Below are 71818 nucleotides of genomic sequence, written 5' to 3' on the forward strand. Positions count from 1 at the left end.
GCCCTCTGACTACTCGCTTGTCCTCCCACAAAGGATGAAGAACTCTCCAACATTATGCCAGTGGTACATAGCCCACATTCTGTCACCCATGCAGAGCCTGTTCCCTGAGGCAGTAATCCTTCATTATATGGACAACATATTGGCCTGTGCTGCAAATGACTCATACTTGGACGTGACTTTAAACAAAACCATTAAGGCCACTGAAGGAGAAGGCTTTGAAATCCAAAGGACAAGATCCAGCAAACCAGCCCCTGGACCTACCTCAGACTCCAGGTACATCCCTTGCTGGGGACTACGACAGAGGACCTTGCGCCCCTCTTCAATCTACTCCATGGCTGCAATGACCTGGATTCACTGCATGCCCTCATGTCCAAAGCCTGAGGCTCCATCATGAAGGTCCAGGAGGCCCTGTCCTCTTGGCAAGCCCATTGGTATGATCCCAGCCTACCCTTCAACCTGGCCATCCTAGGTAAGGCCCCTCGACTTCATGGCCTTATTTTTCAGTGGGACACTTGCTCAAGGGATGTCCTAATCATCCTCGAGTGGGTGGGTTACAGCTTGATGAAGAAAAGTTTATGATCTCTCTCTAAGGGAAGAATATAAATGGAATTTCCAGGACCTACATCTAGAATCAGTTTTCACAAATAATACTTGTTTTGTACCATGTCTTAGTAATCTGTCTAGTATCCACTAAGAGATAGCACTAAAGCTCCTTAGCAGTGCAAAGGGTCAAAATCAAGCTTTAATATAAAGAATAATGCTTAAGTCCCAAAAACAGAGACACTATAGCTATGTAAAAATGTCTATAAACCAGATTTTTTTTTCTTAAAATTAGAAAAAATATATATCACACCGAGAACCTGCTATCACTATATTTTAGTCCATCTGTATCAAACTAATAAAAACCCCATCATGTGAAAATCCAAGGTATGAAATGTCCCTGTAAGAAGAGGATAGAATGTTAGCATTCAGGAACACACATAATCATGGAATGATTATATGAAGGTGCTTTATTGAAGAGCTCTGGGTGTCAGGGGTACACATACCCAAATCTGACTCGGTTTGGTTTTGAACTGAACATATTTTATACTCTGTTGTTATACAACTTACATATTAATTATTAAACTTACATTGTTCTATTGTATGTATTGTTTTTACCCAAGCATGGATTTCTTGTGATCCCCCTCAACCCCCTAATATTGTTCCTGATGTTCTTTAAACAATAATTATATCTAATCATATCTAACAATTGTATCATGATCATCTACTGATTACACAGGTGCAGGTTGACGTGATCTTTGGCAAGTACAAGGTCTAACATTTCCTAGGGCCTACTTTTTCTGGGCTTGGCAAACCTAACTTTCTTTCTAAGTCCCCAAATCTTCTAAGATTTTAAGACCTTTTACTATCAAGAAGAGTGAAAGGATCTTGTTTTGCTTCGAGTGAAGGGCAATGCTGAAAACACAGATATCCTTTGCTAGGTTTTGAATTCAGCAATGGCTTATCTTGCCCAATATATGCAAAAGTTAGAATACACACATGGACCTTTGCAAGATTTTTCATGCTTTGTTTTCAGTTTTGGGAGATTTATTGGATGGGGGGGAAATTTTGGAGGGATTTTTTTGTTTTTTCAGTTTTACATTTTTTGTTTTCAAGGCATAACCTGCAAGGAAAGAATATCAGGTGGCCTAGAATTTTGTGCAAATTTTTTCTTAATTTGGACTACAATGGATGATGTTACCAAATCTTAAAACAATTAAAACAATTGTAGCAAGCACTCATGCCATGCCTGTGTCCCTAAAAAAACCCAAAACAACAAAACAAACAAACAAACAAAACAAAACAAACAAATTAAGAGAAACAAGAATCAGACAGGAAATTGGTAGAAAATTATTGTCAGCAGAAATCAGGCTGAGCTACCTAGATCCTGTCTGTGCAAATATCACATCTCCAAGCACCATGCCCAATGGAAATGGTAAAGAACAAATACAAATACGGTGCTAAGAAAATGGACCTAGTAAGGTAGCAGATTTAAGAAGCTATTTTCACAACACTAATGCCTAAAGTAATTAAACAATCTGAGGATGACTAGATGATGAAAATTTCATAGTTGTAACTGGCTGAAGTTCATGGAGATGTTTCTGCTCTGTGGAGGAGAAGAAGAAAAGATTATGTTATAAAAGACAAATGTAGGAAAACATAATGTAGTTCCCAGTGGAACTACAGTTATCATCAAAATATATGACTGATAACCTTACCTATGTGGGGCAAAATCTATTAAGTATATTTTATTTATACAAGGAAATGAACTATATTTCTTAAGTGTATGAACATTTCAGGGAATATCTGATGCAAAAATACTCAGCTATCAGACTGAGCTATCATTCACCCAAGCCCAGAGCAGAGCAATGTTTTGGTGAGCACATCATCTTCTGCTGGTTTCAGGAACTTAGTTCCTGCCTAGTTCTCAGTTCTATGAATTACTTCTCCATGTGAACATTTTCACAATGCAAAATGCAGGCAGTGACTTTCTAGAACAAAAAAATACTACTTCTTTCAAGAGAAACATTATCCCTAAGTAACAGAAACTGTCCCTAAATCTCCAGTACAATGTGGAAAAAGCTGTAATAATTGAAAGAATTCTTTAAAAAAAAACCTTGCTTCAACTGGAGCAGATACTGTTTTAAGCATTTAAACCAGAGCCCTCTCTAGCACCAGAGACATGAAGGACATTAGAATATTCAAAGACATTTGCCAGTCTTTTGTCCAACAGCAACAGCAGAGTGTGGTTTAAATCCAGACTTAAAGAGGACATATATGCCATATAGGATATATATGCCACTATATGGGCACATAGTTAGATTAGATGTTAGTTTAGATTAGATGTTAGAAAGAAATTCATTCCTGTGAGGGTGGTGAGGCCCTGGCACAGGCTGCCCAAAGAAGCTGTGACTTCCCCATCCCTGGAAGTGTTCAAGGTCGGGTTGGAGAGGGCTTGGAGCAATCTGGGGCAGTGGAAAGTGTCCCTAGAAGAAGATGAGCTTGAGGTCCCTTCCAACTCAAACCATTTTAATTTCATGATTCTCGGAAAAAAGCACTGCTGCCATAATAAAATTAATTTTGATTAGTTAAACCAGATAGGAGAAGGGGGTTGTCTTTAGCAAACCTAGAAAAAGGAGGGGTAGTTGTCTTTGTTGGGTTTTGCTGGGATTTTTCCAATTCTGCATAGAACTAAGGAACATGAGAAGAAAGGAATTAAAGATTCCATAGCTGAAAAAAATATCTGAAACCAATTAATTTCTCAGCCAGGCCTTCCCTTGATTGCTAGGAATTACTTAAGTTTGCCTCAGTTGAAACACCATTTTTCAAATACTCTCTACAGTAGCAACTTCCACCTAAAGCATAATTTTTGGAACACCTGACTAGTAGAAAACAGCCACATCCTTTGACTTTCCTTTAACTGCACCTGGCATCCTTCCAGATATCAGAACTGTGCTTGAGAAATGAACCCCCAGCAGAATGTAGGCAGAGAAATGGGTAAACCAAATTTTGTTCAGCTAATTTGTAACCATGAGGGAAGCAAATATCTCTTGGTGTGCACACATTGTCTCTGCTTTCCTTTCATGATGTAGGATGCTGCTGGGACATCTCTGAAGGTTGGTTTCATCATGAAAATCCAGTCTGCTGTGCCTGAACAATTTTTACAAAGGCAGAGCTGGATTTTTGCTGACAGTTTCATCTGTTGAGCAGCAAGCAGAGTCACTGTGAGCCTAACACATCTGAGACTACTGACCTGTCCCTCGTGGCAAAAGATGTGTCTCTTTATTTAATCTTCTCTGTGGTAAGAGAGATAGGACAGAAGCTGTGAGTAGCAAATAGTAATTTCACTATAATCGTAGTATTACCTACTATCAGGGATGTACTTGCAGCTTTAGATGATGAGCTTTAGATATTAGTTCCTTGAGTGGTCCAGAAACTTGATTTCCAGTTATTTTCACAGATGAGATAGTGAATCTGTTGGAAACAATGGACAAGCTCCAAATTAGGTGGCTGAGTTGACTTTTTTCCCACTTTTACAACTCAGGGGTGTGCAAGCTCTCTGGACAGAAACTTCCAGCTGTCCAAAGTAATTTCTCCAGGCAGTTCCTGTTCTGAATAGAACTTGAAAAGCGTTATTTGACACTGTCAGTAGATAATCTGGCCTTTTAAGCAATAGTTCTCGCTCCAGCACTGATCTGCTGACACACAGCAAAGACAGTTGTAAACAGCCAGTAGAAGCTGGTACTTCAGAGGCAGAAATAGGTACCTTGGATGATTTTTTGGGCACAGAAAATATTAATTATATTATTAAAAATATTAATTGTCATACCTTCTTTGGATCTGAGCTTGGAAGCCTGCCAGAAGAGTAGCATTTTTGTATAAACAGATTAGTCATTACATAAATAAAAGCAAAGGCAATCAGCATCAGTTACATTTTCATTGCCTCAGAACTGCTGCTGCCCATATTGGGGACTCATTCAAACTAATAAATTGCACAGTCTTTTGTACTTAATGTTTAGGAAAGCAATTATGCAGCAGCAATGCTCATGAAGGTGTGCTCTGCAGCCAAAGTTTGACACAATGAATCTAGAAAAGGTCATAAAGATGAGTAAATATCCATAAAATACTGTAACTATTCAGTTGGTGATGATCCACTGCTTGAATCCTTTGCATATATTACTCAGCCCTGTTGAAAAGGGAGAAATCTTTCAAAGTTTATTTTCTTTGTGGAAGTTTTAGAACTATTGGACAGCTATAGTTGTAGTTCCCTGGCTGTATTTTCCCTTTTCATTGTTAACAGCTGTAACATCATTCACATGAATTTTTAATTGTTTTATTTGGAGAAAAAGATAGAAAAGAAACCAAACAGAGCAAGTATTCTGACCTTGCTGCAAATGTTCATTTATTCAGGCAGTGGTTTTAAACTACTGTGGGTTACCAGAAAATCCTGCAACAAAAAAGTAAAAGATGATCAGGAGGAGTCAGAGAAAATACTCCCCTATCCATAACATTGTGCAGAGTAAAAATCTTGCAAATGAAACACAGATGTTTATCCTTAAACTGGTGCAAAAATCAGGGCATCCCATTCCAGTTATACTTTGAAACTCCAGATCTTTTTCTACTTCAAGTGTCTGCTTAACTTTCAAAGAGTTCTGGACGTTCCTGCAAATATTTCTAGAAATTAATCCTGGACAAAGACTTACATACCCACAGGCTCCATCAAGCTAAATGTCAGCCTTCTCTCAAGGTAAAGGCTATCAAACACCACCAGTTTATTGCCAGCTGAAAGGAAATACTTCACCCTGCCAGTATGGTGCTTCTTTCACTGTTCAATGAGAGATTCATCTTTTCAGCAGCTTACTCAGCAAATTATGGCAATACTGGATATGGTGGATAACTGGATAATCTCTTAGCACCATCCTGCAGGTGCTTGATTGGATTCACCTGAATTTTCCAAAGCATAATTACGACAATCCTAATGGAATAAGTGAATTGAACAAGTCAGAAATAAATGGGATCCTGTCACTTTGTGATAAAAGAAGTTTTGGGGATGAGGCCACAAGGCTTGGTTTTTAGGACAAATATTCAAGTAAGCTTGCAACTTCTCTACATTATGATGCAGTAGGATGGCTGTGAGCAACAGCTGGAATATTGAAATCCAAATTAGTACAGCTGGTTGTAAGAAACCAGCTTTAGCTGACTACTCACAGAGGAAGAAAGCTTCCTCTGGCCACCATGCAAAACAGAAATCAAAGGAGTTTGAGGGGAGGACTGGAGGACTTCAAAAGAAAGATGCACAGACACTATTAAATCTCTTTGAAAAAAGCCTCTGATGAAGAATAACTTCTCCCCTGGACAAAAATAAGCAATCCTCAGTGAAAATAAGAAATAACAAACCAGTTTTTCACATGCTGCAAAAACAAAGTTATGTACATAAATTATTGAATATGAATTTTAATGTTAAAAATGTGAACAAGACCAAACCTAAACTCATCAATAATTTCCATTCATTCCTTAAAGCGGCCCTTTGTAAAATGACCTTTTCCACTGTTAATTTCTCAAGAGTTTTGAGACATAACATGCACGGTGATGTGGCACCTACCCCAGGACTAACCATTTGGTTATGTAGATTGTAACTGGATTTCACACTGATGATGCTCATCCAGAAAATTGCAGCTCTTTCACTTTCCAAAACTATGTAATCTATTGTTCTCACTGGCATGAGCTTCAGAAATAGCAAGTTTGAAGCAAAAGTTGAAGAATATGATTTGCATTCTTAGCAGATACTTCAGTGGAAACCAGATGATCCTGTACTTAGTCAGAAGAGCGCTGTATGATATCAGCACAGTCAAAAGACAGCTTTGTTTCTCCAACCTCACATATTATTTTTTTATGAAGTCTTTTTAATTAATTTTTTTATAGATTATTTTCTTTTCCCAGTTTTGCCACCTGCATAGCATGGACATGGCAGGTCAAACTAAGCATATTACTTGTGTGTCACCATAAACTAGGTTTGTGGCATAGACCAACTTAAAAAAAAAACAACAAACAACAACTCAAAATTACAACTGGGCCAGATTTCCCTTCTTTCAGTTTTACAGTGGAAAATTCCTAATGTGGAACCATAGGTGAAGAGGAAGGACCAATGTTAGTTGCCTTTGACAAAGGAAACAGTTGAAAACATTTTCTTCCTCAAGCTGCTCCTTTTGTGGTATGCTGAAGGTCATGAGCCTCTCTCCTGTGATGTTATGACCTTTTCCAAAGCTGTGCTGAAGTGGCGCCAGTGAAAGAAAGGTATTGTTTCAGCCCTTCACTCCATACTATGCCTCAGGCCCACTGGGACCTGCACCACTATGACTTGGAGACGGGATGGTGAAGGGTAACTTGGGACTGCTGAAGGCAATTGTTTTCTGACTGGCACAGGCCATGATTGCCTAAATCTGACCTAGCTGTGTGCTGCCATGGACATCCCCCCAGACATACCATTGCAGGTAGGAGGAAGGACTGCCCCTCTGCACCATCAGGGCTGGCTGTGCATGCTTGACAAAATGGCATGAAAAATCTACTTTGCAAGAGGCTGCAGCAGGTTAGCTGTAAAGGGAGCAGGTTGAGACCCCTCATTCTCTTTCCCCTCTCTCTTTCACTCTCATTGTTTACCCAGCTCCAGACCATCCACAGAACAGGACCAATATGGGATCTAGGAACTGGTGATATTCTCTGTTGTTTATCTCTCTTCTCTGCCTTTATTTCTGCCCTCCCTCACCCTCCTGGGCAAAGCAGCTGTCCTGTTCTACTCCATTCTAGGTACCAAAGTTTGCTGTGGGAGCGTGTTGTGGCTTGTCAGCCAGCACCTTAGAGAAGTTTGTTGTGGGAGCTGGGAACTTATCAGGTGTACTGTAAAAACTTAGGGCTCATTAGCCAGCACTTTTTCGTGTTTTCATGATACACAAGAAGTGTACCGTAAGATTTAAGAGCTTGTTGAGCAAAACTTTAAGATTCCAAAGAGTAGTCTAGTTGCAGAAGCTAAGACGGCTGTACAATAAAGCACAAGAACTCTCTGACACCTCTCTGGTGTCTTTATTAAGCATGACAAGAATTTGCAACAAACTTCATGCCCCATTCTGATGGGTTGGCACAATGACCCCAAACTCCACAAAACACCTTAGAAAGGGACATCCCAAAAAACAACCCACTACAGGCAGTGCTGCAATCTCTCTATCAGGAGAAATGCAAGTCTTTTTATACATCAAAAGCAGCGAGTACACCCTCCTAGCCCTTTGAGAAACACAGTAGAGTTTATTCTGAAAAGAAAATAGTGTCAGAGAAACAACTCTGTTTCCATTTTTTTGAACTTAGAAAAGAAAACTGACAATATTTGACAATTGAGTTGTCCGTTCTCCATGCTGTTAGTGGAATTTTAGTTAAAATCATTGATTCTCTTTGCCTATTACTTTAAAATATTTTTCCTTTAAAAAAATTAAAATAGTTGCCTCTCGCCTTTTATTCCAAAATACTATAAAATAATAACATTTCTAAAACTATTTTTCCTCCTTCCTGAGAAGATGGTGTTCTTCTCTCTTATTACAAGGCAATACGGCTTATAAAACTTGCTCACAAAATTGGTCCTTCTGCTGTTAAACCTCCAGTTCCCCATTATAGCTCCCATTCAGCACTATCACATTAATTTCTTTGTGCAAGAAGTCATTTTTAGTCTATTCTCCTGGCATAGTGTATGTACTTGACATATAATCTCAGTAAATTTTCTCAAACTGGGCAACTCCAGAACTTGTTTTATTAGGAAATGAAGAGTATTGCTTTATAACATGCTTTTCCAAGATGTAATAGTGGCTGGGGCAAAAGCTATTACTTTCCCCCTTCAATAATATTATCTATAGCAATGAATTGTTCTTGAAAAAAATTATTTGATTGGGACATAAAAATAAAATTTTGACTCAGGATCAAGTTAGCCCAGACCTTGTTTGTCTGCCAGAAAATTTACTCTCTGCAGGTTGCCCTGGCTGACATCAGGTAGCACAGAGAAACCAGAGCCGAGCAGATATGCCAGTGGCTGGACAGAGAGGAGCCCTGGAGACAGGCTGAGGGCATGGCCCTGCATCAAGACCAGCTGCCTCTGCTGGCCACTGTGCCTTTGGCATCTGCTGCCCTGCAGGAAGAAAGCACTACCCACCGTGAGACTGTGTGAGGGAAATAATTTATTTCCTTTTCCTTCAATGAAGATTTGTGAGAGCCCTGCTGGAGTTGCCAGTGGTTTGACCTCTTGCAGGGCTGGGGAGAGTCCTAGCAGCTGAGGACCCTTCTCTTAACAGGGTGCAAGGGTCCCCACAGCAATTAGTCCCAGGACAGGAGTGGAGGGGCTGAAGCTGCTGCCCTGGGCAGAGGGACCTGGGCAGAACGAACTGCCATGGCTCCTCCTGGGTCAGGTCCCACTCCATGGGGACAGGCACAGGTAGGGGTTTGCTGGGGCCGCCAGGGAAAGCATCCTCCAATGTGCCATCTTCCTCCTCCACATCATGGACTTTGGGGCCTTGGGCAGGAGCCCCTCTCCAGGAGCTGCTGGTCAGGAAGCAGCTGGAGCTGGTGCAGCTGGAGCTGAAGCTGAAGCTGGAGCTGGAGCTGGAACTGGCACTGGCCACAGGACCGTTCTCTTCCCTGATGGCACCAGAGCGCAGTAGCCTCTGGACCTCCTTGCCACACTGGCCCACGATGATGCTGATGACGCCATACACCAGTCGGAGCCATCTGGTGCTCAAGGACAGGCTGCAGCCCCTGGACCAACACCTCGGCATTCAGTGCCTTGATGCACAGGTCCTGCAGGATGGAGCTCTCTGTGGCCTCAACCAGCCACCACCAGCGCCAGAATATCCCCTCCAGCTGCTGGCACAGCCAGGACCACACGGGCTCCAGTAGCTGCAGTGGTCCAGCAAAGTCTGGCCCACACCTCAGGCAAGAGGCCACCCACGAACTCCAGCCCTGAGGGGCCCTGCTCAGCTGGGGACAGTGTCCCCCATGGAGCAGATGGACAGGACATCAGCGGGCCATGGTGGCTGTCCTTGTCCAGGTGGCCAGGAGCTCTCCCTGCTTGGCTGGTGGCCACTGGGAGCTGCCCAGGGGCAGTGCTGGCCTTCAGATACTTGTCTGCAAGGTCAGAAAGCATGACTACTGCATCATGCAATAGCATGGCCTGAGAGTGACCAGCACTTCCTCAGCCTGGAGTGCACAATAAAAACTTTAAGCAGATTAAAGACAAGGGACAGGTCTTTGGTGCTTCAGGAAGGATTTATTCAGAGGGTTCAGGGTTTAGAGGAAGGTCCAGGGTTATATATGGGTAAGAGGGGGAGGCTTGGAGGGTCAGGGTCCAATGGGAACAGGGAAAAATGGTGCGGAGACGGGGTTAGGGACAGGAACAACCAATGGGAAAACAGGGGTGGAGGAATGCACCAAAATAGGGCCAATGGGAGTCCAAGGGAGGGAGTATGTTCTGGAGGGAATTCATAAATGGTAAACAGGGGCTGAACAGTTTGACATAAACTTGACAAGCCAATGGGGGAACAAACAACGCTACATTAACATGTAAGTATGAAGATCTGTGGGAGAGAGGCCTTCTCTCACCCCATCCTTGGGAGGTGTTAATTGTTGCCTCCTTTCCAAGATTGCGAAATGGGGACTTTAGTCATAGACCCTTGGGCCTCCACACCTCACAGTCTTTATTAGTGTCCTGCAGAGTGGGCAGAAGGGATTTCTGTGTGCCCACTGCAGAATGCAGCCTTGGCAGAAGCAGTGGCGACAGGAAAGAGCAGAAGTAACATCCTCCTGAGAGTCCTGGCATATTGAGGCAGTTGCCATCTGTCTCTGTGACCATATCAGGAGTAATGGCTCCAGGACTGTCAGCTAGATCTGCCAAGAACAGGCCATGGCCAGCACCAGAGAGGCCTGGCTTGATCCTCTCGGCTTCACAGTCTTCGCTCAGCAGGAATTCAGGGCCAGAGTGGTCCTGCCAATGTCTGGATGGAAGCAGTGAGTGGCACAATGTCACAATCCATCCCCCTGTGATGACACAGTTCACTGCTCTGTGACAGTAGCCTCCACCCCCAGTGACAACACAAAAGGCATTCCAAGTCCTTGGGACCCCAAGATAAGCAGTGAGGGACATGAGGTCTCAATCCAGTGCTCAGTGATGTCACCATTTGCACATCAGGCTCCTCAACACTGTGATAACACAGCAGGCCTTCCATCCCTGCAAGTACGCATTGTCAGGAGAAAAAAGGAAATCCTGTTTTCTAATTTAATTTTCTACATCTCCATGTCCCTCTTCCTCAGCCACCTGCATCACATGTCCTGGGCCCCATCTCTAATCCCTGCTCCTGACACCTTGCCATGGTTTTCTGGGGACAGTCCTGGTCAATATTCACAGGACCTCTCATCTGCCTCCTGCGAGAGGCAATCACATCCAGGCCTCTCAGGCCAGGCTCTGCACAAGACTTTTTCCCTTTTGGTTTAAAGTTCAAAGTTTGTACTCTCTGCAGCCCTCTTGGATCAAGGGTGATAGAGACAAGGACCCTTTGCACCTGTGCTTAGGACTGTGGAACTGTTCTGCCTTGCTTGCTCTGTAAAATAGGTCCTACCTACGGGGGCTCCAAACCCAGGAAGAAATTCTCTCAGCCTTCTGTTTTGGCAGCAGTTCTTTCATTGGCACAATGACAAGACCAGGCCGCCATCCTGGGAGCATTCCTGAGGTGACAAGGACACACTCCAAAGGACATGTGTGAGAGCCTGAACAAAGGAAATCTGCAAATACTCAATGGTGCCCCAGGGTGCAGCTCTGCTTTTCTCCTCCTGCCTTTGCTGAGTTAGTTGTCTTCCCCAGGGGAATCCTGAAGAATGGGAAGAGCACTGTGCCAGCAAGGTGCAGTCTGACACTCATTGCTGACCAAACAAAAGCCTCTTTGTGTCATTCAAGCTACAGAACAGTGGGAATAAATAAAAAACCTGTCTGAATCAGTGCAACCAGGCCCCAAGAAGAGTTAGGGCCTGCCTCTCTGCATGGTTGTGGGACAGTTCATGGAAAACTTTGATCAAAGGAGCAGCAGTGGAAGCTTGGCATTAGGACAAAGTTGAGTTTTTTCAAAGATTAGGATGCTGCAATTGAATTCCCAGTTCCAACACTGCTGTTGATCCCAAAATGGGAAGTGCTGTTGAGGGACTAGAGGCCATGCAGAGAGGTCCATAGTGGAGCATTCGTAAATCATTCTGTGTTGAGACCAGCTACCCCTGCTGCCCACTCTCTCTTTTGCATTGGCTACCCTGCAGGTGTTCAGCTGTAGCAGATTTCTTGTGGAAAAAGTGCTGCCCACATGGGCCTTTGGCTGTGCTGCTCAGGACATGGGTGCCACCCATGGTGGGGCACAAGGGTAAGGGCAAAGGCACCAGAAGGCTAAGGAAGCAATGCCCAGAGACAGTGTAAGGGAAATAACTTTTTTTTTTTTTTTTTTTTTTAAGTAAAGGGTTGCAAGGGCTCTTTAGCTTTGCCAGTGGGGGGACCTCTTGTAGGTGGGGGGAGAATCCTAGGCATCAGGGCCCCTCCTCTTTGGGGGACACTGGGGACCAGAGGATCTAGGCCTACTGCTCTGGGCAGAGGGATCTGCCAACATCACACTTTCTGCTCTGGCTTCTCCTGGGGCTGGTCCTGTCCTGTGGATATGGCATCACTTGGTGGGTGGCTGTGACCCCTGGGCCTGGCAGCCTCTCCTGTGGTGGCTCCCTCCTCCTCCATGGAGACTGCAAGGCTGCTGCTGGCTGGAGTCCCCATCTGAGAGCTGGAGGAGCTGGAGCTGGAGCTGCTGCTGGCTGTTGGTCTCTCATCCTCATCTGCAGCAGCATGACAGCGCAGCAGCCTCTGTGCCCCTGAGCTACAGTGTCTCACAATGATGTCGATGGTGCCCTGGACCATTGTCACTGTGTGTTCCTCCAGGATGCTCTGCAAACTCTGGATCATGACGTCCCGGTCTGGCCCATATACACGGAGCATGTACAGGATGCAGCTCTCTGCCAGCCACCACCGCTCCCTGTACACAGTCTCTGTCCTTCGTCGCAGCCAAGTCCGCACAGGGTGCAGAAGTTCCCATCGTCGACGGAAAAGTTGTGCCCAGATCTCAGGCAGGACGTTGCCCACAGCTCTGGCTGGTGTCTCTTGAGGAGAAGAGGGATGGATCAGCACAGGGGGTTGGGGGCTGTTCTCATTCTGGCTGCCAGGAGCTCTCCTTGCCTGGCTCATGGCCACTGGCAGCTGTTCAGGGGCTTTGATGACATTGTCCAGGGACTCGCCTGCATTGTCAGAAACCCTGACAGTCTCTATTGCTATTCTGCAGAGTGGGCACACAGGATTTATCTGTGCCCACTGCAGGATGCAGCCTCGGCAGAAACAGTGGCCACAGGGCAGAGCAGAAGCCACATCATCCCAGGTGTCCTGGCAGATGGCACAGTTGCCACTCATCTCTGTGGCCATACTTGGCCTCTGCAGCACATGGGGAGAGCTGAGGACCAGGAGCTGCTCTCTGTTGCCAGTGTCACACCCTGCAGTAGAGGGGAGGAAGGAATTGCCAGGTTGCCGGAGAAGGACATCCTCCAGCCCCCTGAGCCCCATGGCTACCCTGCACAGCTCACCCTCAGTGCTGCAAACACCCACAGTGCCTGGTTGGGGCAGCCACTGGGACCTGCCAGGAAAAGACACCACTCAGCACTAGAGAAAACTGGCTCAACCCTCCATGCCTTGCAGTCATGCTTGGTAGGAGCTCAGACCAGAGCCAGACTGGCTCCAGCTCTGGCCATGTCTGAATATAAGTTGGGAGGGACGAGATGTCACAATCTGCCTCTCACTGATGTCATCCTCCATCAGCAGGCAATGACCCCATGAATGCTTGTCAGTAGAAAGTAGAAAATTTTTTTTCTTGTTTTCAACTTCTGCATTTCCATGTTGCTCTCCCTTGGCCACCTGCATCTTGTGTCCATAGCCCTGTGTCTCATCCCTGCTCCTGACATCTTATCAAGGTTTTCTGTGAGGAGCAGAGTGGTGGGACAGTCAGCATGGACTGTCTGTGGCTGGATGATGTCTCCTCCTGTTACTGCCTTTCCCTGGGCAATGCTGGGACTTGGAGAACCTGGGTGCTGGTGGCCAGCCCAGGTTGAGAGTCTCCCACCCCTGTGGATTGTGTCACCGCTTCAGGGAGAAGCAGAAAGGAATGTTTTGCTCCAGCTGCATCCGCTCCTGCTGGGACTTGCCCACAGTGCCAGGTCCCTCTCCACTTCCCAAGTTTCTGTATTTCTGGAAGCCAGTACCTTTGTGCTTCTCCCCACAACCTCAGGAAGGAGCTGGAGTTTCTGTCCCTCCAGAGTGGAGTAAAAGGGCCAGAGTAACCCTGTGATAACTAAAGAGAGCCCAGGATCCATCACCATGTGGGCCATGCTGCACAGTCGTCCCTTTCTTGCCTCTGGATATCGTCAACACTGAGGACAAGCAGTTCTTTTTTCTTTTGGAACTAACTTCTGTTAGTTTGAGGGTTAGCTGATATGTTGAGTATGCTGTGAGCAACCACAACACGACTCTGCCCTTTAAGATCTCCTCAGGTGGCAGTCCCTTTACTCTGTCCAGTGGGCTTCTCATCAGCCTTTCTGGGAGAGGCCATCATATCCTGGCAAGGGCCTGCATAATATTTTGTCCCTTTTGGTTTGAATGTCAGAGATTGTACTCTCTGCAGCCCTCCTGGATCAAGGGTGATAGAGACAAGGACCCTTTGCACCTGTGCTTAGGACTGTGGAACTGTTCTGCCTTGCTTGCCCTGTAAAATATGTCCTATCTACGGGGGCTCCAAACCCAGGAAGAAATTCTCTCAGCCTTCTGTTTTGGCAGCAGTTCTTTCATTGGCACAATGACAAGACCAGGCCGCCATCCTGGGAGCATTCCTGAGGTGGCAAGGACACACTCCAAAGGACATCGTGTGAGAGCCTGAACAAAGGAAATCTGCAAATACTCAAATGGTGCCCCAGGGTGCAGCTCTGCTTTTCTCCTCCTGCCTTTGCTGAGTTGTCCTCCCTGCCTGAATCCTGAAGAATCTGTCAGGAAAATTTATCCATGATGCCAGAGGTTTATGTCGAAAAGGAGACAGACTCCTGTAACTTTATTCAAATAAAGACAGAGGCCATTAGCATTTCCCATGGAGTCTCTCAAAATGTTGGGGGACACAGCCTCCTTTTTATCCTAAGCTCCCAGCAACATCTCCCTCTTCCTTTCCCCCACTTTCAGAAGAACATGAATCACCTGAATCACCTACTCTATGTCCCCCTCTAATATGCACCTCCATACTGTACTTGAGAGGAATGACGGGTTTGTCTTTACAAACAAGCTGTGGGTCTGCTGATGAAACTATCACTGATAACAGAAACAATGGGATGGATTCCACTGAAGGATGAAAGAGACACTGAGAAAACACCAGGAATTCCAGAAGGGTTAAGAATTAAGAAGGGGATTCTGCATTGGGTGGGGGGGAGGGGAGGTATCCCACGTATCAGGCATTCCAGGAAGTCTGTACCTCTCAAGTACCTCAGCCATAGGTAAAAGGTAAAAGCCCATAGGGAAAGGAAGAAGGGACATGCAGCTGGCAAATGAGGATAAAATGGAGGCTGCGCCCTCCAAAAATTTGAGAGACCCCAGGGGAATGCCCATGGCCTCTCCCTTTATTTGAATGAAGTAAAAGGACTCCTCTGTCTTCTTTTTGGACATAAACCTCTGGTGTTCGTGGATTAATTTTCCTGACAATTTGGGGGCTCGTCCGGGATATTTCCACCGTCCAGGGCGGCGGGCAGCGAGCGGAGCTGAAGGCGCGCCTCACCCAGTTTCGGTGATCAGCTCCCCTTGGTGGCGGCCGGCACCGAGCGATCGATTGGGTTCCCGAGACTGTCCAGGAGACGAGTGGCGGACCAGGGGGGTCCGTGAAGAGTCCACAGGGAAGGACCACTGAAAATCTCACCGGTGAGTAAAATGGGATCTTTGGGGAGCAAGCCTGGGAGGGCACCCATGGAGGGTAGCACAGGTCAAACAGAGCACCCATGGAGGGTTGCAAGGGTACAGCTGGGAAGGGGTCCTGGCAAAAGGGATGACGATCCCACAATAACCCCGGAGAGTCCCTTGGGGAGAATGCTGAGATCTTGGGACAGATTATGCATTCACCCAGAGGTAACTATGGAGATGATGGTAAAATATTGTTACTATGTATGGCCAGAGTATAAGTTGCCAAATGGACTTAAATGGCCACCTTATGGAACAGATAGAATTAATTGGTGTTGAATTCTGTGGAGGTATCTAGCAGAGAATTGGAAAGGATGGACTGAAAGGGAATGTGGATTGATATGGTTTAAACAAGCAACAGGAGAAATCTATGTGTTAAGAAAAAAAGGAGAAGAGGAAAAAGGGGGGGAAGAGGAAAACGGTGAAGACTGGGATGTTTTTCAGCACCTTCCCCCGTCTTGTCCTCCGGTGTTATCAGCTGACCCAGGGCCAGCTGCAGGTCCCTGTATCCTCACCTTCCAGAGCAAAGGGATCAGGGAAATGCTGTTTCTACAGCTCCTCCTGAAAATAACAACGGTGTAGGGGGAGGGGAGCAGCATATCATATCACCCCCTAGAACCAGAAGGGGGACTCAATTTAGGGTATCAGAAGCCCCCCGGACCCAAGAGACAGGGGTACACCAAATGCCACTCCACCAAGTCCCTTTGGGAGGTCAAGGGGGAAGATTTGGGTTTGTAATTGTACCACTTACTACCCAAGATACAAGAGGATTGAAAAAATAATTACCCCCATATTTGGATGATCCCAGAGGGGTGGGGGGAAAAGATAGAAGAATATTTGGGAAATGCAGATTGTATGTGGAAGGATTGGAATTTTCTTTTGGGGATTTTGTTTGGGTCAGAGAAACGAATGATTTTGCAGAAAGCTCAGCAGTCGTGGGAAGATGAACATCCACAGGCAGCAGAGGGGGCTGGACCTAATGCACCTCCAGTGGATGATGCCATCCCCCAGGCAGACCCCCAGTGGGACCCAAATAACCAGGCCAGTCTGACTCACCTCCACAATTATCATGCTTATTTGATTAGGGCAAGCAAATCAGTAGTTCTCAGAACTAACAACATAACAGCTAAGGCTATGTCGTTAGAACAGGACAAACATGAAAGCCCCTCTCATTGGTTAGAGAAGAGTAGGGATGCCTTGCAGAAGCATGGGGGGATGGACCCTGAAGGGGAAGCCTTTGACACATTTTTGAAAGTACAATTTGTTACTAAGGCTCAGCCTGACATAAGGAAAGGAGTACAAAAAGATCAAGAGTGGCAGAATAAGCCTCTAGAGGAATTGGTGAGAAAAACACAGCAAATATATGTAAAAATGAAGATGAAGAAAAAGTAAAAGCTAAGGCAAAGATGATGGCAGAGTTTTTGCAGCCCCAAAAGAACAAAACACATGACCGTGACTATCAGGCAAGCAGCAGGGAACAATCTCTTCTCCAGACAAGTGACGTAGACTGGCCAGTGGCCTTGTGGAATACAAATTCCATGGCTGGACTGTCCTTTTTACTATCAAGCTGCAGAAGTACTATTTAGCTGGTTAAATAAACATTACACTCACCTATGCTCCCTCTCTGTGCCAGCTCTGTTTCTGAAGTGCACGGGGCCCCGTAAATCGTACAAGGCAGTACTGCCCCACATTCCTGTGTGGGCACAGGCCTGGAAGTACTGTAAGAGGCAGGAAGAGCCTCATGCCTCCCTTGAGGCACTGTCTTGAGGAGCAATGTGTTGGGCAGTCCCAGCCTTACAGGCAGCCAGGTAGTTTTGCAAAGGTCACACTGATGGTTCATATGTGGAAGTCACCACACAGAACATAAAATGAATGCATGGGGTAAGATCCTGAAGAGGCATGAGAAAACAGGTTGAGGCTCAGACGCAGAAAAAAATCTTGGTTTAACCTAAGAATGACCACAAACAGTGCTGACAGTGATCACACCCATTCATATCAGCCTTAGAGTAAAGTATGTGAAGTACTAAGAAAAAGCCAAATAAATAAAAACAGCAGTGGTATAGAAGAAAAAGAAACAACTTGAAAGAAAGCATGAAGACTATGTTAAATGATCAAGGAAGCCTTACTGGTAATAATTTTTATTGCTTTTTAAAGAAATACAGGTCTTCTAACAGTGCCTAAATTAGTGAACTATTGAAATATGACTTGGCCACAGGCCTCTGAAAGACTGAGCTTCTCAAGGTTTGAGTCACATCTTAAAGGTGAAAAATAACTGAAACTGCAAACATCAGTGGGTGCACCCAATCTCAAAAGTCTCATGCTCCTTCTTTTTTATTTAAATGAAATTAAAATAATTAAATTAAATAATAAAAACGAAAAAAATAAATTTAAACTAATTAAAAATAATTACTGTTAAATAAATACCATTAAATAAAAATTAACATTTCCAGCTGCCTAGTTGTTTGTATGAATATATTCAGCTCACTTGCACTGTGGATGTAGAAGTACACTTAAGGAGCCTTTCAACATATTTGGAATTAGTATTTTTTGTAACTGACCTGCAAGACCGATTAATTAACATTTATATTCTCAAACCTTTCACTGGGTAGAGAAAGCTTTAACTGTAAACTGTCTGTAACTTAACTGCAACTTAAAACTGTCTGCTATGCTATTTTAAACCCACATGAGGTCCATTGTTTCAAACTTTGGTTTGAACTTAACTGTATTTTTAAGTATCAACTGCACACTACTCTAAAAAAAAAACAACTCAGTCAAAAAACAGGCTGGCAAGTAAACACTGAAAACAAAACATTTCCCTCTTATTTTTCCACTTGTAGATGCACAGCATTACAAAAAATGTCAGGAGGTTGTTGTGTCGCCTTCTTCCTCATCTTTATTCTAGACATGCTGCTGGTTCTCATGGCTGATGTTTCAACAACCTAAACCAGCTGGAAAAAAATCAAAATGACTAGAGAATAATTAGTACCCAGTGCACCTGTCTTTCACAAGCTACAAAGGAGAGACAGTACTGTAATGATACACTGTACATGCACAGCTTTCCCTTTACCACAAAACCAGCAAGCAATGCATAAATAATTACCTCTGTCACATCACTTGGCATGCTCAGTCAGTTTTCTTCCTGACAAAGGAATACGATCCCAAAGCTCCAGCAACTGCTCTCCAACTTGTGGTTCCAGCTCCTAGAAATGATCAGGAAATGAGGGAAGTTACCTGCACTGCTACTACTGAGCTACTACTGAGCATACAGAAACTATTTATTACTGAATTGTTAGATAGGTTGCTGGTGATTGCTTTCAACCTTTCTAGAACAGCTCATCCCTATTGCTATTGGGACAAACATTAGAACTTCTACCAGAGCAAGGTTTTCTTACTGGGGCTCAGTAGGAGATAAAAACTTTCACAAGCCATCCTGGCCTACAGCCTGTTTGGGGTGTTTTTATTCACAGTGAGATGTTGGTTCTCACAAAGATAATTCCCAATGAACACGCTACCACCATACATAAGAACAGATGCACCAGATACTTTCTACCTCCCACAGATCAGTCACTTACTACTAAACATCATTTTCCACATCTTTTAAGCTGAATTCCATGAAGTGTGGTGGAGAATGTGGAAAGAGGTCACAGGAAATACAGTGGCCATCCTTTCCTTGTGCTTCTTGCCCCCAATTTCTTTAAACTGGAAAGGGGTTTTGAAGAAGAGAAGATGATACAAAAACTTAAGCTCTTGAATCATCAAGGAGATATTCTGTGAAGGGATGGGGAGAGGGCAGAAACTGCCACACAGAAATTCTGTGTCAGTTCTTTGGTTTTTTGTAGTTGCAGCTATTAGGGTGTGGCAGACTGAGAGAACACATCTCAACCAAACAAGGCACAAATCTCTAGAACTAAATTACAAACTCAAAAACACACCCAACTTCTTTTTGGAAGAATTCACCTTTAAATATTTCTTTTAACACATAAACATGAAACTGTTTTGATTTTATCAAAACAACTACATTACTTCAGCAGTAATTCTGCATTAGCTGAAAGTACAATACATCAATGAACTGTGAATTCAGATTAGCAGATATATGAACAAGTGGAGATAAATGTCAAGGCTGAACAAGCTAATAAAAAATACACAATTCTACAAAGTAAACTTTAGAATAGAGTAACATTACCTGGCCATCTCTACTTATTTGTACTTTCTTACTGTCATTCCATGGGTTGAGCAAATGGTGTGCAAACTGAAAAGGAATGCTTTCTTTTCGGATCCAGTCCACCTTAAATACACCTCCAAAACCAGCAGATCCCCAGTCCTGACTTTTCTCACACCCGATTGCTGAACCCATTCTAGCAAAACCCTGGGACAGAAATTGAAATATGAAAGAACAGACATAATGACATATCTGTCTATGGTTGAATGAGATAAGTAACTGAACTTCCTATGAACCTTTCAAAGTAGTTTCAAAGTGATTCACACACTGTCCACGTGAAGCTGGAGCTTCCAAAATGTTTTCATCTACAAAGTTAGAAGCATCACTTCTTTTTCCACTGAAAATATGCCTTGTAGGGTTTGACTATAAGGAATGTCTCTCAGTGACAAGATTATCACTAAAGGTTTTTTGAGCTTTGTAACAGATTAAAAAGCTGCTGCATAACCACCTGAAGCAGAAGGAAATCAAGATAAATGTTCTACTACAGTATAGTCCATTAGATATTCATATTCCTTGTTACTTTCTAAGTCCTTGTTACTCTTAATTTTTGCAGAAATCCATTTGTTCCTTCTCATGTTCCCTCTATGTTAACAAACTTTTACACAGAATTCATAGAGTGCAGCTGTTCTTCAAAGAAAGAAGTCAAAGTTGCTTTTATTTCATTCTTTAGAGAAGCTGGACAAAATTCCAACATGACATGTATTCAACAAGAAAATGAATGACACCCCAAACCCAAGACAGCATCTAACTTAAAAGGACACCATGATTTACCCACACACCAAACAAACAGAAAGTAAACCCAACCCCACAAGAAACATATCAACTGTTCAGGTGAATTTATGCCATTTAGGACTTAACAGTCCTAAAAGGACTTAACATTAACATTTAGGACTTAACAGTCCTAAAAGATGCAGTTTACCATGTAAATCATTGTGGTTGTAAGACAAGCAGTCCTAGATATCTCAAGCCAGACTTAAATAAGAATTAATAAAAGGAACAGAAGAAAAAATGAATGTGAAATAGAGACAGTTGTGACAAGAGAAAATTAATAGAGAAGTTAATCTCGCATTCCATGAGGGTGCAGCACACTGTCAAACCTGGAAGGGCAGGGCAAGGTCAACCACCTACATTCCTGACTTCGGTGTGTCTCCCCTTCCCCACTTCCTTGTCTGAGAGCACCAGTGCAACAGCCCGTTTTCAGTATCAACTGACTTGCTGAAAATAACTTTCCAGTATTACATTTGTATTTGCCAAACCATCATAAGTAATATATCACTGCAATCCTTCAGAGGTGCTGCCAAAACAGCTGTGTTTTGGTTGGGTCACATTTGTAACTTTTACAAATAACTTATATATGAAGAAGTTAGTTGAATTCCTTCATCTGGAACAACTGAATTTAGCTGGCTCACAACTGGCTGCAGCTTTGCAGTACCAGGTCAAGTTTTTAAGTTGACCACAGATTTGACCAACAAACTGTTGACAAATATCTCACTGAATATGAAGTCAAGACACAGCTCTGGAAGAATGATCAGCTTTCTAACTGGAAGTGAATAAAACCCTTTTTTATCAAAATTTTAATAAAGAAATTTATGAATTGCTTAGCTTTAGAAACCTGTGACTTGACTGTAGCTGCTTGCTCACTTGCAATACACATTTGGCATGCAAACATATAGCAATCCCCTACTTAGTTAGGAAATTTTTTTCTGGTTTTTGTTGTTTTAGAGAATGAATGTAGGGTACAAACATTTTTCTGACTCATGATGCTTGGAGGCAACACCATCTGAGCTTTTGAGGGACAAGCAAATTTCAGAGGAGAATGAAATACTCTTTCTTCAGCAAACACAGACATTCACACATTTCTCTGCTTTTTAGAAAGTCAGAAGTCACAAGCAAAGCTGTCCACACTACACACAGTCATTTGCTGCACCCTCCTAAACCATCAAACACTGCTAATATTTAGTTTTAGATTAAGACTCACCTGAAAGCATCCAGACCCTTGAACAGAAAATATTAAGTAAACCACGTTACTCTCCCAAAAGGCTCCATTCAGCTTCCTTTCGTTACTTGGTGTAGTGGACCATATTCCCTTCTGCTGAGAAATATCAATGTTTTGCAGGTTGCTACTTTTCATTATAAAGTACCGAACTGGCATATTTTGTCTTGGTGAAGGAGATTTGCAACCCTGGAAAAAAATAAATTAATAGTAGGGAATTTAACAGTAATTCATCCATGAGGGGCAGAAAACAAGTAAAGTAGAACAGGACTAAAAAGTCTGGTGATAAATTAAAAATGGTTTAAGACTGACACACCTTGAGATGACACAAAAATTAATCATCCTACACTGTAGCCTCCAGCACACTACTCACATATCTTCCTCCAGAAAACATGTTTTCTTCCTTTTACATTGTTGGAATTTAAAAGATGAAAGACTCAACAGGAATTACTAAATCCTTCAATGAGTACATGAGGTTTCTCCTCAGTGATCTCTTTAGTGCTACTGCAGTTTACTATTCAAATATATAGGGACAACTATGACAAAAATCTCATTAAAAATGTGCTCTTTAAAAAGAAAAGAAATTCAACCACATTTCTTTAAAATCTGGTTAAAATAACCATCACAAAAAAACCCAAGCAGTCATAATAAGGCAGATAACACAGATAACACAATACTTCAAGAGAATCAGTATCAATGTATGCTATTACAGAAACAGAGAAAGGCAGAATCCAAAACCTTCGGAAGTGTACATACAATATACTAATTTAATTGAAAAGAATTAATATACCTTCACTGTTTATTAGAACAAGTTTAAAAAAATACTATTTTTACTGTATTAAACTAGTGTAAAAAGGATAATAAGTCTAAATTTTAAGTTCCAGAAGGAATTATTATGCAACTGTTATAAATGAAAAGTTATGTTATGTTCCTAATTTATCAGTAAAATACCCAGTATTTGAAGAATGTATCAGCAAGAAATTCTATTACTTCTGAAGAGCAGGGTGATACGTTTGAGAACTCTACCTTTCCAGATACTGGAGAAGAAGGACTAGCACAGGGGCTGGGATAGCTACTGCCTTCTGCAGGTTTCACTGAGGATTGAGCTAATCTGTCATCTGAGGATCGTTTGGAGAGCAAAATGTCTTTTTCTTTGTACTTCTTTGGCTGGTGGAGTGCGGGAGATGTAGATTTCACTGAAACCCTAGAAAGGACATACCTTGAGTTTCACAAGCAGTTAATGCACAATTTACACTGACCTGTCAGCCTACTGCGTGACCACATGTATTACAGCAACTACAAAATATATTATAACTAAAAAGCCCATACTGATCATGTGTTGTTTTTTAATGCTACTGTTAAACCTCTTCTGCTACTTCTCAAAGATCACAATTCATAGACAATATTCCTCACTGCTCTCTCAAACAGCAGACTCATGTATGAAATACTTCTCACTGGGATTACAATGCAGCATACAACAGTACAACACCTTTCAATGGTATTTCCACAGTTTCCACCTCTTTATTACTAGCAGAAATTTAAGTGATGCTTGTATACATAACCTGCAACCTAGAGTGAGCAGAAGACCTCAACATCTTACTTTTCAGCATTAGAGGTGTCAGACAATTCAGTTTCTGTTGAGCTTTTCCTACTGTTGGTTGACTTCCATGTAGATGCCAAAGGAAGTTCTTCACAAGTCACAGGTCTTGGTCTCTGGCCAATTCCTGAAGGCTGCTGCAAACCTGCAGACTGTTCTTCAGCACTCAGAACAGCTGTAATTGCTCTTACAGTTGTTTCATCAACCTGAGACCACGGTTTAGAAGGAGCTCGCATACGACGCAGGAACAAACTGTGCCACTTCTGCCTAAGTTGCAACAGCATACCAGCGGCCTGTAATGAATTCCAGTTCTGTTAAAGACTGATGAAAATTAGATCAAAGAGGTAATCTCTTTCCTTTGAGGCAGCAACTGGCATTTTAATATAAACAGGGTTCAAAATGAAAGGCAAGACTACAATCTTGGGGAGGGAGAATAACTCATATTTAAACTAAGATGTTAATTTATTTTCTTTTCCTTGGGTGCAGGGTTATTTTTGAAACATTTCGTTTAACTCTGTACTAGACTTAACACTGTATTGTAAATCCACATACTTTTTTTTCTTTTTTAATCTTTCTAGAAAACCCAATCTTTTCATACTTAATGCCCTTCCCCTCAAATCAGTCTATACTCATGCACTCTCCATACCTGAGGGAACAGGGCTCTAAGTGACATTTTCTTACACACACTTCTGTCCAAATATGATGACTAAATTCAAAAGACTATAGTCTAATTCCCATGTTATCAGGAATGCTTCCATTAAAATACATTTTTTTAAATCACTCTTTTGGACACAGTATTATTATTATTATTAGAGCTGGTAAGCTTAAGTGTTTCATGACCCACAAACTACCTCTTACCACAGCAACAGCTCCTCAATGACCTAAAGACTTCTATTTCAAAGAGGTTTTTATTTATCCTTCCAAAATCTGACAGCAATTTTCTTTTGGCAACTCCAGCTTCAAGTGCTCCTTTTTGATCTGATTTTGGTTATCCTCTCAGAGAAAGAAAAACACAATATGCCAGTGTGACTGTTCTCTCAGCTCCTGCTCAGATTTTGGCTATCTCAGATCATGCAGTGGCCTGATGGAGCACCATGCAGGCAGGACAGGAGGCCAGAAGGAGCAGAAGGGCCATTATGCTGCCACAGTCACCTGCAGCTGTCTCCTACAGCCATTATCTTTTGTCTGGCAGTCCCTTCAGAATCTGCTGACTTGTGGAAAGGGACCAAACTGCCAAGCTCAGACATACAAAACATACTGCAAGAAAGGTATGATACCTTTCTGGTATATCCATCCCCAGAAAGTTTTTGAAGCAGATCCAGCAGCATCTGGACTGCTGAGGCTTTCCTGCTCCCTCGTGTGATAGACAGTTCACCCACACCAAGTTGGAGGAACAGGGATAAGCACCCTCACTGTTGACTTAGGTGTCTATTTTTTATGTTTTTGCTCATAGGGACAAGAATTGAAAGGTATGGGTGATAGGTTAAGAAACCTTGTAACTTGGATGTTGAATACATGAATTCACGTTACAGACAACTCTGGGCCAAAGCAGATTGAAGCCCTTTAATTCCAGACGAGCTCATGAAGTAAAGTTAAATCACGGAATATGTAGTCTGAGAGATCCAAACGGAACATGACATTCTTAGAGAAAGTTCTTGGCTACACAAATATTACAAAAACCTTTTTACATCTTTTTACAATTCTTCTACATGAAGCAAACCCAGGGCGATTTCTTACTTACTTCAGGGTCCAGTTTGAGATGGAGCCATTCATCCAGCTTCAGTAATGCCAGATGAGCAGTTGTTTTGTCCTCCATCTCACTGTCACTGCTATCATTAGATACTCCTCCCCCTGAATTAAAGAAAAAAGGTGCATTAGCATTTCTGTATTTTTTTCTACTTATATACAAAAAACAGAACAGTACTGTATTACCAGCAATAAACATTTTTCCTTCTAAAACTGACTTTAAAATGTAAACATTTGTAAAACTACCTCTTCTTTTCTGCAAATACACTGAAAAGTCCTTGCTCCAGATAGCAGCAATCAAGTAGCCAGATCTGCTGAACGTCCTGCTACTGTACTAATGTGATCTGACTCAACTCATGTACCTTCATCAGCATTCACAAGCCACTATCCAACTTTTGCCTAAAGCAGTTTGTAAAACCACATGTGGCTTTATTTCTTAGTAAAATAGCAGATTTAAAGACCTAGTATACATATACATATCTACACATGTATGTATTCATATATACATATGGCTATTAATTAGGAATCCTTATTTTCCTAAAGTGCAATTCTATCAGCATTAACACTATTCTACAGTTAACAGTTTAGAAGCAAAACAGGAAAGCTTCAGAAATTAGTTGGACATAGAGTTTGATTCAAACTGTGGGAACTAGCAGCAGTTATTTTTGCTTCCATTCCAAGAACACTCAATTTAAATAAAAAATAAAAAAAAGGAAATTTCTATATATTCTCTATTACTTGTGGTTAATAGTATAGCTGATTGACATTAAAAATTATCAGTAGAACATATCTTGAAAATGTGTGTGTCAGCTAGAAGCAACATGACTTATTTGCCATACTGATTGTTTCTAAATTACTCAGTTTGAATAATCTAGTTCAAAGTATCAAATAGTCTGTAGAAAAAGAACATATATACTACACTTCTCACTACCAGTATTATCATTAGACACTGTGGCTGCATTATTTTCTTACTAACTATACTGAATGAATGTGTAAGGAATCCCAAAACTGCGAGATTTGTTACAAACTATTTGATACAAACTGCTCCTGAATAGCTATAGGAATTATAACACTGTTGTTTTCAGAATCAGCCAATATATGTATTAAGTATTACTTAAAAATAAGCCTTCCTTGTCACACACCAGTGTATACCAATGGAAACATCCCAAATCTGGGCTCCAGTATACCTCGAAAGGTTGAAGATGCCTGCAAGGCATTACTTGGCAGTCTGGCTGGTCCACAGAAGAGGGACACGGTGACAGGTGTCACAACAGAGCAGCACCTGATGTTTGCTGTCTTGTGAGCTCTTGTCATTTCATCATATATAAGCCAGTCTGTAGGGAGAGCCTGGATGGCTGCAGCCTGTCCATTTGCTGGGGCAATCTGTGCAAGAGAAGATAAGACTAGGCTATTATACCCGGTACCCATATTTACTGTAAATTTTAACATATTTCCCATTTTATCCAGAGATATTTGTGGATGCCTCAACCTGGCAGTGTTCACAGCCAGGCTGGGTGGGCCTCCCAGCAACCTGGACTAGTGGGAGGTATCCCTGTCCATGGCAGGAGGTTGGAATGAGAGAAGCTTTAAGGTCCCTTCCAACCCAACCATTCTATGGCTCTATATTTTGAGAAATAAATACATGTATAATAATACACATATAAAAATATACATGCAAATAAAAATTTTGAGAGAATTCAACCAGATTCAGAAATTATCCTACCATGATAAAGTATTTTGCTTTAAAAAGAAAGATTTTAAAAAAGTTTCAGAGTAGAACTTCTTGCTTTTAAGAGTAGGGATCATTATATCTTTAGAACAATTTTATAACTAGGGGCATTTTTTTTGCCATTTTGCCTTGTTCCATCTAGAGAAAGAGCTAATTGAAACAACGGGGGGAAAAAAAAAGCCCTCCAACTTTAATCAGCTGGTTAGTGAAGTATTTAGAAAAAGTAGAAAAGTTAGAAAAGTATATTCTAAAGCTGTAGTGTTAAATGCCCATGCTGCTTTTAAAGCACTGACAGCTAGAAAAAGACATTTCTAAAACATGTGATAGATTTTAGTGCTCTTTTTTGTGAAGTATAAATTCAAAGTGATTTTACCTTTTTATACTGAGTTTGACCAAGAACAGAGGTAGGATGAAATCGCACTTTCTTCTCCTTTGGTTCAGTCAACACCAGGCTTTCTCTGTCTACATGCACAAGATTGGGATACATCCCAGCCACTAAAGCAGCTTTAATTACAGCCCAGTTCTCAGAGTTAGTATTAACATCTCTAATATCAGCTCCTCCTCTGGCTCTCACAAAACCTGACAAGACAAAATGGCGCCATGTCAGCTTGTGTTTGGTTCTCAAAAGGAGTTTGAAAATGAAGGTGAAATAAATTACTTATGTGTTGCATTTTTTACCACTACCAACCTTAACAGCACCAAGAAGAAACCATTGCACTGAAATCCTTCCTGGTAAGAGTTTCATACTAACACAAAATACAATTCTTTCTACAATACAAAGATATTTCCTATGGGAATATTTTACTAAAATATAAAGATCCAAAGAAATTAATCTCAACAGCGAAATGCAGTGGCATGTGGAGATGAGGGTGCTTTCAGTTAGATCAGCCACACTTCCTCATCTACACCATACCCTGCATGAATGCGTACATGAAAATGTGTTTCAAATTAAGTAAGGAAAATTACAGTGGTGAACATGATTTTTGTTACAATTTCTATATGTTATAATTACAATTTCTATATTTGTTATAATTTCTATATGTTTGACTTTAAAATAAGGGTTTTTTTGAAGCTCTTTACCTGAGGCTCTAAGCTGGCCAAGCAACTGTGTTCTCATTCCTACAATGATTTCCATTGTGGCTTGGGATAGGAAGTTCTTTTCACAGAAGGCTCTCTCCCAGCCATCACTGCGTGCCTTCTGCCATGCCTGAAAACGTTTTTACATTTGCTTATTAATTTGATAAGCTAAAACTAGAACATGCATTTTTTTTTAAAATTACATTTATGTCAATAAAATAAATGTAAGACCCACTCTGAAAGTAAATGTATCAAACTAGATTCTTTTTTCTGTTCAAGAATTAGATTATCTTACCTGCTCACTACAATGATCATTATGTCAAGTTAAAATTATTAATTTAATAAAGATTGTTACATTAAGATCATGATTTGAAGATCTCAGTGCAGTAGCATGTAAAAAGGCACATTGTTGGAGCACTCAGAATTTTGTAAGGTTTGAAAATATCAACAAAACATACCACAAAAAGCGTTCCCTCACAAATTTATGAGTCCAATATACAGGAAAGCCACCAGGCAAAAATAAAGTCTTCTCCAAGGATGCTGCTGACTGCAACACAAGGACTTAATCACAGTGCACCACTCTAATATCCAAGTAGATTGATGCATTATTTACCTTGATTGGGTGATCTACTGTGATTAGTACTCTCTGAAATGAAATATTACCTGGAAAGCCCTGAGCAGGGCCATGTGGTCACTGAACGTCCCTGCAGCAAAACGCTTCCTGCACAGCATGGCTGCACGCTTTTGGGAGGCCAGTGTGGGCAGCACAAAAGGGTCTTGGCAGGCAAGAGCACAGGCAATGGTCAGAACAGGATCCAGGCACTTCAGCACTACAGCATACAACACCATTTTACCAAGGTGTGGCTCTACAGGTAATTCAGTGAGGTGATAACCAAGCTCAGTGAGATCTTCCCAAGCGTCCATGGCATCTATGGTCTATTTATAATCAAACAAACAAAGGAGAGGGGGACAGGGACAGTGAACTAAATCAATTAGCAGTGAAAGCAGAAAGAATGTGAATATTGGACATTAACTAGACTTGCTCCCAAACACTTAAAAAAACAAGTCAAACTATTAACAGAGACAAGACTTTGAAGCACTCTCTTTCCTTGACATGGAAAAACATATCCTCACACACAAAATGAAAACAGACAATAAACAAAAAAATCCAAAACATCCTTAAGTAATTAAAAACAGCTTCAGTACAAACTGAAGTAAGAAAAATAGACTGCTACACGAAAAATCTGGAATCAAACACAATTTCCATGTAAACCTATTCCTTTTCTGACCTTAAGCATATGCACAGCATTTCTCACAGTTACAGCAGGCGGAGGATCAGGAGCTTTCATAAGAAAGTCTACAATTGGACAATTAATTGGAGCCAGAAGTTTTGTGTACAAACAAATCTCCTGCAAGTTAAAACGCAGAACAAAAAAGATTACCAAGATTTGGAAAAAAACCCCAAACACATGATTTGTTGCAATTAATAGTATGGCTTGATGACATTACATTTTTTAAAGTTATAATTTCTAAGTGAACATGCACCTGAAGCGGCATTCTTAGAAGTTCTGGAGACTGAAATTCCAGCATATTCTGAAATCGGAGCCTGCTGAAGAGACGAAAACAGACTCCAGGCTGACAGCGCCCAGCCCTTGAAAATGAAATATGAAAAGTTGTGAAAATTAGGATTTCTTTATAAAAACAATACCAAAAGCCAACAAACAGACACAGAAACTTAGAATGGGAAAGTAGAAGCAGTTCTATGAAAAAAATGTTGTTAAGACACACAAAAAGTGAGAGTTTTCCTATCATGGATTATTTTTGAGAGTGTGGCGATTTTTCACTGTAATTTTAACCCAACACTGAGAAATCTGGAGAAAGAAAAACAAGGTTTATCTAAGTACAGTGCTGTGGGTATTTTTTTAATCTGACCAGTCCAAATCTCAATCATCCTTTGTTGTAAGGAATCTAAGTTGCAAATTTCATTTCTTCCTCTCACATCCCCTAAACATAAGTGACCCTTGGATTAAAAGACAGAATCAAGATTAAATAAATTGCGAGTGGATGAACAGAGACAGCAAATTCTCACATTCATGCACAAATATCTGTAGCTCAGATGCCAATATAATTGATTTAAGGGGCATTTGTTGCTACATAAACTTCTGAGCCCTCACCCACATTGTTGGGAAGAGCATGATCATGGCCCGTTAAGCCATTGATAGTTTGGAGAAAGTGAAATAGGCTGTCCTTTGCCAACAGAGAATGTGGGAAAACAATCCACTGGACACTGTGACTGATGGTGCTACATGGGAGAAAAAGAAAGGAGAACAAACTAATGGGGGGAAAACAACCTAGACCTTTGGGAAAATGCCTTTCCTACAACTTAGGAAATGATTCCAAGGAAATCTACTCGAACAAGTGTTGGCCATTGTCCAACATGACACTGGACTAGGCTAAAAACAGTTATGTTGTCTGTTTTATTCTTAACATACAGGATGGTGGATATAAAATTAAATAAAATTAAAAAACAGTATGAGACATTTATTACCTGCCTTTTCTCTGGATAGCACTGGCTTTTGAAATCCACCCCATTTTTAGCATTGTAACACGACTCAGTGCATCTAAAGACTTCTATAAAAACAAAGAAAGGAACATAAACTGAAAATTGAATGGGATACATGAAATTAAAGTTACCAGTTATTTAGATTACTAACAGGAGTTTTCTAGAAAGTGTGAAACAGCAATATATACAGCAGCTTATGGCACAAAGGTATCTTCTCAGTTTCAAGCAAATTTATGATGTTATCTCCTTTGCAGTATCTTTGTGCTACACAGTTTTCAAAATTAAACGTTTTCTAGTCAATAGGTAAATGCAAGCCACTAAAAGGTATGTTAGATCTGTGTTCTGAGATATCACAAAGCAAGCAGAAATACATTATTATACTGAATGAAGTTTTCCTTTTTATCTCACTTGGAAATTACCAACTTATTTTCTTAGATTGTGTAAAATTACAAAAAACCCCTTTGTTTTACGAGAACTTCAGAAATTTGGTGTGCATATCACCTATAAAATCCAATTTCATTCTGAAAGCCATACACTAGGTCTAAAATTGTCTTATTATGTTATCTCACTTTTCTTGGACAGATGATTTGGGAATAAGCCCCCAACACATCAAAAAAAGTGCTTAAAAACTTAATGGATTATTTTTGAACTTGATACAATAGCAGGACGAAAGGAACTCCTAGTACTCTCTAAGTCTCAGGAAGGAGGTGGTCTGAACTGAGGACTTGTTTTAAACATCAAACAGAAATACTAAATTACAAAAGAAAAAGATACATCAATACATCAACCTACATCAGCTTTTACAGGGTTTTTGTACAGCTAGGTATTTACAGTACTTGTTTTAAAACAAACAGATGTTGGAACTTTCCAGTGAGGTCTGTTGCCTGACATGCATTAGCTCTCAGCCTACTGTAAACAAAAAAGTTCTCCCTAATTTATGCACTGTGAGTTTTAGAATTGCACTAGGAAAATTTAAGGCAGTCATACCTCTTTCACCTTGCCTGAGTCAATGACAAACACAACATCATTGACTGTTATGCTGGTTTCCGCAATATTAGTGGAAAGAATCTGCAATGAAAAAAAAACAAAACCACCAAAACTATAGTAACTGTAAAAGCAAATGCAAAATAGATCATTGTAGCATTTGACAGTCTTCTGATACTTGCAATTTTGCGGATGCCAGAAGGTGGAGTTTCAAGCACTTTCTTCTGATCCAAAGTCTGCACACTCGAATGAAGCATGAAAACTTGGTATCTAATGCAAGACAAAAAGCACAATTTAAGGATTCTTAGAAGAAGCTATGAAAATCCAGAGAAACTGAAGATTTTACCTGTGAGCATTATCAGCAAACCTCTTGTCATCAAAAAGAATACGGTCCCTCAGGTTCACTATCTCATCATATCCAGGAAGAAATATTAAAATTGCACCTGAAAAAGGAAGTGGGTTTACAGAGAAAAGCAGAAAATTCAAATACATATCAGTGCCATGTAAACTAGCACTAGGAAGGTTTTAACTTTTGGAGATTTCTGAAAAAAGAGCATGATTCATCAGAAGCCAAATCCATAACCATACACTGGGAGTGTGGGTAGTTACCTACCTGCATCACAACTATGACAGATGCTGTGAAGTAAGTGCATTATCAGATCCAGATCCACTTTTTCATCATCAAAACTGTGATGATAAGCTGTCAGTAGTTCTCTGTCCTCTGCACTAAGGTCACTACCACTTTTCTGGACCAGGGAACTTTCATCCAGATTTCCAAATCCAAATGAAGCACTGTAATAGAAAAATACACAGACCAGAGTCAAGGCTCCCCACTTTGGGTTTGCATTCTGCCATCAGCTCAAACTTAGATCAAGACCAACATGACTATTGGTCTTGAATTCTAATTTTTAAGTGTAGCAGAAAAGAATCATCATGCTATTATTGTTCACTGATTTAAATGTTAACCAAAAAACACATGCCAGTTCATTTTTTAGTGTTAACTTTAGTTTTCTTAAACTTCATTGAAACACAACCATAAGCAAATGAAAGTATAAAGATACCTCTCATTTATGTGTTCAAGGAAAAATATTTAAGAGATACATATTCTCCAAGAATTTCCCACTAGCAGAAACTACACTAAGAGAAATTATAATAAATATAACCTTTCAAAAACAGTACCTCAGCTATGATAACTGTAAGCTAATAAAAAAAAAATAATTCTTGAATGGCCTAGCGTACGTTACTTCTATAAAATTTCTTTAATATGTCTATTGTGTATAATCAATACACAAATAAAAACACATGACAGATTTGTTTCCAAAGTAGACATGTGAAAATAAAATGGTACATAGTATAGAATCAGCAAGTTGTGCAAACGTAAAAATACGATACTGAATGAAAACTTTTTTGTTATTTATTTTTGAAATATTCCTACTCTCAAAAAAAAAATAAAAGGCATTGCTATTTAGTCCAGATTTTACAGCATGAAAAGCTAAAACTGGTTCTGATTAAAAGAATATAAAGCTCAAATTTCCTTTCACCATATTATACAATTCTTTCTGCAAAGCAGTTACAGCTTACCTGTAGGATTCCAACAGATCAACAACCTCTGTCTGTCCAAATCGCCTAGCCCAGTCCACAGCCATCCTGAAAGAGTTGCACAAGTATTTTTATTAGATTTTTCACTTTGAAAGATTAATATGAATAGCACATCAGGTGAGAAGACAATTGACACCAGACCTTTGTATCCATTCCAGTATTCTTATCAGTATTGTTATTGCTGGATCTGCAACTTTCCGCTTGAAAGTGCTTGAAAAGGTGTTAACAGCTATCTGATTTTTAGGTAACTGCAGCTGTTTACCACAAAAGAAAGTCAGAATTTTACACAGGAGTACCTGCAAGGTACAACGTTCACAAGGAAACAAAGAGGAAAAATGGGAACACAGGACACAGTCTCAAGTTGCATCAAGGGAAATTTAGGCTGGATGTTAGGAAAAAGTTCTTCAAGGAAAGAGTGGTAAAATACTGGAATGGTCTGCCTGGGGAGGTGGTGGAGTCACCATCCCTGGATGTGTTTAAAAAAGACTGGATATGGCACTCAGTGCCATGGTTTAGCTGTATTAGGGCATTGGTTGGACTCGATGATCTTGAAGGTCTCTTCTAACCTAGCGATTCTGTGATTCTGTGAATGTGCACTCCTTTAAAAAGCCCACACCAACATGCAGAGATCAGACCTGCCTGTTTGCAGTACCCTTTAAGTCATCCAAAAAAGTCATACCCCAGTATTTTTCATCAAAATGTGGGAAAAAATTGGGCTATTTCATGTCTTTCAGAAGCTGTCCTCCTCACAATGCAGTTCACTGTTCTACTTCAAAACTGCATTCCTTCCCAAGTTTTTCAAGTGTTATTACCAAATATCAGACTGTTGGAATCCTAATTCTTATCCTGTTTGTATGAAGACATACTTTGTAACCACAAAACTTGAGTTTTTACAGATTCACAAATATTTTTACATGCTAAAACATATTTAGAAACCTAACACAAAGATCTTCTGATATAGGTAATGCCATGAAAGAAAGAACTGCCAAACATTTTGGTCCAATTCAGTAGATTACAGTTTTTCTGCTAACCAGTGTCTTAAATAAGACCTATCAAAAAAAAAAAGTTTATAGCCCATAATCAAGACTCTGTAGTTAAGAATTCAATTTAGAATTTACAGAAAACAATGTGATTAACAGGAGTTACAAACTGTTTAGGCTGTCAAAATCTATAGTTCTTACAGCAGTGTGATGAGTTAGCAAATTAATTTAGATATGATAGAATTTTATCTCTCCTATATTGACAAATAAATCTTTTTGTTTCTCTGTTTGTTTTTACCAGCCATTGGATGATTTGCAGTGGATACTTGCTCCCATACTGATCAGCTGTTCTACTTGACTTAAAAGGCCTCTCCCGGAAGAAATCATCAGAGCAGTTGCACCGGTTTCACTGTGCCTATAATCAACTGAGAAGTAAAAAAAAATAAATCAGCAAACCAAATAAAAATGTTATTTCTTCATCTAAATATAGTACAAATATTGCTTTCAAATTCTAGCCCAAAGAGAATTTGTTTCCTCACTTTATCTCTGCAGTCAGTCCATGTGAATTCCACACTGTTTTAGAAACACACTTCTTTCAATACTTCAAAACAACTACCTAAACAATTCATTAGTTCTGCTAGCCCTATCCATTTATTCAGTAGGCATCAGAATGCAAAGGCAACAACATTTGAAACCAGAGATAAAAGCAGCCATAGAAATGTAAGTAAATTTGAGGTTCCTTTTTTCTTATGTAGTAACACAATAAACTTACCACTGACATTTTCAGTTAAAATAAGATGGAACACCTGAGCAAAGGAATCAGTATCTTTATGCAACCAGATGTCAGAAAGACAGGAATCCATTTCTTTTACTATCCACGGTTCAAGGCAATTCACATCTTTTTCAGTCTGAAGATAAAAAGCCATTTTGAAAGATTAATCTCTTCCTAGAGTTGTCTTTATTTTCATACATTACCCACAAAGAATTTGAATCGTTAATTTTCCCACCAGCAATCAGAAATCCAGCACTCAGGTATCAGTTAATGCACTGACTGTGTCATATGTACTCACACAATGGCAGTTGAGCCATTTGAACAGAGGAAAAGTTGTGTACAACCACCATAACTGAAGAGCACACTTCAGCTAGAGCAGTTCATCCTAAAAGAGTGATCTTTAAAATACATTAATATCCTGAGAGACTCTACAGCACTATCTTTGGAAAAAGGATTTTAAATGGCTAGTATTACAACATAAATATAAATGTCTCTTCCAACAAAAGGAAAAACTTACTAGTTGATTAAATACTGTGTCACCACCATCATCCAACCATTTGTACTCCTGATTTGCCCTTGGAACCGATTTTTGTCTCCGAGATGCCAGTTTGTTAGTGTTTTCTTGAGCTGAACACCACTCAGCAAGAGTGCTCTTCTGTGTCTCTTCTAGAATGCAAAGTAGTCCCCAAGAAATTTTTAAAGTCATCTTTATGATCCACTGTTTTCTACTAAAAAAATAGTTATAGCAGGTCAAAGTTTTACCTATTCAACCTCTTTTATTTAATCTTTAAAACCTGTTTAAGGTTACCTAAATTGCACGACTGCAAACAAGGGCTATAAGAACAAGACAAACCCCACTATTTTGGTGTTTAACCCACCCAAGCTTCCATTATTCCAAACTACAGCATTCAAAGGAGTTTCCAAAGTAATTACCTTCTACACAATCTCAGCCCAGATCTTTCTTCAGAAGTAGAATGCTGAAGACAAGTGATACAGTCCCTGCATGTAACAACTTGTTTTTGTACAGGAGTGGAAGAAACAGTAGAAAAAACCAGTGTCTTAACACTTCTGTTTCCAGTGATCAGAGCTGAGCACTGTGATAAATATCCACTTAGGACTGTATGTTACAGCTTTGAGGTTTGCATTTTTAAATTTTTTTCTTTAAATCATCACTGGGATCATTACTTTCAATTGCCAGGAAAATTTCTGAAGTAGTATCTACATATCAGGAAAATCAATCCACAAACACCAGAGGTTTATGTCCAAAAAGGAGACAGAGAAGTACTTTTACTTTATTTGAATAAAGGGATAGGCCATGGAGCATTCCCCTGGGGTCTCTCATTTTTGGATGATGCAGCCTCCTTTTTTTCCTGATTTCCCGGCTGCATGTCTCTCTCTCTTTCCCCATTGGCTGAGGTATTTGAGCTCAGACTTCCCGGAATGCCTGATACCTAAGATTCCCTGTATAACCCTCCCTCTTAATTTTTAATTCTTACAGAATTTATGTTTTTTCTCCATTGTTTCTTTCATCTTTCAATATTCAATTTCATTTATCAGCAAACCTACAGTTTGTTTGTAAAGGTAAATATCTTCTTCCCATTCATCAATCAGTGGAATCCTTCCCATTGTTTCTTTCATCTGTCACTGATAGTTTTATCTACAAGCAGATCCACAGCTTGTTTGTAAAGAAAAACCTGTCATTTCTCTCATATTTCATCAACTGAAAATCAATGATGTTTAGCTCAAGAGTGTTAACACTTATAAAAATACATCCATGCCTGAAGAACACAGTGAAAAATGTTACTAAAGGAAACAACTTGTACGTTTTATGCTAGATGTACAAAATCCTGCCTGCTTTAATAGCTGCACTTTAACTTGCACCCAAAAGTACAGAGCAGCCTATGCCTCTTTAGTGTTCATGTGGGCAGAGCCCACAATTATATTTAACTCTACACCATAATAATTATTAAAAATATGACAATTATCAACTGAAAGCAAAAAGAATGTAAGCACTGAATCTAAGTTATTTTTTTGCATAAAGTATTTCAATAATGTAAATACTGAGAGCTTAAAGATACTTGCTGTCATCTAATCACGTCTCATTTAATCTCCTGACTCTGGTATTTTAACAGAAAATAATCCTGTTAATTGTTTATTCAATCAATCAATGATTCTCATTGCCAACCCTTACAATTAACAAGGCCACCAACCTTGCTGCTTCTCTTTCTTGTACTTTATCATCTCTTTGTTTGTATACCCAGTGCTTCGTAAAATGTCCTCCAGAAACATCTCTTTAACTTCAAAAGGTCTTCCTTGGACTAAAAGTATTAAAAAAATCCATAAAAGACTAGCTATTCATTAGCTTCACTTAAAACATCTATTTTTTTTTTTTATCTTTGCTGGAGTTTTTCTCAAAATTATACAAAACAAAACATTTCCAAAGTAAAATACTACCTTTTTCTCATCAACCTCTTCAATTTTATCATGTTTTATAGCATGAGATGTTTTTAAGATTGACAGTTATTAACTACAGATTTTTTTAAAATGAGAAAAAGAAAACAGCCATTTTTGTTTAGGGTTACAAACAAGAACTCACCAAGTAAGCCTGCCACCTGGATTAAAAAGGTAATTAATTAACAAGCAATTAATATAGCTTTGTGCAAGGTTCCACAAGGAGACGGTATATCTACATTGAGCTACTTTATTTTCATGAGAAGTTTGTGAGGAGATAGACTTATCTCCGTGTCCTCAACTAGTTCAGCAAAGTTAGGCTTTCTTTACTGAATGCTTCTTGACAGGTGACACATCCCAGTGGTCTTCATATTTTAGTAATTTATCCTGATTTCTTTTCCAGTATGACTCTTTTGTAGACCTTATCTGTAGACATTAAAGACTGCTTTTTGTGTGAAGAATTAAAATCTCTACATTTTGATTTCTTGTCCCCTAAGCTGACTTTAGAGCACTTGGGATTTTCCTTCAGAAAGAACAATCCACAATTCATGTACTTGTAGAAGCTTTTAGAAGCTGTCACAGAGGAAGTCTTCCAACACTGATGACAAACTCTGTGTACTACAGCAATCCACAACTACAAAATGTTGGTTTCAATGGTCAGGATTTTGTCAACCATACTGCTGAAGGAGAATCAAACCTTTTTTATTACATTAACAGACCAAGCTGCTTCTTTTAATTCTTAAATTGTCAAAAAAAAAAAAAAAAAAAAAGGAAAAAACCGTCTTTTCAATTGCTATTGACCACCATAAGCACTGTGATAAACTGGAAGCCACACAACACTCACAACTGAGGCTCTCCCTTGCAAAAAAAATTCGGAACATGAAATCATGTGCAATTTCCAGATTCCTGTCTGCAACAGGTTGCAAACCTTACTTTAATAGGCAGAAATTCAAAACTGGGAACTAGAAACAAACACTTCTATCTGCAAAAAAAAATGAAAAAGAGGTTTCCTTTTCACAAACATTTGCTAAAATAAACCAGTAAGTGATCCCACACATTTCCTGGAACTGTTGATATTTTTTTTAAAAGGCTCACATGCAGATAATCTACCTAATTTGTGAAATATATAATCTATCTTAAAAGCTACTTTTCAAAACACATTAGACCTGGACATCATTGTTGAAAGAGAGGATTGCAAGGTGCCAGAGGAGGTGGCCCATGCAGAAAACCTGCAAGCCAGGAGGGTGGGAACAAAAACCCAAACCCACAAAAACCCTCCATCTCCCACACATCTACATTTTGCCTCTACTGAAGTGTTAGAGGACTGATTGCAAGAGAATAGATATGCTGAAGAAAGTCTCACCCCTGATAAATTGCAGGTTGGGAACAGCCTTGCCCTTAATAAGGTGTTATAAAAAAGCGGGTTAGCTATTTGAGAGGCAGCTGGAGTTTGCTGGCTGTGCTGTGAAGAGGAAGGGTCAGGTGGCTGTGTGAGGGACAGAAAGGAGTTAGCTGGTTGTGCAGAAGAAGGAGAGAAGGAATCAGTGCTGTGTGGAGCTGCCCAAAGGAAACTCACAGAGAGAAGGATAAGCCAACAGTGTCAGTTTGCATCCACTGCCCAGTGGTGTCAAGCACCAATGCTGACAACTGGCACCCTGTGTGAGGACAAGCACCACTGCTAAAGGTCAAATGAAATTAAAAGAGCAATAATGGTAACTTCTCTTTGCATCTGAATGTAATCTAACTTGCAGTTAACTGAGTCTGAACATAAACTAAGAGAAACCACATGCCTCTTCTGAATATTCACCTAGATGAGTGGCTACTAATGTCAATTAAATCAAAGAATCAGGTGGTTCAAGCATGAAATCAAATCTATCTAGGCCTGCATTTCTGAATTAACAGATACAGTTATCTGTGTTTATCCAACAACTAGTAACAAACTTTATGAGGCCTGAAGAATTAGAATCCATTGTAATGTATTAATATGCATCACATTCATACAGCTCCTAAGTCCCATATCAGCATTCAATAACCTTTTCCTGCTTCTTGACTTAACAGGGGAGGGGAGCATATGCAGGACATACCTGCATTTACAGAACTCCCAGTGATTAAAACACTTCACTCTGAAGTAAGTGCAAACAGTTAAGAAACAGAAATCTGCATACACAAAGAACAAGGATTCCATGTGTATTCCTCATGTGCCTTTACGCAGAATAGTTAGCTACAGTTCAATAAGATCTGTGAGTCTCAAGGCAAGTATACTTATATTTTAGAGTTAAAATAAATACTTACTATGTATTACTGGGCAGCTTCCAAAATACCTAATAAAGAGATTTGCATCTAGAGCAGCACTAGAAATAATTAGTTTTAAATCATTCTGCTTCTTCAGCACATCTCTCAGTTTTATTAGCAAGAAGTCACTGAATCTATCTCTCTCATGTACTTCATCCTGTAACAAAAGGAAAAAAAAGAAGAGATAAACATCACAGATTCAAAACCACAACTTCTGACATATAAAAATGTTTTTAAAAAATATATGTATTTTTGGTGGCATAATACAGAGGCCTTAAAATATGTAAATCTAGTTTAAGTAACAGGGTTTTTTTTAAAAAAACCTAACTATCTATAACCAAAAACTGTAAGACAAAAACTTTAAAATGTTTTTATCAGAGCTGAGTGTATTGCAATGTTGAAGCTGTACCTTAACTTCAGAGGCCAAAGTGATTATCTGAAACCTCTTTGATTTTGTATTTGAAGCTGAATTTCAAGAAAATGCCACAAACCACAAATCCTACATATCTTATTTTAATAAATTCTCACTTCACCACTGATGAGCACTTAAAGAAATGTGTGACACCACATAATCAGAAAAAGACAGACTGCTTAGACAAGTCATACACAAAACCTACACATTAAGGCACATAACTGATTAATCATCTTTGTCATTCTTCTGTTTTGTTTTGTAATATGAATGAATGAAACAAGGACTCAAATACAAGGCTTGTAGGCTGCTGTCAAGAATGCACAGATCGTTCTCATACTTCTCAAACTTTGATAAACAGGAAGGAACCTAAACTTACCATGATTTCTGTCACTTTGGCAGCTAGCTTATAGCTGCCAAATAAATTTGACAATATCAGATTCCCAAACTCAACCAGCTTGGAAGTAAAACAAGACCCCAGGTGGGGCAGGGATGGGTTGGATTCAGACCCGAGCAGGGACCTCAGCCAGTCATGTTCAATCCAGAAAGCAGACATATCACTGGTCAAGGAGCTGAGAGGTGCTGAAACCTCAACCAATGCATTCTCTAGACCCAGGAGTTTTGAATAGACTATGTAAGTGGGTTCTGAACAACAAAATGGGCTGTTTGTCCAATGAGCATGGACTCGAGTTGTAATGTCTGTCTCCAACCCATGACCAGCATGTAACAGATTTCTTTTAATCTTCAGTACTTAAATCTTGCCCTAAACATTCCAGTTCCCCTTATTTATTAAATTCCACAATAGGAATATTAAAATAATCATAAATGAACACACCTGAAGAATTTGCTAGAATTAGTCTGCACATTATCTTGAAAACACTGGGCAAACAAATGGACTGAAAACCTGGTATTGCTAAAACAAACACAAGATAACAGAAATTCTGACACTTTCACATTGAACCATTCAATGTAAGCCTCCCTAAGGCTTTTCTGCTGGCAGGGAAGTTCAGAAAAATTTACACTTCTGTCCTCCTCAACTCTGCCTGATTCCACAACTAATTATTGGCATGAAAACAAAGGAAGATATTCTTACAGGAAAAAACACAAACACATAGAAAAGTACCAAAATCCATAAAGCATGCATACTACTCTAAGGACACAAAGTTTTTGAAGTTGATTCAGATTCTACCAATTAAAAACACCTAAAATGCTCAGCAAATTTAAATAAAACAAACAAGGACCTAATTTTCCAAAGCAATACATATTGCTCCACCCCACATGAAAGACCACAGGATGCTCACCACAATAACATGGGTCACGGTGGAGAGGGTGCTGTCTCCTGCCATCAGCGTGCGAAGGAGCATGTCATTAGTGCAGAATGTTACCAGTGTCTTTGGAGAAACCCTATGGAACAGATCACAGAGACAACTCAGGGGGTTTGCACCACTGAAAGGCTGCTAACTTTCCATGGCTCAAAAATTAAAGCAGCTGCTGACCAGAAGAGGAATTACAGCTCTCTCCCCAAAAGACTCATGCACTAGTTTAAAACCACTTGTTTTTAAACTATGCCTTTTCCCAGACATTTCCTAACAATTCTTAGTGCTTGTGCCCCAAACCTTGGATTGGATAGCGGATTAATTGAAAAAATAAGGATAAAATTTTAATAAATAAGGAAGTTAAACAACCGTGAGAACCTCTGCATGTCATTCAATTTGCTAGAAAATTCCATGTGGACAAACAGGTTCCAGTTCCTCAGCATATCATGGATACAGCCTTTGTATTTGCCTACACGTGGAGGGATGAGCCTGGCTGGATGCCAGGTGCATATCCAAGCCACTCTATCTGTCCTCTCAATAGGCAGGGGAGAGAACACAACAGAAGACTCACAGGGTCAAGAGAAGGAGAAGGAGAGACATGGGTCTTTCTCAGGTGGCAGTCTTCCATGAGTCCTTCCCATGGGCTGCAGCTCTTCATGAACTACTGCAGCACAGGTCCCTTTCCACAGGGTGCAGGGCTTCAGGAACAGCCTGCTCCAGTGTGGGACCCCCACAGGGTCACAATCCTGACAGCAAACCTGCTTCTGTGTGGGTTCCCTCCACAGCGCCACAGGTTCTGTCAGGACTCTGTTTCAGCACAGACTTCCCAGAGGATCACAGCCTTCTTCAAGGATCCACCTGCTCCAGCATGGAATCCTGCACAGGGGGATCCCTGCTGCACCATGGACCTCCATGAGTTGCAGGAGCACAGCTGCCTCACCATGGGCAGCACCGTGGGCTGCTCTGGCACTTGGTGCCCCTCCTCCCCTCCTGCACTGACTTCCCCGTCTGCAAAGCTGCTTCTCTCACTGCTCTCACAGCTCTCCTTGAACTGTTGCCTCTCTTGTGCAGGTTTTTCTCCCCCATTTCCCACTGTCCCAGAGGCACTACCACCATCATAGATGGGCTCAGCCTTGCCCAGAGACAGACCTGTCTTGCCTGGCACCGGCTCTGTCAGACACGGGAAAGGCTTCTGGCATCTCCTCACAGAAGGCTCTCCCACAGCTCCCAAAGTCTTGCCTTGCAAGCCCAACACAGTACAGCTGACTGAGTCACAAAGTAATCAGCTGGTTACTCTGGTTTTACAGGAGGTCAAAATACTGAAATGTTACTGTTCTATATCTGGGGCAGAGTTAGCTGTCCCAGTAGAAACAGCAATTGTCACTACTTTCTCTGGTACTGTCATCCTAAAGGAGCTGAAAAGCTCCTTTGAGCTGTACTCTACAGATCTCCTCTGGTAGACAGTTAAGAAAATTTTAAAGATTAGACTTCTGTGTTAGTATAATCATCTCTAAACATCTCCACTCCAGATATTTTTTCTCCACAGCTTAAAATATTATCATCTCCCCCTTTTAGTGTTCCTCTGGAGTAAGTGTATTGATTCTTCTCAAGCTGGATTTTCTACACTGTTTCCAGTAATTCTTCCATTTTGATCTGACTTCACTCTTCTGCCAGCTTAGTACTCCCATACATTTGAATTCTTATTGTGGCTTTGTTTTCAAGCACATTCATTTTCATCAGCTATGAATCTTTGTTCATTCAAGAAACACGACCTTTTGTCATCTTCTTGTCACTTAAATCCCAACCACTGCCCCTTCCCTGAAATGTCACTGGCTACATGGTGCAAGGATGTAAAAACCCCGCACAATTCACTCATGCTCTGCTTTACAAAGTCATCAAGTGATACTGAAATTTCCACTTTTACATCACTTCATGTTTTAGACACAAATGCTTAAGCAGAGTAAATTTAGCCCAAACTAGTCTGCTAAATAATGCACAGCTTCATCAGTCACTCTGCAATTTTTCTTTTATGTTCTCTCTTTTATGAGCCCTATCAACTCATACATAACATTTGTTCCAGCATGCTGGTCTTCCACCTACCTTGAAAGCTTGCAGAACTTTTGGATCCATACAGGTTAAAAGCAGAGAGGGGAAAAAAAGAGAGGAAAGTGTAGACTTGATCTGAAAATCAGACAAGGATTTACATGCACACACTCCCCAGAAGAAATCAGTAGAAAGCACTTGAAATTCAGTTCTGTAAGACCACGTACCACACAAAACTGGTGGAAAACACAGGAAGAAAGCTGTCCTTTTCACTCTTAAGTATTCCTCACCTGCAATAACATATCTCACCTATAATTCATGGGTTGCATCCCAGACATGCTGCAGTCTAAATGTACACAGGATACATGATACCAATACAAGATGAACCGACACTTAGAAATACCATTAGTACCTGCTTTCTAATCTGATCTGGTAGCCAATTGTCTGGCCAATCTTCTCTCGTCTTTCTGCTGCCACTCTTTCAGCCACAGCAACAGCTGCTAAGCGTCTTGGCTGAGCACAGAACACACGGCAGGGAGTTCCATTCTTGTAGCAATCATCGAGAATAAACTGAGGGATCTGTAAAGAAGTGGTTCAAATTTACTTTTTGAGAAAGTCACAGTGTTCTTAGCACAAGGAAACAATCTAACTGCATCTCAGTATCACACATTGCAAAAGACTTTTAAATAGGATTATCACTGCAAACATACCTGAATTGGCAGAAAATAAATTTTTAAGTGTAACCTATTTAGGGGTTTTTTAAAGAAAAAACTTGCAGTGTCTCTTTTCCTGCTTCAGAGAAATCTATATTAAAAAAAAAGCTGGGTAGATAATCTCTCATTTCAACTCAAAAATATATTACTCTGGATACTATGAACAGAACTAGCCTTAGAAGAAAAAGGGCTATACAAACATCACAGCTACTTTCCCTTCAATATTTTGCATTATTTTAATGAAAAAATTGTACCTATCAGAAAATTGTGAAGAACCATTCATGCTTTTAGCACCTAGTTGCTTGTTTAGTATTTCAAAAGCAAGAAAATGAATTGGAACACAAGATTTTCACTCATACAGGAAAAGAAAAACCTTAAAATAGCATAAAAATATCTCTTTATCACAAATGTTACACAATTGGCATTAGTTTAGTATAAATACTGTTATCTTTTTAATTTAACTGAAGAAACATACTTGAGTAGTTTTTCCTGATCCAGTCTCTCCTATAATCAAAACAATTTTATTGTCCTTTATTATTTGGACAATTTCTTCCTGTTTTTCAAGAACTGGTAGTGATTGCCTGAAGGAATCAAACTCTGATTCCCCTCTTTTCACTGGGACCTGGGGAATACCGTCATTAAGTCGACCACTTGTCTTGTTCACCTCTTTGTTTTCTGTGAAGAGAAGTCAGAAGTTTATTTATTCAGGTACAGAAGAAGGTCGCTAGAACAATGCTCAAAAACTGTACTTCAGAATTAACACTGCTGACTTTCTATGCATCCCTGTGGGTAAGGTGACAAACCCATCACACATTTAGAAGTCATATTTATAGCAACACATCCTCCTGTGCAGTGCTTGAAATAGATATTTTTTGAAACAGTAATTACTTTCACAGTAATTTTGAACAAAACCAGAATCTTCCAGAGCATTGTTCCAAGTCAAAAAACCTACAAAGGGCCAAAGGAGAAAGAGAAACTAAACCAGAGAAAAAAAACAGCCTGATGTATTTTGGTGGCCTTTGTATCTGGGCCCACATTTCACATCTTCAGTTTTCCCCAAAAATACACAATTACAGAGTTAAACTTTTGAGGTATTCTATGCATTTGCCTGAAATCATACTAATGCAAACATGCCGCATCAGAAGTCCTAAACCCCACACAGCAAAACAATGTGTTAGTGCATAGGTAGCCAAAAAATGTGCACATTTTCTGAGGGGGCTACTTCAAATCTAGCATTGCAAGTGCTACTCTGTAGTTCCTTGAAAATTATTATCCAAAACAAAAAGCTTGCTGTAAACTCAATTAGATGTACTTAATGTGATTAACAGATTCAAATACTAAATTACAGGTTCTTTTGTACCAAGACAAACACAGACTAAGAGTTCAGAACTAAAAATATGCTCTTGAGAAGCAGAGAAAGACCATTATTAGACTGTCCATTACCTTATCCCTTACATTCCTAAGACATTGTGTTTCAGTACTTTTGTTATAGCTTCCCTCTGTTCATTAAACAACTGAAAAAAATAGCAAAGGAAGCACTTAAAGAACAGACACCATGTATCAGAAGTATGCAATTAAACAAGGCATATTGGTCCAAGTTCTCTATTCACTACACGCACCTCTGCACACAGAAACACAGCCTAACTCTTCCACTTGTAGCTGCTAAAGCAATAATCTGCATGAGAGCATTGCTTTTAAAAAAATCCCCAACATTTTATCTTAAGTCTGTCTTTCAGTGAATTATTTTATATTCTAGAAATTAAGAAGTCTGGACAGTAGTTTCTTAGGGACCACACCTATTTTGTAGAGATGAAGAAACAAAAACTAAACTTCTTGATTTTTCAAGGACATGAATTTCAGTAAGCAGAACAGCCAACCTCATTTCTCAAAACGGCATTCTCACAGCATAATGGTAACACCCTGACTCTTCAATCCCATATCACCACACTTGTATAAAGTCATATTTCACCAACGTGCCTCCTAAACTATCTGGCTGGAAGTAGCTCAAAGATTCTAAATTAACTGAGCACTGCAATGTGGATTATATGACTGCCCAAGTTCCTCACAACACCAGTATAAAAGATCTTTAAAGTAAGGAAAATCCATGTGTTTGTTTAGAAGTGTGTTAGGACACAAGGGGACAGAACAGAAGGGGGTTTGCTTTGTCCTTGGGTTGCAGCTGTTTTTTCAAGTGGCGTTAATGGACAAGTCCAAATCAGAAGACACCAAACATACCAGATTCAACAGCACAGGCATTTCCTCGCTCTGTCCTTGGCAGGAGTTCTGTGCGTTCCTTATTTGTGACAGGAAAGCTCTGAATTAGACTCCGAACGGCGTGTTTTGTACGGAGAGCCAAGTCACAAGTCATGACTGCATGTGTCTCTGATACATCCTTCTTCCTTACAGTCAGGTATCGATTGGCTCCTTTTCTGTGAGGGGGGAAGAGGTAATATATTTTAGGAATAAGTAACCTACTCTAGGTTAACTTTTATCTGCCAAGGTATGAGGTTCTATGCAAAACCTTTGAAAAAAAACAGAGATCATGGTGTGAAGTTTTTTTAATGGACCCATTAAATCCACAAAATATAAAAATGAGCTGTCCCAAAAGACATGTCACAAGTTTTTCCAAGCATGCATACAGCAATGAACAAAGATACTTACTTCTATGTCTACTTTTACACTTTTTTCTCTAATACTATTCCTTGCAAATCAGTAGGGTATATGTTGAAAACATAATCAGGTTATCAGTAGTTATGAAATATCATTCATCTGCACCAAAAATCCAAAAATCGTACCCCAACTCACCCTTTGCTTTTAGATACCAGTCCAAGAGACTGGCAGAGCCGGTGAACAAATGCTCTTTCAGTACTAGTGAAACTAGAAGGAAATTCCATCTCTAGAATGATAAATAATAATTAAAAAACCAGTAACAATGCAACAAGCAGTAATCTTGACATATTACCTCGATATTACAGAATCACAGATTTGTTAGGATTGGGAGATCACCCAATGCAAAGCCCCTGCCAAGGCAGAGTCACCTGGAGCAGGTGCCATAGGAACACATGCAGGTGGGTTTGGGATGTCCCAAGAGGGGGAAAACTCCATGTTCTCCCTGGGAAGCAGTTCCAGTGCTCTGCCACCCTCAATGGAAAGAAGTTCTCCTTCATGTTGAGCTGGAACTTCTTGTGTTTTAATTTATGGCCATTGCTTCTTGTCCTGTCACCAAAAAGTCTGCACCATCCTCCTGGGACTCATCTTGGAGATATTTATATAAATTAATGAGATCCTCTCACAGCCTTCTCTAGGCTAAACAGGCCCAGCTCCCACACCTCTCCTGGTAAGAGATGCTCCAGACCTTCCCCTCCAGATCCCCTCCAGTAGCTCCCTGTCTCTGTGCTGAGGAGCCCACAACCGGACACAGCACCTCAGCTGTGCCTCACTAGGGCCGGGCAGAGGGGCACGATCCCCACCCTGACCCGCTGCCAGCTCCCTCCCAACACCCGCACACTCCCTCCCCGGGCCAGGCTGTGTCGCGCACCCGCGTCGTCCCCGAGCCGGAACCGCTCCAGGGCAAGCTGCACCGCCACTTCCACCTCCTCGTCCACGGTGATATCCCTGAGGGCCTCAGCCCGGGCGCGCACCGCGGCGGCAGCCGAGCCCGCCGCGGACCCGCTGGGCTGTCGCCGCGGGACACGCCTGTGTCGCGACATGGCCCCGACACGGCCCCGACACGGCTCCACCACGGCTCCACCACCGCTCCACCACCTCTACACCACGGCTCCACCACGCGTCGGGGGCCGCTACTCCTCGGCCCGGGGGGCGACGCTAGCGGCGGGGCGGGGCCTGCGTGGGGTCATCCACAGCCGGAATCGTCCCCGAACGGGAGGAAATTGGCTCTTTTCCCCCGTCAGGGTGTTGAAGCGTACCTGTGTACCGCGTTATGTGTATGGCCGTGGCCAGAACGTTGCAATGGTACCCTGTCTGGTCATAAATTACGTGTTTTAATTGAATGGCATTAAACCTAAATGTGGTGAAGGTCATCTCGGCCCTCAACCTCCTCACTCCGTAAAGTGCTACTTGCCCTTGATTTTGGATTGTCTTTTCCTGCTATCCTTTGACTCTAGGATGAGGACATGAGATAGAAACTAAAACCAAACCTCTTGGGCATGACATAGGGCTCGGTGTTTAAGGCTGCTGCTTTGGAAACATCATTAAGTCAGAAAGGGAGTACTTGAAAAAAAAACTACTCCTCAGTTGTGAACTGGGGAATTAAATAAATAGAAAATAAACACTCACTGTCTGATGTAGCTGGCTGAAAAGTAGTTTTTAAGACACCTGTACCAAAGCTGTGTACAAGGCTCACTTCAGCATAATTCTGTACTGAGACGTCACACTGGAGTTGAACGATTGATCTATTCTAAGGTCACTTTTAAATTTTTTTCAATTTTTCTGTTCAGGTACCTGCCTATGTATCTTCAACCAAAGTACATAATGCTAGTTCTTCATAGCTATTCCTGTGACATTCAATACTGCCACCTCAAAGCACATCACAGTTCTTATGGAAAATTAAACACGTAATGCTGATTAAGATGAAGATTCCTCCTCTCATCCTTGGGATAATCATGTGTGATAAATTGGCATTTAAGAAAACAAAGAGAAACGCCTAAGGAAGCTAAAACCGCTGGAGGCTGAGGGGAGTTTTTCTCCTCGCCAACAGCTGGCCATTTCTAGGAATTGACAGCAGTTTTAACTATTGAAAATTGAGAAGAACCTGTGAACACCACCTTAAGACTTAAGCCTGGGAATTTTTTTGTCTTTTTGTTTCCTGGCTGTGAAAGGTAACTGAGCTTTAGCTGGCCTCCCGTTCCCCTGCCCGAGACATGCGGCCCGGGCAGGGGCTGGGCTGGGCCCAGCGGCTCCCGGCCGGGATATGGGGCCTGCGGGGCTTGCCCCGGGCTCTGGCCAGGCCAGGCCGGTCCCTGGCTCGGCTGCAGGTTTTGCCGTGACTGAATTCACCAGAGACTGCCGAGTAAAGAAAAAAAACCAAAAAACTCTTGACCTGCAGCAGGCTGAGACAGTGACTACACTTTCCAGAACAGCCATGAAGAATCTTCCATCGCAGACAGCTCCAGCTCCTGCACCGGCAGAGATCACAGAACCATCTACAAAGCTTGGGCAAGATTTTAACCTTTTCATTACCCAGATGAGACTTGCAGATTAATCCTTTTTTTTTCCAGAGAAAGAAAAAGAGAGAAAAAGAAAAAAAATCAACATGTAAAGAGACTTTATAAACTATCAGAGACAGTAAAGAAAATGATTAAGCTACAGAAGTAGAGAATAAGGAGATGCTTTAATTAAGCTTTAACAGAAATATTTTTCTGTTAAAGCTATGGAGATGGACAATAGTGTTCTGAAAAAACTCCTTTAATTCATGACAGAGTATATTGGGAGGAGTAGAGTAGTTCAAAGTGTGGATTTTGAGCAAAAAGTGGAGCAATTGTGATACAGTGAGGTGCTGGAACAGAGTGAGGAGAAGTAGTAGTTGAAAATTTGAGGCCTTAAGAATTAAAAAACCAAACTTCTGTTTCCAGAAGAGCTCACAGAGACAGATGAAGAGAACTTTTACCTTTAAATAACTCATCCTTAAAAATTACATCCACAGACTTATTGACCCATACACACCTCAGAGTGATGTGAAATGGGAGGAGAAAATCTGATGGCAGATTTTTCTGGGCAGCTGGCATCAGAGAAATAGAAAGCTATAACAGAAATCGTTTTCTTGTGAAAAACCCCATAGATTAGCAGAAGACTTCTGTTTCTCTACAAAGACTGATGAAAAGACTAGCAAGAATTGAGACTGCTTTAAACACCAGAGTTCCAAAGTTTTTTGTCTCCATGTTGACATGTAAACAAGGGAATAGTTGAGTAGTGGGGGTAAAAGGGGTTTTCTGGAGGTTTTATTTTGGTTTTGTTATTCTTCTAGTTTTGTTAATAAACTTTCTTTATTAATTTTAAGTTTTAAGCCTGTTTTACTCTTGTTCTAATCCATATCTCATAGCAAGAAATAAGTAAGTTTTCAAGTGATTTTTTTAGTTACTGCTTTAAAACCACAACATTTATTTGGTGCATTGGCCAGGAAAAGAAATTAGCAAATCTAAACCTCTACAACAGTAAAAAAGGAGAGCTCATAACCCATTTGAAAGTCACATCAGAAATCTTTATTTATGAACCCAAATCTCTTGATAGTTTCTGCCTTTTAACAGCATCATCTGGCCTTCCTGCAGAAAAAAGACCCCATGATTCTGAAAAATTATTCCTCAGGCCGAGTTCTGCTCTCAGTTTGCAATCGTGTAAATACAGCAGCACACAGAGCTGCCTATCTGTTGGGTTAAGTCTCATCTGTATAGCTAAGAGTGGGGTGAAGCCTGAGTGCATCCTGCATAACAAATTCCTTAATACATGCCTTTCTTCTTTGACTGCTTTTTTGGCTCTCTGATGCTTTTAGAAGGGTAAAAAAATAGGAGTGTAGTCACCCCTGCACTGCTAAAGACAGAATTGCAGTCTTCACTCTGCATATGAGAACACATGAGCAAAGACAGAATTGTGCTTACACAAGCTGTTAGACATGGAGATTTTATTCGTTATATGTATTATCTTAATAAAAATTACTAGCTGTGAGTTTTCATATTAAAATAAACAACCTGTAAATCTTTACAAATTCCATTTTCATGACTGGCCTTGGAAGTACCTTCTGGCTAATGTTTACTCAAAACAAATAACCCCTGGAATAAGAAGTATTTCCTTCTATTAATATCTGTCCAAATGCCCATGTATTTTTTTTAAGAAGAATTAAGAGGCAGCACAGTTTTATGCAAAAATTCATCTGCATGTTTAAATACAATTAGGTATTCTTATTTTACCCTTCCTAGAGGCACTTTAGCTGAGTTCGGTTTGCTGAATGTTTTCTCTCTCATAAACACTCTAATGTTCCACATAATATGCCAGTTCTAAGACAAAAAGAACTGCAATGGAAATTGGTCAGACAGTACAGTCTCTTATGCACTGTTAGATTGTGTCAGATTTGATGGCAAAATAGTCTTTCTGGTTTTTGTTTGTTTGGGATTTTTTTAAGATTTTAAGTGTTGTAAGACTTACTAGCTGCTGAAACATGATGTAAGGATCACTGGTGAGCCACTTCAAGATGAAATTAATGAAAGAGCACAAGATTTATTTCTCTTTTCAGTTCCTTAGTTTCTTGATTACAGGAAAAAAAAAATAAATTACAGTATGTAGGGTTTTTTTAAGCATCACAGTAAATCTGTAACCAGACATCTGTGATTATTAATGATCCCATCAAGTAAATTATGTATTTACACACATTTAGGGAAGGAAGACTAATGTCAAATTATATTGAAAGATATTGTTTTATAAATTATCTGCAGTGAAAATGGGCATCGCTTACTTTACTGCACACTGCTGTATACAGTGATAGTTCCCCAGACCTTTGGCTGCTGGTGTGGGCTCTATCTGGATTATTGCCTTCACCCCATTTCTGTAGCCACTGCTATTATCTACTGACATATAATTTCTTTTTTATCTGTCTTTTCTACTTCCCTTAGTCATTTCAATCTTTATTTATTTTTGAGACATCAAGGAAAAGCCTTTTGATCAGTTCTGTCCTTGTAAAACAACTTCACTTGCCACTTGATCTGTTGAACTTCTGTGGGAAAACCACAACCCTTCAGTGGAGCTTAAGGCATCTGTAGAGTTCAGCAATGAATCCAGAGTGAAGGCTGGGAAGAGCACTGTTACAGTAGTGTCACAGTGCAGCTGGTCTAGACTGGACAAAGTAAATCTTAGCCATAACACAAAACTAGTTTGGCTAGCCTAATTAATGTCTGAACCACTGCACACCACTGGCCAGGACGCTGGGCAGGGAGAGAAGTATCAGCCAATGGCTGTCTAGCCCAGGAAATTTGAATTGAGTATTTAATTGAGTTCTGAATAATAAACGAGGCTGTTTGTCTCATAGGCACCTGGAGCATGAGTCATGGCTCTTTCTCTCCCCACCTACGACCATCACGTTAGAGAGCATGATTCCCATCAGGGTCAGATATGCCCCAGTTCTTCCCACAGCTCTCTCCACTACTCCTCACTCCTAAATTGAGAAACTCCAGTTTTCAGGGTGAGCAAATGACAGGACAGGAGGGACAGTGGAATGATCCTGTGCTAACAGATCTTCCTGTGTCATGTCATAAAGGCAGCATGAAATTGAAGGAATCCCATGTCTTGTGAGCTTAGGAGTAGACTGAAGGCAGAAGGATTTCATATCTGTAATATATGTGCTTGTGTCTTTGATGAAACTGAAACTGAGTGGCACTGATCTGCACCCTATGGAGATTTATTCATCTAGAATGTAATTTCCTGTTAAAATACTGTTTCACTGAAACATTTAGACTAAAATAATACCTATGTTGCAGAAATTTTCTGGAGCACAGAACACATTTAACTATCATTGTTATCAGTAGCATGCAGAAAAAAGTTATTGAGGTTACCTCATAGTAACTGTCAACAAAAAGACCATTTATCTTTCAATGTGCCCTCACTTTTTTTGACCAAAGTAATATTTTGTTAACAGAGATGCAGCTTCAAATAACATACTTTGATAAAAAATGGTGGAAATACTCAGTATCTTTGTTTACATATATATACAAGAACTGAGGAAATTAACTTCTCATTTTCTGTATCCAAATTGTGAATCTTTATATAAGATCCAGGAGTAGGAACTTGTTTGAGTAGGAGAGCAGTTCAGGATATTTTTGGAAAAAGGGGCAAATCTGTTCTCATTTCTATTTATCATCATCATAAAAAAGTACACTTTTTAGAACAGTTTTACAAGGTGATTGAGCATTTATAAAAGTGAAGAATGAGTAGGAAGCTCTCAAAAGAGGGATTAATATTGTATCTAAAAATTAATATTCTATCTTAAATATTTTCAATCCTAGATAAAATATATCAGTTTTGCAGATCACTCTTGGGAGCAGGAGGAGAAAAATCAGAAAAATTGACCTCAGGAAAAAGAAAAAAATATTTTCTTTTGAATATACTCTTTAAGATAGTATTAAGATTTTCAAATAGTTCTACTGGCTAAGAATTCCATAGTAAAGGCTGCAGAAGACTTATATTTCTAGATGGAGCTTGAAATCATAGGTTTGTGATGAGAGGTGGATCTAAACAAAGTAATGTAAAGAACGTAATACAGTGACTTCAGACACAAGATTTTGATGAGAATTTAACTAGCAATTTCCTAGCTAAACCATGGCTCTGTTAGTAGCAGATGCAGTTTTCTGTACACAATGATGTTTTAAATAACATTAATTTTAATTCATATTATATGTCTGTTACTTTAAAATTTTGTTAGTGAAGATCAGTCAACAAAGATGGTCTTTATCTGAAACCAACTGAAAAAGCCTCTACTTTCATACCAACAGGCATTCCTTTTGATCATAGTGTACATCAAAATCTTCAGTCAGAATACCTAAGTAGTGGCAGCAATTAGAATAGCTAACTCCCCCACCTATCTTACAGCAACATCAAAAATATGTATTTTTAAATTTACATCATAGAAAATAAAGTATGTTTTTAATTTCATTTCCCTAACAAAAAACCCCAAAACAAACAAACAAAAACCAAAAAAAACAAACCAAAAACAAACAAAAAAATAATAACTTTTACTTAGCCCTTGTATTACCTGACCATGGTTAGCATAGGCTAGCACAGATTTGAATCTTAGCATATCCACATCTTAGTAGCTTAGCTAAGCTGCAAGTAGTTACACATGTGCAAAGTCATGTTATGTGAGTGCCGGGTGGCCAAGCCAGCTCCACTCTGGTCCCATGACCCAGCCTGGCCTTTTTGTCCCTGGGAGGTGTCTGACTGACCTGTCTGGGTGGGTCCTGGCTGCCAAGGCCCTTCCATGCCTTCCCAGGCTCTCTCCAGCCCTCGAGATTTTGATGGTAATACTGATAAAACAAACCATGGTTTGAGATCTGACCTGAGCTGCAGAGGATCCAGGTGATTATTAATTATAAGTTAAATTGTATTATAAATTCACTACCATGCTAGTTACAGATTGTACTATGTTGACTCTGCTTATAGAAATTCTGTGCCATTCTAATAATAAAGTCTTTTTTATATCAATCATAACACTCTGTGAAGAAGACAAAGTTTTAATTGTACCTATGGCTTAGTGCCATCCTCACTCTGCCAATATCTCCAAGAGAACCCATCTGTGTTGGGTGACAGTGTCAATCAGATAACAGTGACATGTCTATTAACCAATAACCTCATGGAGCAATAGGGAACTTTTTAACCAGTGTGTGAAAAGGGCTGGATGTAGTATTTAGGAAACTGAAAGGGATGGTGTTCTGGGCAGTTGGACTGCTGAATGCTGAGGAAGTTCTCTGTTGCACACCCTAGCTACATTGCTCAAAGGAGTATTACTAAATTAAAACTTCCTGCTTGCAAATTAAGTTACTGTTTGTTTTGTTGGAGGGTTTTGAAAGAGTTTAATTGAAAAATGCTACGGCTGAATGTTATCTAGAAGGAAGTTTTTATCTTTTTTTGGTCAATTGATTTTGGTCATTTGGCAGCTTTTTATGCAGTGACAGGCTGTTTTCTACTGCAAAATCATTTCTTATTAAATTTAGAAGATTTACAGTGCTTTTCTTTTTCTATTGTTCAACACCTAATTTGAGGTAACCTTGACTTTCAGAGATCACATGAACCTAAGTGTCCTGATGATTTGGTGGAAAGTCTGAGAAGTCCAGCATCTCTGTAAATCAGGTGTCTCCAGCCCATCTTTCAGAGATATCAGATTTTGGGTATATAAATGTTGGAGATTAAGTCCAGCTAGTAGTGCTACAGCATTGTTACTAACATTTGCATTGACTGTCTGGTATATGCTTATTTGCATTTAGAAATTAGGACATTATGGAAAATTTATGTAGATTATAGATTAATATTAAAAAACTATGGATTCATTTAACTTATGGAAGAAGACAAACTAACAAATACCCTATGTATTGATAGTTAAAACCCACAGTCTTAAATAGAAAACATACAAACTTTTAAGATTTCTTTTGAGGAATACCAAGCCTATTTTGCTACTCACAGCAGTATAGAACTCTCACTCCTTGCCCTCCTTCCTTGTTCTCTCTTCACAACTTTCTAGGCACCACACACCCCTCACACCAGGGACACATCAGGCAAATTGTACTTTCTGCTGCACAGCATAATGTGTGTTTTAAATATGGGGGTTTTGCCACCTGAAATTCACATTCTTGGCTGTAGAAATGAACTGCCACACAATTCACAGCAGGCACAGGAATGTGGCTAACTGCAGCTTAGGGTACTGCTTTCCACTGATGTGATTCATCTTTTTAAAAAATTAGATGGGCATCACAATGCAAGCCAGCAAGCTCAGCTGGTTTTACAGTCTTGCATGCCATACCACAGCCAGGATATCAGCTGTTCCTATCAGCAAGGAGGAATTGGTATGGGTGATATGTTATCAGGAAAAGTCAGAAACCACCACACTAAGTTTTCTTGGGACTGGTACAAATGCAAAAAAATTAACTACAACTGTTCCCCAGAAACAGAACAGATAGCAGGAAAAATTCAATTCAACCAACTCAAAAATTGTTCACTGTAATGTGCCAGTTGTGCAAGGGAGATGAAAACTCCACAACTTGTGCTCCAGATACTCATGAGACAAACAGCTTCGTTTATTATTCAGAACTCACTTAAATACTCAATTCAAAAATTCCCAGGCTTGATATCTATTGGCTGAGATCTCTCTCCTTGCCCAGCTTCCTGCCCAGTGATGTGCTTACTTCTCAGCTGGGATGGGGCTAGCTGACCTGTTATTTATCCTGGGACATTTTCAGGCATGAACTAGGTTAGCTGAGTTGGATTTGTGTTATGGTCAGATTTACTTTGTCCAGTCCAGGGCAGCTGTACTGTGACAATACTGTCACAGTTCACAATGAGCAGGGAGAAGATAAGGAATGTGTAAATTTATGATCCACAAAGAAAGCATGTGTGAAGCATGCAGCTGAGAACAAAAGATAAAGTATTACTTAGATTAGAGGAGAAGTGGGAGATTAGTTTAAAAAAAGATGAAAACTGGCCAATTGTGAGGTTTAGCAGACAGCAACAGGATGGACAGAGATTGTTCTTGGAGATTGTCATTGCTCTATATTGGATCCAATCTTTCTCCGTTGATACTGGTGGCCTTGTCAGAAAACAGTTTTAGGACTCTGTAAAGAGTAACAGAATCAAAGAATATCTCAAGATGAAAAGGACACATACAAATATATTGAGTCCAACTCCCTGTGATTAAGAATTTTCATTCTTACTAATAAGCGGTGTGTGCTATATTTGCAGAATGCGTGCAAGGATTCTTGTGTGTGGTATTGAACAGCTCATCTATGGGATTCCTCCAGTCCTCAGTGTAAACAAACAGCTGCAGTAATCAGCTGGTATCACAAATGAGCAACATCCTACCTAGGACTGAAAAAGTGTGTGCTAAGACTAAGAGTCATACCACTGTAGGTCAGGAGGTGGAACATCTGAAAGGGTCGTTGCAATATTTTCTGGTTTCAGTGCCTAGAAAGAGTATGGTAGTGTCTTGGCTCCATACTGCAGTGCCCTGGTCATCCAGCAAGAACTAATGCGAGCAGCGTAATTCAGAAATCTACAGAGACTGAGACAATGTAAGAGTGAGTATATGCATGCCTACACTTACAAGTAGTTCTAGTTAATAAAATGCCAGAGGGACTCATTGCCTTGTAATGACTTACGTAACCAAGGTACAATAATTATTAGCAATTAGAACTGTTGCCATCAGTTAATGTACTTAAAAGGCACTGTGCAATAAGTGTGATAACTTTGCTGAGTTTATATATTCATTAATCCCTGTCAAGATGTTTTGTGGGATGAGCTGGATATCTTCAAAGACTTAATTAATAGAAGAAGGATAATACCTGATACTATGAGAGGAACTTATGTTGTGAAATCTCAATAACAAGGTTTTTTTTCGAATACAGAAATAGGTTAGGAAAAAAAAACCTAGTTGACCCAAATTAATCACAGGGTGATAGAGTAAGAAACATAATGCATATGTAAACTGAAATGCTGTTCTACACTGTTTCAGAAGACCTTTTTCCTGTAGAGATAAAGCAGATTGTTGCTGGTGTTGTATCACTTCTTTTCACAGGAATAAGAATAAAGAACACTGAATAAAACTCAATTAGGTATTGAGAAGGGTGGCAAAGATACTAATGGAAATGAAGAAGCTGTACTATACAGGCACGATTTTATTTTTTTCAACTGGCCACATGGCGACTGCAAAGAAAACTACTTTTCTTTAAATGAGAAGGAGACCAAGAGACAAGGAAGAGTACAGGCCACAAACATGTTCAGGAACAGAAAAACTGTTAACTTCGCAGGTAAAATTTGATCAGTGGAAAGGAATTGGATGAGTCAAGAGGGGCTGGTGCTCTGCACCTCAGAATGGGGTACTATTCCAGTACCCCATCAAACAACCTGGAGTACAAACGCAGGGCTGGAGAAAACGGTGGGCTTCGTCGGCTTCCACAGACCGGCCAAAGCCACAACCAAAGCGGCACCCCCGGAGCAGTGAGCCGGCCCTGCCCAGCCCAAGGAGAACGAGGACCCTCGGGGAGGGTTCGGGTCGCCTCGCACTCGGCGGCCCCCGGCACAGAGGGCAGCTGGCCCCGGGCTGGCGACACCGCCCGCTCGCTCCCGGTGGGTCCCGCCGTGATCCCGGCGCCGGACGATGCCGTGCGCAGGCGGGAACTCCGATTCCCAGCCGCCCTGTTCCCGCTCCGAGCCCCGGCGGGGTCCCAGCCCGGCTGTCCCTCGGCGGGCAGTGGGTGCGGGGCCGGCAGGGCCCCCGCCCCGGCTTTGTGCTCCCGCTCGCACTTAGCAGGCGCGGCGGGACTGGGAATTCCGGGCGCTCCAGACAGTCTCGTAGCCTCCTCCTCCGGAGCGGGGCGCATGATGGCGGCAGCCGCCGTAGCGGAGGTGAGCAGTGCCGGCAGCAGCAGCACCGATACCTCCAGCACGGGCGACGAGGAGAGGATGAGGCGCCTCTTCCAGACCTGCGACGGCGATGGGGATGGCTTCATCAGCAGGTAGCGACAGCGGGAGGCGGCTCTTTGCTGGTACGGAGCCGTCCCGTCCTTCCCCTCGTCCCGCGTTCCCCGGCGCCCAGCTTGTGGGCGAGTTGGAGCAGCGGTGGGAGCTCCGCGGCTCCCGCCCCGCTGCCGCCGGCACCGGAGCCAGGGGCTCCAGCGGGGCCTTGGCACCGAGACCTTCCCGGGACAGCGGGCGAACCTTGCTCGCGGCGCTTCCACGTCCCCTGGGGCTGAAAGGTGACGCCTCTGATCCTGGATTTTATTACCTCGTGCCCCGGGCAGGTGATTTTTGCAAATAAACACACAAAAAGCTGGTCGTGTGTAATCTAGGAGAAAACTCGCACTGTTCTCCCGGATCCTATGATTTTGTTTTGTGAGTACGTTTTAATCAAAATTCTTGTTACACAGTTTCGTTTAAATTCCTCTGCTGGTCCTCAGAGAGTTTGAGTGTTACCGAGGCTGATGGTTTTGGTAGGGAAGGGTGAGCTTGTAGATTTGTAGTAGATGGAAATGAGCCATAGTGGAATGTTTGTGTGTCTGGAAACACTGGCAGTGTGTTTTGGACAGGAGTTGGTTTTGTGGTCTGAGCTCTCATGCCATAATGTAGAAAATACTGAACATCAAAAGGCAGGATTTGCCAGAAGTCTTGGAAACGGGCATTTTCAAAATTAAACTTGTGCTATTGCTTGCAATTAGTAACTGCCTCTAGAGAACGGGGATAGCGAGGAAGTTTCTTAAGTCTGCCGTTTAACCTGTAGCCTAAGATTATGACCCCACAGAAAGGCTAAGTAAACTTGAATCCCCACTGCCATCTCTTTGGAGCCAGACAGTTGTTGAAAATCTGGAGCAACTGGCAATCACTTTAAAAATAAAGTTCAAGGGTTCTGATATTTCTTATCTAAACCGCTCCCTGAACACTCTTTTCCCCCCCTCAGTCTAATGATTATTTTGACAGTTACGGTTTTGAAATACAAACTTTGAAAATGTGTAGTTTTCAAACAGCGTGCTAAGTCTGCTTCTCTTTCAATTTGTTTACAGTCTTCATGGAATTTATTCTGATGTCTGAAAACTTGTGATGTTCAGTAAAGTGTGTATTGTCTCCTCAGAGCACACTTGCTCTGCTGTACTCCCATGTTTTTCTGCAATGTAAAATCTCTGTGTATTTATAATTTAAAGACCCTACTCGGGGAATGTTAATGTTTTAGTGTTTCGTACAGATGGGAGAAGTGTTACCATCACACAAGCAATTCATATCTGATCCACTAATCCACATTCCCTAAGTTTTGTCCCAGATTCTGTGCTCTTCAACGTAGGTGCTTCAGAGTGTTGCTTGAGCTACAGTGTTGAAAACACCAGGATGTGCCTTGAGTAGGGACATTGGATTTCATGAGGAACTGGCAATAAAGCCTGAGGCCTGGGTGATGGTTGAAAGTCCTTCAGGAGCTGGTGGGTTCATTGTTGAAGATTGCTAATACTTGGCTTCCAAAGGGAGTTGTGCGTTCAAGGCAGAACTGGTATGGCTTTTATCAGAGAACTTGTTGTTACAAATTAATGTTTTCATTTAGAGACACATTTAAATGTCACACATCTTTATATGTGTGAAAAAGTAGTGAAGGAATATTTAAGAAATTATCTTTGACATGACTTTATGTAACTAGCTGGCCTGGGTGATAAGTTGTATAAATGGAATGCCTTTCTTGCTTTCTGTAGTTACTCAGTTTTGCTTAGGATCTGTTTTAAGGCAGTGGCTTATGGAGGAGGAGACTTGTCCAGTTGGATTTGGATGTCTTTATAGTATATAATACCAGCATAGTATTATAGACAACTCTGTCAGGTTTATGGACTCACAGTGTTCCTGTTAAAAGTATAGTGGTAGGGGGTTTGTTTTTGTTTAGAGCCCTAGTGTTTAGGTAGTTGCATCCTTTTTAATGTAACAAAATAAAGTCAAAAAAGTTACAGTTGCCTTTGCACTAAATTTCATCTTGCCATTTTCTGCATACTGTTTGTATGGCTTCTGTGTTTGTTTATTTGTAGGGTTTGGGTTTTTTGTTGTTGCCTTTTTTCTTTTCTTTTTCTTTTTTTTTGTTTCATATGGACCAGTTGCTTGGTTTTCCCGTTCCTTCTTGCCTTGCTTCTTTGGACTTCTCTTTGCTCATCTTTGTGGCCAACAATTTTTTTGCCTTTCTTGCAGCCCCAGTGGAGACTGGAATCTGACTTCTGCATGTCATGATGTGTTTCACAGCATGGCAATAAATGCCCAGACATCCGTATAGAGAGCTGAAAACACAGAAGCTAGAACTGCAAAATCATCTCCTTCCTTGTGTACTAGAAGTAGTAGGCTCTGATCTATAACCTATTAGCATGAGCTTCTTTTTAAAAACTAGCTTATTTTCAATGCAATGGAGTAGAAATTTGTAGCTTTGCAGTTTCTACTGACTATATATTTTATCTTTGAAAATTAGTATTGCTTCTATTTGCAGACCTGAAGCTTGGTCAGTCATTACTTTGCCTAGCACATGCAGCAGTTTGTTTATAAGTTTTCTTTTTTTCCCAGCTCCAGAGCTTTCAAGGGAAAGATCTTTATTCTTGCAGCAGAGGCAGGCATTTTGTGTGTGTGTGCATGTTTATTTAGTTCATATTACATGGGGAAAAAGAGATGTTTGCATTCCTAATGAAATAACATGGTGTCTCAGCTGTGGAAATGCTTTGTTGTGCATCAAACTGTAATAAACCTCTTCAAATAGTATCAGGGAAATACAAGCACAGATGGAGAGGAGGAGCATGGCCTGAGATACTGATTAATTTTTGGGTTCTTGCCTGAGATATTGATTAATTTTCAGGCTCTAAATAGGATGATAGCAAAACAATAAAGCATTATTAAGGATGTACCATTGGAATTTATAATTCAAAAGACACGGAACTATGGGATATGAAATACTAAACCAGTGTCTCTGAGCCTTGCATTGACACGTGCATTTTGAAATTTTGCAGCACCCAGCTAGAGAAAAGTACTAAGAAAACACCAGAGTTTAAACTTGTTGGCTGGTACTCGAATGGCTTTTAATTCTTTTGAGGTTAATATTTGTTACTTAATTATTTTAACATCTCTCATATATTTGGCATTCTTCTGATACTTCTACAAGAGGTAATTCCACTAAAAACAAGTAACCAGCCAACCAACAGGCACCCCCCACCTTCCCCCGTAGCAACCCCCCCCAACTCAGTTGCAAAGCAGTGCACAATTAAGTTTCCTGGATTCTGAATGCTTGAGATCAGCTGGATGAACATTGCCGAGAGCAGAAGGCAGCCTTAAATACTGTTTACACTAGAACTTCAGTATTTCACTGTAGCTGGATTGCGTTGTTACTAACAAAAAGCTGTTAACTGGAAAAACCAGTATTTTCTTTCCTTTGTTTTATTCTTTTGCTTTGAAAAGTTTCAGAATCTGAGGTTACAGTTATAAGAACTTGAAGTTTCAGAGGATTGGTGAATTGTGGAGCACAGGTGTGCTTTTTTTTTTTTCTTCTTTTCTTTTGGATGCTGTCTGCATATGTAGCCTTGAATGCTGGGTTTTTATGGGTGACAGGCTTGATTTATGTCTTCTTCAGAAACTTAATTGTCTTGTAGCTTTATTATTTTTGGATTGTACTGAAATTCCATTTAGCACATAATGAATTTCATCTTCACTGCAGAAGTCACTAAATGGGTTTTGGATTACTGTATTGTAACACTGCAAGGTGTAAAGGTAACTTTGAACCTGCAGCAAAAATACTTTTGCTTTTAAAAAATGAAGATATGAGCTGTGGAAATAATGTGTGAAGAAAAATCTAATTCATTATTAAGCTGCAAATACATTAGCTTTCCAATTTTAACTTTCAAGCATGGATAAATGATTTTGAAGGATTGTGAAGAATAAAGGTGAAGCTAGTGTTCAGCTAGAACTTTATCATTATATTAACAACAATGGAATTAAGTTTTGTTTGTAGAGTTTGAAAATGGTGAAATAATACTGTGTGCAATTTTTTTTTTTACACTGGGTCAATGTCTTGCAGAAAGTCTTGGTAAAAGCAGAGTAAGATGTTAAAAAGCCAGTAAATCTACTAACTTTGTAATGAGCTTGTACCACTTGTTAGAAGGACATGCTGAATCCCTGTGCTTTCTCTAGCCCTGCACAGAAGCAGTTAAAAGGATTTGATTTGTTACCTGGGTGGTTTTAGAGGTACATGGCTTTGGGAGCATAAAACCTTTGCAAGTGTAGTCTGATCCTTCCCTTTTTAATGGGTTTTCACAGTAGTAGGACATTCACAGCTTTCTTGCTGAGTGTATTTTGGCATCACTCCCCCCCAATCTTTCTGCATCTAGTGGCTGGTGCTAGTAGAGGGGAAAACTCAGCATTTTCAAGAAGACAAAGTATTAATCTATTCATTGTCCTTTTGAGGGAGGAGATTTATTCTTCTGTGGTCTCTGTCACTCTTCACAGCAGTCGTTACCACGTCATTTGACTTTTTTTTTTCAAGTGTTTGATTTTGCTTCAACTTCCCAGGTTAATATTTAAAGAGATACCTGCAAAGCACATAAGGACCGATAAAATGAAGCAGCAAAATCTTGTGGGTTGTCTGTGACCAGTCAAGTCACCATTGTTGGTAAAAGAAGTGTTTAATCCGTAAGATGAATATTCATATATGAAGTCAAGTGAACATATTCAGTCAGGATCTCTGAAAACTTATTTTGGAGATGAGTTAATATTCTGCATGTAGATGCTTTCTAGTCTCTGCAGGGTATTCTGTGCTGGTTGAAAGCAGTATCACGAACAAGGTGTTATGAGTGCTCAAATGTCAGCAGCCCAGGGAGTGATAAAACCATTTATGCTACATATAAGAGGTTTATAAAAGGTCAACCCTAACAGAACAGGTGTATGAAAAACAATGTTCACTGTTCTGGTAAATTTTAACAGGTTTAATAAAAAAGACAATAGGAAGCAAAGAAAATAAAGCAAAGGGTTAAAATGGCCAGGTGCTTGGCACTCTGCCAAGAGCACACCTGGTGCTTTGGAAACACCTTTTATATACCATTTCTTTTGCATCAACTTGATGCATATTCATAGACTTTATGCATATTCAAACTTTTCTATTAACTTGTTTACATTTTCCAGAAACTGTTTAGCATGGTCACTCCTTGGGTCCACCTTTTTAGAGCATGCATGTTTCTTGGCTTGTGGTTTTAATCCTCTTCTTATCACCTTTTAATTTGGGCCTTGGCTCCTTCTTTCCACAGACAGTGAGTGTTGATAATCAGTAGGGTCCCCATCATCTGTTCATTGAATGTTATCCTAACAAAGTAGACAGTTCAAACATACATATATTGACTATTACAGCAAAGCCATTTTAACATTATACATATAGCATTCGTCTTAATACTTGCGGAAAGCTAATATTATATTATGTATCTATAACAGGTGGCAATAAAAAACTGCCTTTGAAGCCTTGTGAGAGAAGTAATATTTATTCCACTACTTCTGCAGCTACTGGGATTCCAAATTTCAAAGGAAGTTTGATCCCAGTACTGTTCAATTCTAAGTCTGGCCTCAATCCAGCTGTCTAACAAGAACACATCATTTAGAAGCAGTCTGCAAAAAAAATCCCAAGTCTCCAAAACCCCCAAACCATTCCCCCCAGACCTTTGGTAAAATGTACTTTGTCATTTCACTATTGCTTTAATTTGTCTTGAATATATTTTCAGCTCCCAGACTTTGTTCCGAGACTTAATTTCAGTCTTCATCTGTCTCAATTAGGAGATTGTCACAGAGTTTGTGATCCATGTAACTGAAGGATTGCTTTTGTCAGGAAAATTAATCCACAAACATCAGAGCTTTATGTCCAAAAAGGAGACAGAGGAGTCCTTTTACTTTGTTAGAATAAAGGGAGAGGCCATGGGGCATTCTCCTGGAGTCTCTCAGATTTTTGGAGGATGCAGCCTCCTTTCTATCCTAATTTCTGGGCTGCATTGGCTGAGGTACTTGAGAGGTACAGACTTCCCAGAACGCCTGATACCTAAGATTCCCCTCTAATGTATAACCCTCCCTCTTAATTTTTAATTCTTATGGAATTTATAATTTTTCCCCATTGTTTTTTTCATCTTTCAATATCCAATTTCATTTATCGGCAAACCTACAGTTTGTAAAGGCAAATATATTTTTTTCCATTCATCAATCCTTCCCATTGTTTCTTTTATCTCTCGGTGCTAGTTTCATCTACCAGCAGAACCACAGCTTGTTTGTAAAGGCAAATCTGTCGTTCCTCTCACTTTTAGATGGATACAGCACAATACTTACTGTATGCCAAGTAAAACGGTGACTGGAAGTACTGTGCTGTTTCTCACATGATTGTAGTCTGTTTTTTCTGTTTCTCCTGGGACTTGCCTTAGTCAGCGATTCCACAGTTTTATAGAATTCTGTGGGGTTTTAGTCCAACTTTGTCTTTCATGGGTTCTCTTGGAGCATCATAACCAAAAAAGGAATAAGTTATGGAGAAAGCCAGAACAGCAGATGTGTGTGAAAAACCAGAGAGACATGCTTAGTTTAGGATGAGGAAAAAGTATCCCCCTTTGTTAAATATTGTGTCTAGAAAATACACCAAGAATCAACATTCATTAAGAGATTATGTATTTCAAAGTGTGTGTTTCTTACAACTGGTACAGAGTTAAAGGAATGTATTCAAACTTGAATTTTCTGAATATATTATGTTTTTTAACTGGTAAGCAGTCCAGTTCTTATGTAAACATTAGACATGTGAAGGGTGTTTTAAATGGAGCTGCTAGGGTTTCAAAGTTAGTGAAGTTACATGGTGTGTTTTATATACTGCTTTTTTCTTTCCTTCTTGACATTATTAGTCTGGTAAAAGGGACTGAAGTATATATCTCAGGCTTGTTGTTACATGGTTTTACTGTCTTTTCTTTCTCAGGGACCTTGTTGACCAGGGAGATTGTACGGTGGAAAAACTGACCAAAGAGTAATTCACTTGGAAATATAAATGTCAAATTTTTTGATTCCTTTGAAATTTACCATCCAACAGGTTTCTAAGCAATGAAGTTATATGTTATACTTACTAATTTTGCTGTTGATTCTTATTTTTTTATTGAGATTGTTGGAAATACCATGTTAGTTGGGTTATTACTGTAAGAGAAGTTAATCACTCTTTAAATTTAGTAATTTCTAAGTCAGTAATTTCCCTTCTATGATGGAAAAAAAACCTGGGAATTTTTTTGCCTTGTTTTCTTGAATTTCTTGGTGGTAATTCTGAAATATAAACTTCCCAAATATACTCTGTTGCTTTGTTCGCAGAGGTGATAGGGAGCTCAGGCCCTCATAAGACACTTTGGTTCTTGGTCTTTCTAGCAGCTCCATAGCTCTTGGTTTGTAACATGGGAACCTCTGGTGGCTGTTTCAGCAGTATGACTGGGACTAGGGTAACTACTTGGTTTTGTTAGGTTATGTGTAATTGCATCTTCCATTTACAGCAGACAAGGCAGTTAACATCCTCCTTAATGACTTTTGGTTAGCTGGTGATCCTAGGGAGCAACTTTCTGTATGTTTTTAGAATTAATTTGCCAAAACCTATAGTTTGAAATTCATGGATGGGTTAACTGGGTTGGGAGGCACTTGAATGAGAGAAAAGTTCTTCCAGTTAACTCCTTGTATTTATTTGTATTTATTTTTTGAGGGTGCCACATGCAAGTACTTTGCTGGCAGTTGTGGGTGGATTCTAAAATTATATTTAAATCCTCTTTGTCTCTGATTGCTGGGATAGGCTAGAGGGTATCTGATGTTGATTGAAGCAGCAGGTCATACATGTTTTGATTGGTAATAAGGAACCCCACAAAACACTTGGGCACATGGCCTTTCTTGCAAATATACACCTCTAAGCTGTACACCTTTACTCCTTACACAGTGCACTGTGAATAACTAGTGGAGGGATTAATGATTTTTTAAAGTAAATTTGTTCTGTCAGATGCTGTTCTGTAGTGTATGGTCCTGAAGTTTCACTCCGTGTGCACTAGAATTTTTTCAAAGAATAGTCTCAGCTGTACAGTAGCTCAGTAAAAAATGTATCTTTGCAGCATGGCCAGTTTATGATTGTGACTTTTTATCTGGCTGTGTGACTTTTAATGCTGGCACAAGGTGGTGGAGGGCGATAAGAAATGAGCTTGGGGGTTAGTTGTGAACCCTCTGGTTATGTCCACTTGATTTTTAAACATGCTTCACTCGAAATTATCTGAACTAAGAAACCCCACTACAAGTTAATTCATTTTCAGAAGTGTGAAAGGACAACAGAGATTTTATTGAGACTCTGGTACATCAGCTGGTAGATGAAAGGCATTACTAAGGGTCGTTTTGTGCCTAATTGACTGTTGTCTGAGGGGTGGGTTTCAAATAGCATCTGAAAGGAGAAGTTATGCTATGGATGCATGGCTTTTCAAATCCACCATATCTTTACTGTGAATCTTTGCATGCATCTTTTAGAATAAATAGCACATATGTAAAATTCATCCTAGTGCAGTGGCTTCTTCATTCATTGACTTGTGTTAATTAATATCACCATAATGCTTAATTGTAATCAGCACATTCAATGTCTCCTTTCTTCTGAGAGTTTTTCTGCAGCAGGACTTTATTATGTTTAATAGAAAATAATAGTATTTATGCAGTATTAGTGGTTATTTGATGAAATCCCCTAGGTAGTTTTTGAGGGTAAGTCAGGTAGCAGAGACCAAACCATCTCTTAATGAAAATTGTGCTTCTGATAGCTCCTAAGCACATGGAAGAGTGTGTAGGTTGAATTGTTGCTGTGTATTAGCAGTATATTTAAAACCAGTGAACAGCACAAAAGAAAGTGTAGAATGGCAGAGTTTTTACTGACAAACTTCTGCTTCTCTATTTACAGATGGACTTCTGTTTGTCTGCAACATCTCCAGAAATGAGACCCTTAGCCAAAAAGGGGACACCCCGTCCTCACAGGTTGAGAGATGCAGTTTGTGCTATCAGTACAGAGTAGGTGACCAAAGCACGAAGTTTAAGCTGTTTCTAGTGAATGGAATATGCATTTGTTGTGTCATCTGTAAAATACATTCCTGTTCTGAGTTGTACCTGCTGCACGTTTGCTGTCTTGTTCATATGTAGTGTGAAATGGGAGGGAGACGTACACAGATGCTGAGGCAGGGGGGGAACTGTTCCCTGCTTCCCCAGAGGAAGGAGCGCTGGTGTAGGCTGCATGCTTGGAGTAGTATGGTAAGAGGCAGCCAAGGCAGGACAGAGCTGTGAAGCAGAAGCTCAGATGGCTGAATTATGAATAAAGCATACAGGGTCTTGGGGCTGGCTGATTGTTAACCCTTTTTCCTGGTGATGCTGGTGTTTCTTGGATTTCCTGGTGTTGTGGATCTAGATCAAGTTGCAGGTTAGTCGTGAACAGGCACTAGAACATGCAGAAATTGAGACTAGGAGGGAATTGCAAGTGTTAAATTGTTCCACAATTTGGAAACAGTTCTGAAAAAGCAACAGAAAAAAACAGAGGAAGAGTACCCGAGAGAGGGAGTCATTGAGCTGCTGATGACACTAAGTGTGAGATTTTTGTTTTGTTTTGCTTTCTACATTGAAAATAACACATGTAATAAGATTGTTCGTGCAAATAGGACTGATAACAAATACCTTAGACAGGAGAGGGACGAAAGAAGTTGAAGAGTGCTTGGATTTGTTTTAATTAGTTGTAGTTGGAGATTTTGATGTTATAATCCTAAAGACAATCTGAGAATTATTTTCCATTTTTTTTCCCTGAGCTCTTCTAAAAGACAGAAGTAACAGAAAATGGAGAAAGATAAAATATGCTGTTTTTCTTTAAAAGTGTGTTGAGATGGGGGTCAGTTGACAGACAGCTTGATGAATATGGATTTGTTAAGAAAAAGTTAGGTTGAACCCATCTAATCTAGGTCTAGTGTCAGCAGTTTGTGATGGGAGTGAAAGAAGAGATGCCCTTTCTCTTGTCTGTCATAAGGCTTTTGATGTTGTTTTGATGTTTGATGTTGTTTTATGACACTTACAGGCAAGCCAAGGAACTAGACTAAGAGAGGCTTTAGTTTGTTTTTTTTCCAAGCTATACTTGGAGCTCATTAGACACCTGTGCTTTGTTTGACAAATAAAATTCTGTATCAAATTGAAATCAGAATGATGCCTTGGGCCAGACCAGCATCATTAATCATTAAGAATCTGGCTGACATGATAATGGGTAAACTTTCTTAAATCTGAGATGACATCAAGCTAAGGAAAATTGGAGACTTGCTGTGGGATAAGTCACAATTAATGCTGACAGATGAAGCTATTGCTTAGAAAAAAATCAAGTGACATAAAGTAGGAACAAGCAGACAATAGCACATTTGGTGGTACACATACAGGATGTGTGCTTGATGAAAAACTTGATGAGATTTATAGTGGTTCTCAAGTCAAACTTGAATTAAAGAATTGTGCTGTTGCAGAACAGGACTTCTGCTTTCAACTTTTAGTCTCTTTTCAGTGTATATTTTAAGCTGGTGTCTAGTTCTGTGTGGTATCATTCATTCAGTTGATGGAAAACTTAGAGAAAGACAAGGATAGCTTATGGAAGATGATTAGAGATATAAAAAATGGGGTTCTTTACTCAAAAGAAGGTGGAACATCTGATTATGTGTTTTAAAGATGTAAAGACTTTTCCTTGCCCACTGGGATGGCAGAAAACAGAGTGTTAACTTCCTTTTTGAAGTAGCAATCTGAATTGTATCTGGGGAAATTGAAATTAGGAAACCCGCAGAAGAGAACAGTAAAGTGCTAGGACAGAGCACATGTGGAGGTTGTGGCATTCTTAAAAAACAGCTTAGACACCCATCCATGAGTGATGGCACTTTTTTTGGGTCTGGTTTCTACACTGGTAGGACTTAATTGCCTGTCTTCCTCTGTTTAAGAGTTTGTCTGCTGAGGTAAACAATTTGTCTCTTGTGCTTTTAGTCAGGCAAATGTGCAAGATCCCATATAGTGCCATACAGATTTCCACTGTACAGAACTCAGTGGTTACAGAATAAATAGGCCCTTTTGGGACTGCAGTCTTGTCTAGTGACCTTTTTCCCCCCCATCACTTTCTTTCAGATTTATGTTTATACTTTGCTTTAATTCCATATTCTCATATTTGGGGACAAATATAGAAAAAAAAGAGCTATAAAATTATCAAATGTTGGTCAAGGCTCTTATGTCTTCCTAAGTTTTCATGTAGCATGAAAAAACCGTCTGCATGAATTCCCTTTCTGATCACAATGAGATGTTAAAACTGAAGTCTCAGTGTGAATTTTCAGATCTGGTATCAACAGTATTGCTGCCCAGCATTTTAACAGGCGTGTCCAGCTGATGTGCCTGTTCTCCATCTCATCCTGCTTCACATTATTCATGCCTTGCCAAACACATCAGCTTTACTGAAAATGTCTCATTTACAGCTATTGCCTAGTGCTGATTTGTATTCAATGTATTTGTACATTTGTACATGTAATCAATGTATTTGTTACACAGAAAATAGGGAACATTGGGACAGCCATAAGGAAATGGAACTTACATTAAAAGTGAACAAAATGGGTGTTACTGCATATCTTATACTTTTCATTTAAAAAAGGGTTGATTAATACTACTACGTACTCTGTCACTAGGAAGTTAACCTAAAGAAAATAGTCTTGAAACAAAATGCATTTTGTTCAGCAATGCAGAGAGTATTCAAAATATACATGTAAGAATGGTTTACACCTCAATTTATTAGTTGTTTCATGTATGAATAGCAGTGATGATCATAAATGCAGCTTATTAAACTGAGATGAGAACTGCAGGCCTTTTTTTTCTAACAGTAACTTTCAGGCAGATGTATTGTTGCAGGAAACTTGTGGTTCTTCATTCTTTGCCCTTTTTTAAGGACACTCAGGTTGGTGGAAAATCCCAGCAGTTCTGAAGTTGTCTTCATTATTTCTTCAGAAGCTGTAACTTCAGTCTTGCCTTCGCACTTCATTCCTTTAAAAGATAATGTGGAAATGCTGACTTGGTCTTATCAGGATGATACATACCTGATAAAATAATAGCTTCTGTATTGTTAAGCCATCAAAACTGAAGAAACTGGAGAGAAAATAACCTCTTGAAGTATTTCTATGTGAAAAAGTCAATGAAGATGTAATTTTTTAGGTTATGACAAAGGTAATGAAATCTGTTTCTGAGTCTAAGTTCATTAATGGGCAGAAGTTTCTTTTTTATTGTGGTTGTTGCTGGTTCTAGAAATTATTTCTTCAAGAAAGCATATTAAGGGGTGTTTGTCCTCTTTCCTAGTCTACCAGACTGTTCTATTTGCTAGAAAAATCTTCTTGAAAAATTTTCTTCTCTTCTGTAAAGTCAAGACATCCATCAGGCCTCGGGTGGACCAGCAAACAACATCAGTTCTCCATCCAGCACCCCATGTAGCTGAGGACATTGTTTTCATTAATTTCATTCATTTCTGTTTTGCAGACAGCAGTGGACATTGTCTTTTAGTCTGGTAACCTTCCAAAGTGCTCTCTGTAGTTGGGCGCTAACCTCAATACTCTTTTTTTGCCAAAGATCATAGTGTCATAGAGGGCTTCTGTGATACACATTCACTGTGGTTTCTTGGTATTTCAGATTACTTTGGAATTATTGTGTGTTACTTCTGTTCATCCAGATTAAGAAATAAGCATTTTGATACAGCCCGCCTCATGGTGCTTGGAGCCTCTTACCTTATAATTTCTTTCCCCATCTAAAACTCTGTTAGAAGTTCATTGAGAAAAAAAAGGTGTTGCTCTGTAAGCTTTATGGAGGACTTCTAACTGCAGACAAGCACCATTCTGGGATTGCTGCTCGGATTGTTTGCCTGCAGGTGCTCATAGAAAAAGCGGGAGAAAATATGTGATTCTGCAGTTTAAGCAGTCAGGGGCTTGACTTGCTGTGAGAGTTAGAGCAAATGGAGCAGCAGGTCCAGGATGCTCTGGAGATTGGTGGCTGCACCAGGGACCTAAACACCCTTCTACAAAGAGCAAAAGTGATCTGGAGTGATTTTAGTACATCTTTTAGATCAGCAACTTCTTACTGTCTCTTAGTGCTCTGCCAGTCAGTCCTTTTTAGATTAGTCCTTTTTAGATTAGTCCTTTTAAAATTAATGTTTCAAATAGATTACTGTTTATCTACAGTATTGGTTTAGAAGTGACTCATGACACAACTACATGGAACAGGTTTTCTTACACTGTTTGTTTATTTACTCTATTTCCCTCCAGGGAACTTGGCTGCATTTATAATTTTGACTTCCCTCTTCAAAGGTGGTTGTGCAGCTATACTGCAAGTTGTGTAAGCAAAGATTAAATATTCCTTGGCAAAATGATGATACCTTTTTACTAGCTGAAATTTTAAATAGTTTTAAGAAAATAAATGGTTTCTCCTTGGTG

At 40.1% G+C, this 71818-nt stretch overlaps 3 protein-coding genes across 5 annotated transcripts in view; 1 reads left to right on the forward strand and 2 right to left on the reverse strand.

Annotated features, from left to right (window-relative positions):
• Positions 1 to 9818: 9818 nt before the first annotated feature.
• On the reverse strand, positions 9819 to 13371 carry LOC111941756 (uncharacterized). Its single transcript, XM_023944959.2, has 2 exons — positions 13222 to 13371; positions 9819 to 13131 (listed from the first exon to the last, which is right to left on the reverse strand). Exon 2 carries the CDS (start codon positions 13061 to 13063, stop codon positions 12209 to 12211), a length of 855 nt encoding a protein of 284 aa, XP_023800727.1. The 5' UTR covers positions 13064 to 13131; positions 13222 to 13371; the 3' UTR covers positions 9819 to 12208.
• Positions 13372 to 17741: 4370 nt separating this feature from the next.
• LOC111941710 (3'-5' RNA helicase YTHDC2-like) lies at positions 17742 to 49088 on the reverse strand. 3 transcript variants are annotated; one of them, XM_086868087.1, is made up of 30 exons: positions 48887 to 49088; positions 46908 to 46998; positions 46338 to 46531; positions 44578 to 44777; positions 43802 to 43968; positions 41332 to 41434; positions 39622 to 39778; positions 37089 to 37196; positions 35396 to 35544; positions 34879 to 35014; positions 34405 to 34531; positions 33109 to 33174; positions 32141 to 32319; positions 31874 to 31970; positions 31710 to 31797; positions 31531 to 31611; positions 30529 to 30611; positions 29526 to 29631; positions 29270 to 29389; positions 28644 to 28916; positions 27984 to 28110; positions 27277 to 27482; positions 26362 to 26557; positions 25170 to 25279; positions 23432 to 23721; positions 22858 to 23035; positions 21817 to 22020; positions 19803 to 19985; positions 18720 to 18819; positions 17742 to 18567 (listed from the first exon to the last, which is right to left on the reverse strand). In XM_086868087.1, the coding sequence occupies exons 2-29, from the start codon at positions 46994 to 46996 to the stop codon at positions 18730 to 18732; spliced, it is 4107 nt and encodes a 1368-aa protein (XP_086724213.1). In that variant the 5' UTR covers positions 46997 to 46998; positions 48887 to 49088; the 3' UTR covers positions 17742 to 18567; positions 18720 to 18729. The 3 variants fall into 3 exon arrangements, with proteins under 3 accessions (XP_086724213.1, XP_023800650.1, XP_023800649.1); XM_023944882.2 differs by having other exon boundaries at positions 48399 to 49034; XM_023944881.2 differs by having other exon boundaries at positions 47641 to 49032.
• Positions 49089 to 56015: 6927 nt separating this feature from the next.
• MCC (MCC regulator of Wnt signaling pathway) overlaps positions 56016 to 71818 on the forward strand; it is a 186802-nt gene continuing 170999 nt past the window's right edge. The window contains exon 1 of the mRNA XM_023944976.2: positions 56016 to 58321. Coding sequence (XP_023800744.2) covers positions 57678 to 58321 — 644 coding nt within the window. The 5' untranslated portion in view covers positions 56016 to 57677. The remainder of the gene's footprint in view (positions 58322 to 71818) is intronic.

This window comes from Cyanistes caeruleus, chromosome Z (assembly GCF_971803275.1).
Source record: "Cyanistes caeruleus chromosome Z, bCyaCae1.hap1.1, whole genome shotgun sequence".
Classification (NCBI taxonomy): Eukaryota; Metazoa; Chordata; class Aves; order Passeriformes; family Paridae; genus Cyanistes; species Cyanistes caeruleus.

Coding starts and splice junctions, on each gene's coding strand:
- LOC111941756 (XM_023944959.2), bottom strand. CDS start 13,063: ATGGCCACAGAGATGAGTGGCAACTGTGCCATCTGCCAGGACACCTGG.
- LOC111941710 (XM_023944881.2), bottom strand. CDS start 47,812: ATGTCGCGACACAGGCGTGTCCCGCGGCGACAGCCCAGCGGGTCCGCG. Junction 46,532..46,907: donor CTGGTATCTAAAAGCAAAGG/GTGAGTTGGGGT, acceptor CCCCCCTCACAG/AAAAGGAGCCAATCGATACC. Junction 28,917..29,269: donor ATGCTGTGCATATGCTTAAG/GTCAGAAAAGGA, acceptor GATTATAAATAG/ACCATAGATGCCATGGACGC.